The sequence below is a fragment of the Hibiscus syriacus genome, unplaced genomic scaffold (genome assembly GCF_006381635.1).
Source record: "Hibiscus syriacus cultivar Baekdansim isolate YM2019G1 unplaced genomic scaffold, ASM638163v2 tig00117012_pilon, whole genome shotgun sequence".
NCBI lineage: Eukaryota > Viridiplantae > Streptophyta > Magnoliopsida > Malvales > Malvaceae > Hibiscus > Hibiscus syriacus.
In genome coordinates this window covers 1112384-1184472 of record NW_024063524.1, presented here as the reverse complement: position 1 = coordinate 1184472, position 72089 = coordinate 1112384, and the positions used below count along the sequence as shown (strand labels likewise).

General features: G+C 36.1%; 4 protein-coding genes and 2 pseudogenes across 5 annotated transcripts in view; 4 read left to right on the top strand and 2 right to left on the bottom strand.

Annotated features, from left to right (window-relative positions):
* Window positions 1-55, top strand: part of LOC120195351 — a 463-nt gene extending 408 nt beyond the window's left edge. The window contains exon 2 of the mRNA XM_039197406.1: window positions 1-55. This exon is cut by the window's left edge and continues 194 nt beyond it. Within this exon, the coding sequence (XP_039053337.1) occupies window positions 1-55 (55 nt within the window).
* Window positions 56-37705: 37650 nt separating this feature from the next.
* Window positions 37706-40481, top strand: LOC120195350 (annotated as a pseudogene).
* Window positions 40370-42420, top strand: LOC120195349 (annotated as a pseudogene).
* A 507-nt stretch (window positions 42421-42927) lies between these two features.
* Window positions 42928-58053, bottom strand: LOC120195400 (B-box zinc finger protein 19-like). Its single transcript, XM_039197440.1, has 7 exons — window positions 58042-58053; window positions 51726-51730; window positions 44745-44980; window positions 44265-44361; window positions 44034-44149; window positions 43731-43931; window positions 42928-43248 (listed from the first exon to the last, which is right to left on the bottom strand). Exons 3-6 carry the CDS (start codon window positions 44835-44837, stop codon window positions 43740-43742), a joined length of 498 nt encoding a protein of 165 aa, XP_039053371.1. The 5' UTR covers window positions 44838-44980; window positions 51726-51730; window positions 58042-58053; the 3' UTR covers window positions 42928-43248; window positions 43731-43739.
* Window positions 46285-49889, bottom strand: LOC120195399. 2 transcript variants are annotated; one of them, XM_039197439.1, is made up of 4 exons: window positions 49882-49889; window positions 47026-47223; window positions 46808-46922; window positions 46285-46719 (listed from the first exon to the last, which is right to left on the bottom strand). In XM_039197439.1, exons 2-4 carry the CDS (start codon window positions 47190-47192, stop codon window positions 46429-46431), a joined length of 573 nt encoding a protein of 190 aa, XP_039053370.1. In that variant the 5' UTR covers window positions 47193-47223; window positions 49882-49889; the 3' UTR covers window positions 46285-46428. The 2 variants fall into 2 exon arrangements, with proteins under 2 accessions (XP_039053370.1, XP_039053369.1); XM_039197438.1 differs by lacking the exon at window positions 49882-49889 and having other exon boundaries at window positions 47026-47367.
* Window positions 58054-66591: 8538 nt separating the features above from the next.
* LOC120195330 (probable LRR receptor-like serine/threonine-protein kinase At4g36180) lies at window positions 66592-70482 on the top strand. Its single transcript, XM_039197398.1, is given in 2 exon segments — window positions 66592-68303; window positions 68306-70482. Coding segments are annotated over 2 exon segments (3384 nt in total). The 5' UTR covers window positions 66592-66982; the 3' UTR covers window positions 70369-70482.
* Window positions 70483-72089: the final 1607 nt, after the last annotated feature.

The window sequence follows — 72089 nt, the reverse complement described above, 5'->3', positions numbered from 1 at the left end:
TTCATGGGGTGTTCGGCTCCTATCAGCTTTCAATCAACATGTAGATAGTGCGTAGAACTAGTGAGGTAAATTCATGATTCCTGATGTTCCTCAATGGGATAATATGGAGGTGAAGGCGGTTTTTACTACCCCTAATGCAGAGACGATTCTAAACTGCCCCATCACCCCGGTTGCCAATGATGCTTTGTTATGGAGTGGACATTCCACCGGAGTATACTCAGTTCGGTCGGGTTATTTCTATCTAATGATGCAATCTCAGGATTCATGAAAATAAATGGTTACCGGCTGGTAGGTGGCTGCTTCTAGTCGAGCGTTACTGGCTTCATTTGATTGGGCCATGGGATTATCGGGACCTGACTGACTTTTTTCAGCTGCTCCATGGACAAATGGTGCAAACCAACTGCATCAATGATCAAAATAAATGTTGATTTGCTTGTGTGTCGATGATAGGTAAGTCGACGATCGACGTTTTTGCTCGTGATCTTCTTGGCATTGTGATTGCTTCACACGCTGTTCTATTCTCTGCCCTTGTAATGTTGGCATAGTGAAGGCAGCTGCGATAACCTTGGGGATTCAAATGGCCATTGACTGCCCATAGTTTAACCCGTTTGCTTTATCGCTTTCTTCAACTATGTACCGTGCTTATGACTCACTTGAATGTATTGCAGATATATTGCTTTCAGATTTCTTTCATGGCCAAGTTATTATTATTTTTTTGTTACAAAAGAAGATTGCAAAACAGAATTAACTAGGTACGCTAAGCTCCATGTCTTTGTCGAGGAGATTTTGGATCCCCATCGGAGGTTGCTCCAGCACAACAAGACCCAAATTCATTGATCGACCCATTTTAGTAATAGAGTCTGAAATGACATTTCCTTCTCGGTTGATATGTGAAATAATGGCTTCCCCTTGCAACTTAGCAGCTCCCGGATCCTGCGGACGGTGGTAATGTGTTGGGTTGAGGAGTAGAATTATGGATAAAGAACCGCTTCGTTGTCATCGGTCTCTACTACTACTTTCCTAGCTCCACTGTAGGTCGAGGCCATCTCTTATCGCCCAAAGCTCAGCATGCAGAGCAGAACACTGGCCAATATTGCGAACATATCCCAACTTCCAACTGCCAGCACTATCTCGAATAACACCTCCACTGACAGCCACCATAGTTCTCGGGATTAATCGAACCATCCGAGTTAATTTTCGACTCCATGGGGGGGAGGACTCCACTTCTGGCGTCGAGAGTACCTGCAAGAGATATTAGTAACCCGGTTTCTTAGAACTTTCGCCCACGAGATCACTGAACGGATAATTTCCGGCGAAGATCAAACTTGACCTTAAAAAAAAAACTATTTCTCTGCTTCCATAATCTCCAAATAATAATGCTAAACATGTCTCCAATAAAACAAGGAATTATCAAATTTAAAGGTATTAGTAAGATTCTGAGAAAGCCGAATATCCAAACTAGGAGAGAAAAAATAGCAGTAAAGGAGTTGGGAATAAGGGAGAGCCAAACCATTTTAGCAGAACTGCAATCGCGTAACACATGGAGGATCGTTTCTCTTCAGACCGACAAACAGGACATCGTTGGTCATTCATTAAACCCTCCGGTTACGCTCAACAGTGGTCATCAGTATACGATGCACAATCAACCAAAGGAAGTGTCTGATTCTTTGAGGACCATCGAAACTCCAGTCAGTGTTCCAGACTGAATTCCGGTCATCCCAGGAGTTTTTACAAAGCTCATTAAAGGCGGAGCTAACCGTGCAGATTCCGGTTTATTCCAACACCAGGTTGGGCGATCCTCAGGCGGAGCTAACGTGCAGATTCCGGTTATTCCAACACCAGGTGGGCGATCCTCCACCAGCCGTATCACAAGGCGTAGGGATTGAACTTATCCTCTGAATGGAGTTGTATCAGTCATCGCTCCATGCGTTGAAAGTCCCAACAACCATTGGTTTGAACAAAATCACGTACAATATCATGGGTATTGATGGAAAATTAGGCAAGATGGACTCGGATAAAGGCTTATTCTCGGGGTGCATGAGTCAAACCAAAAGCTGACTTTTCGCCCATCTCCAAGAGACCAGCAAATATTATTCCGAATGAAGCTCCAAACGTGACTAAGAGATTTCCAAACATAGGAAACACCTCGTATGATTGATATGAACCGGGACTTTCTTGCACTTTCTATTTTGAACGAAGAACTTGCACCCAAATCGTTTCCTGTCGCATTAAAAAGTTATAACCCAACTGATGAGAAAGGCATCGTTTGAGAATGGAGAGGACGTATCCCCAGGCGACCACAATTGTAAGATTCAGGGTTTTAAATAGCGTTCGCTATCAAGTTTCGGTCGCGTCGCGTTTATCACGGTTGCGGATAAACGTATGCTATTGTGGTCATTGCGGATATCGCGATCGTGAATTTTTTTCGAAGGAGCTGATTTTTTTAAATAAAAAAAACCTTTTTTTATAAAAAAATTAAAATAACGGAATAGCGGTCCGCTATTGCCACGATTGGCCGCGATCCATTAAATTACAGTCGCGATCCGCCGCTATTGGTGTGATCCCGCTTCACACCGTTATTTTTCGCGATAGCGGTTTCGGATACTGCCGCGACCGCGATATAATGGCTGTGATACCGCTATTCGGTCGCTATTTGAAACCCTGGTAAGGTTGACAATAATTTTTCCAGCTCACAAGGGCTATTTTGGAGTTATTATTGGAGCCTCCCCAGACAAAGCGGAGGGCGATTTGCTCAATTTTGTCACAGATACCGCAAGCGATCTCCAAAAGTTGCATAAAATAATTGGGAATAACTAAAAGAGTGGCTATAGCGAGTGTAATACGACCGACCATGAAGAGTTTGGAAGCCATCCACCCATTTAACTTACTGTTCACTTTATCAATAATGAACCATAAAGTATTCATTGTCACTCTTATATGAAAAAGAGGCATGCCCAAGTACTTATCAAGATCCTTAGTATGACATAAACCTGTTGAAATGAACTCGATTATGTGTTCCGATTCATATACGATGTTGTTCGATCGTGATTCTAGTAAGAACTTCGCAATGCTTTGATTGAAGACTGAAAATGCACAAACAATGTTACAAGAAAGAAATTGATATAAGTAAATTGAAAATGAAAGGTTGTAGGTTATGATAAAGTGGTTTGAAGGTGATGGAAGAGTGATGGTTGTTGTGGTTTAATGAAATGAAGGAAAGTAGAGAAAGTGTAGTGGTGATAATAATTTATAGTGTGGAAAGAATGGAAGTATGGTGAAGGTAAAAGATGTTATGGCGTGGGAGATGAATGATGAAATAAAAAGTATGGATTGTGACCCGCTAGCTATATGGAGCTAGAAACCAACAATATACAAAAATGGAATCGAAGAGATAGAGGGTGGGGCGTGGAAAGCCTTCAAAAGATGATAAATAAACCTTGAATATGTAAATTATGAAGGCTTGTATGCATTGTCACTCAAAGAATATGAACAACCCTTGGTTTGAATGATTAAATCAACCTTGAATTGGATGATTAAATAATCAGCCTTGAATGCTTTGAATTAGGTGAATAAAGATGACCTTAAATGGATTGTCTCTTGGTGGATTATGAAAGGACTCTTCCTTGTCTCAAACTCATCCAAATCATCATTGTATAAAATTTTCGTAATGAAAAATCCAGCCTGCAACGTCTTCAGGAAATCGATCATATCTCAAGCTCCTGATATCGGGTTGAGGTGATTCAAAAGGAATTGGAAAGCTAAGAGATAGAGGAATAATATCCAATTGAGTTTTGGACCCAAACCGTCTGTATCGAATCCAGAATTAGAAGACATTTTGACTTTTATTATTGCATCTGTTGAGGCTGTTCAACTTCCCTCTTGCACCTAGACACAAAGATGAACTTTATTCAATCTTTAATTGAAAACATGTATGAAAAAAATTAAGAGTTAGTTTAATAAATGAAATAGCTTGATGAGTGAACTAGTTTAATTAATGAACTAGATGCATGAATGATGTATCTTACTAAATGATCCAAAGGCATAAATGAACTACTTCCCTAAATGAACTAGACGCTTTAAATGTAATGCATGCTTAAATGAACTCATGCTTAAATGAAGTAGCATGATTATTTATTTATGCAACTTAATGTCATGCAAATTTACTAACACTCATGCAAATTCATGCAAGTAAAAGATAAAACCCTCCCTAAACTTGGTTGTTCTTTCTTCACGTCCCAGCCTTGAATATGAAGGTGGAGGTTATTCTTTTGGATTGAAAAAGGCTTTCAAAAATATAAACTTGGCTTGAAATTCCCAGATTAAGCTCAAATAATCTTATTGAAGCTTCTTGAATGTAAACAACTTACCTCGATCAAACAGTCTCAGGGAGATTACAGAAAATGATGTAAGGCGCATAGCCGGGATCACATTCCCTTACTCTTTAAGGTGATTCATCCTTGAATCTAAAATATCGATAAAGAACAAACTTCATTGGAAAATAAATAAATATCTTTACCATAGGTAGAATAATTCAATTTGTTCCTCGCCCTTGAGAAAGATTCATCTCCGAATTGCAAACCTCATTGTAGAAATTGTCTTCATTATTAAGCAAAAAAGTTTTCTCCATAGATGGAGAAGTCCTTTTGAATTCCTCGTAGTGGCTTGCCAACTTCTAAAGTCTCATGTGTGATGCACAATTTGGATTGATTGGAATTTGAAAAGTCTCATTTAGTGGAAAATGTTATCTTATTTGACCTCCTTTATCGAATCATTCTTGGTGTCAACGCTTTGCTTTCAAATCATGGGAATATCAAACCATGGAGGATGCTTGATGATCTTCATTGGTGGTTGCTTCTTATTGTCTTTGATGATGAAAACTTCATTGGATCTTCTCTTGAAATATAATCTAGGCATGGTTGATGTTTATATCTCCATGACTGGTGATGAGTTTGAAATGTCCTTTGAAGTGTTCTCACGATTCTGAAAAGAAAACCAAGGCCATGAGGAAAAGAAAGGTTAGTGTAAGACGAAATTTCCTTCTCATCTTTTTTTCGACATTTTTCTTTTCACTTCCAATTTTTTCAACCACACTTTCAATCTTTTTAACTCTAATTATTTTTCTTATCTGTCAATTTCTTTTTCAACTCTCGTTTCTTTTTCTTTTTTGCAAACACTTTTTTTTTTAGTTATTTTTGCAATTGTGTTTCTTTGAAAAAATTATCAAAACAAACTTGAAGACGAGCTAGACTTTCTGGATTGAAAGATGCAAAATTCCTTGGCTCAATTTGCGTTGAACTTTGACATGCTTCTTATTAGAAAATTGGGGTCCTCCTTGTAAGATTTTCTGCTACAATTGGGTGTAGAACTAGAAAATGAACGAGTGACGTCTCTCCTTTTTAGTTGTGTTTTGATCTTCGTTGGACGTGTTTGTGAACAAGAAGGTCGTTCTATCATTCGCTTCAATTTCTTTGAGATTGGGTCGAGATGCTTTTGAAACAAACTCTTATCTGTCGTGTCATGGCTTGTATTTGCAAGTTTGGTACACCACCTCTTGAAATATGAAAATTGTCTCTAGAAGTGCGAGACTGATTAATAATAAAAAATGAAAAATAGACCTCACCAACACAAAACCTCACCAATACACTCCAAAAAAAACCATCCCGAGTGACCACTTGTGTTTCATTCGGGATGGTTTTTACCCTTGATGCATACTCTTGCCTTTTACCGCTTTACTTTCCTTTAAAGTTCTTGTGGAACTCCCTCGTGGTTTACAAGGCATCTCGTAGACTTCGGCTGAAACAATTGGGGCTTGGTTGAAAAAATGATGTGAGTAAAAAAAATTGGCTATAAGAAAGAATGAATATGAGAAAGTAATGAAATCGTAAAGATAATGAAAGAAATGATGAAACAAATATGAAACCTTCTTAATTTTTTTCAAAGATGAAAAATATTGCTTGCCCTCTTTAAATTTTTCTTTCTTTTTGATTTTTTTTTATTTTTTACTAATTCGGGAGAGAGAAAATGATACAATACACTTACTAAAGTGGCTAGCTCTGATACCAAAAGATATGAACTCGATTATTGTTCTGAGTCATAAACAATGTTATCCGATCATGATTCTAGTAAGAACTTCGCAGTGCTTTGATTGAAGATTGAAATGCACAAACAATGTTACAAGAAAGAAATTGATATAAGAAAAATTAAAATGAAAGGTTATAGGTTATGATAAGTGGTTTGAAGATAAAGTGGTTATGATAAAATGGTTTAATGAAATGAGGGAAAGTGGGAAAATAGTGGTGATAATAATTTATAGTGTGGAAAGAATGGAAGTATGGTGAAGGTAAAAGATGCTATGGCGTGGGAGATGAATGATGAAATAAAAAGTATGGATTGTGACCCGTTAGCTATATGGAGCTAGAAACCAACAATATACAAAGATGAAATCGAAGTGATAGAGGATAGAACGTTAAAACCTTCAAAAGATGATAAATAAGCCTTGAATAGGTGAATTATGAAGGCTTGAATGCATTGTCACTCTAAGAATATGAACAACCTTTGGTTTTAATGAATAAATAAACCTTGAATTGGATGATTAAATCAACCTTGAATGCTTTGAATTAGGTTCTTCTTAACAAATAACACCAGAGCTCCCCAAGGCGACACTTGGTCGAATAAATCTAATGTCTAACAACTCTTGCAAACTGATTCTTTAACTCTTGCAATTCTTTCGGAGCCATCCAATAAGGTGTCATTGCAATCGGAGCTGTTCCCGATATTATTTCAATTTGAAATTCTACTTCTCTATCTAGAGGTAATCCTGGCAACTCAGCAGGGAAAACATCAGGGAATTCCCGAACTATTGAAATCTCATCTAATCCTTTCTCTTTAGCTCTTGTATCTATCACATTTGCAAGAAAACCTTGACATCCTTGTAGCAATAACTTCTTAACAGACATTAATGATATTACATTTGCTAAAGGATTAAACCTTTCACTGATCACACTTATTTTTGTTTCTTCTAGACTCTTCAGGGTTACATTTTTCGATATGCAATTAACATCCCCATAGTAACGGAACAACCAATCCATTCTCAGAATCACTTCAAACTCGTCAAAGGGTAATTCCATCAGATTAGCAGGGAATTCAATTCCCTGAATCTTTATGGGACACCCTTTACAGAATTTGTTCACCTGAGCACTATGGCCTAAAGGATTAGTTACTATAATCTCATTACTAGTAGCTTCTAAGGGGATCCTCAATTCCTTTACTAATTTAATTGTAATGTAAGAATAATTAGAACCTGGATCAATCAATACCAATACTAATTTATCATACAGCTGGAAAGTACCTGCTATAATATCAGGATTATCACGATCTTCAATTATCTTTAAATTGGATACCCGTGCGGTTGACCGAACTTCAAGTTGAGCAGAGGATTCAGAATGGTTCATTCCTCTGTCTCTTCCTCGTCCTCTCTGTAAGGAAGAACCAACTCTCTCAGATGGTGCAGGTTCACCAACCATCAACGGACAATCCCAAATAAAATGTCCCATATCTCCGTATCGGAAACAAGTCCCAGCAGCCATCCGACACGCCCTAAAATGGTTTTTCCCACAATGCTGACACTGTATTGCTTGACCCTGGTTGGATCTCCCAGCACCAGATCCCACTGATTGTGTCTCTCTAGGCCTTACCTGACTTGCTCCCCTAGCAGATGGTGTAACTAATTCTGATCTAACTTGTGATCGAAATCTTGAGTCTCTTTCTCTTTTTGATGGTGCTGAGCTGGAAGAAGTACCTGTCCTCTTTGATGTCTGAACTATTAAGTCCCTGAATCTCTCATTCTAAGCTTTAAGAGATTTGGCACGATTAATCACCTCTTGGAACGAGGACAAATTCAATACTATCAGCATTTCTTTCAATCTAGGGCGTAATCCCTCCACAAACCATTCATACACATCTTTTTCAGTAGGCACAAGCTCAGATGCAAACTGACTCAGCTTGTTGAACTCGCATTCATACTCATATACAGAGCGGTTCATCTGTTTCAAGTTCATAAACTCCTGCTTCATCTGTCGAATAAATTAATCTCCAATGTACTTGTTTTTAAATTCATCTAAGAACTAAGACCAAGTCAACTGGTCACTTGACATCCTCATGGTGACATTCGTCCACCATATTCTTGCCTGACCCCTTAGTAACGAGAAAGTTCCATCTAACTTCTCCACTTCATAGCAGTGGAGACCGTCCAATATGATTTTTAAATCATTTAACCAAAGATCCGCCGCAACCAGACCTTCCTCAGATTCTCCCTTAAATTCGAGAGCTCCCAAACTTCTCAACTCTTTTGCTACATTCATTCTTTGAATTGGTGGGGCAGGAGGTTGAAGACGCGTCAGAATAACGTCCAACATCCTGAAGAAAGTGTCTTGGTCTTGTACAATCACTCCCTGAGATGTCTGTCCTTTACCTTGCCTGGCCAGGGCAGGTGAATTATTTTCAGCAGGCCTATTTTCTCCCGCTTCACTTCCTGAGCTATTATGTTCGGACATCTAATAAAATAAACACACTATTATATTAGCAAAAACATACTCATACTATACCATATCAGAAGTTTTCACTATTTGTTGGCATGTATTCCATTTAAAGACTCTATAGACTCTGGTTTATGCCTAGAATCGGCTAAACCATAGCTCTGATACCATTAAATGTAACACCCTCAACCCTTACCCGACTCAGATACGAGTCCAAGATTTCACATTGACTATACAAAAAAATACTCTAAAAAATAATAAAACATTTGAACTTATATTATTAAAATATAAGTATATACATAGGCTAATACAAGTTTATCAAAATTGTTGAGATAATCGATCTACGGAATCGGCCAAGAGGGGGGTGAATTGGTAATTAAAAATTTCGTGGAAGCTTTTGCAGAAAATTGAAAGTAATTGCACAGCGATTTACAGTGGTTCGACTTTCTCAAACAAAGTCTACGTCCACTACCTTAGCTATCCACACTAAGGATTTTCCAATAAATTCACTAATTTTTTCTTTCTTTTGAGGCCAAAGAGATAACCTTACAAAATCCCTCAAGAGTATACCCCAACTCTTGAGAACACTCTTTTTCCCGAAGAGAAGATTCCAAATTTGCAAACTTACAAGAAAACCTCACAAGGTAAGATGTTTGCACAATTCTAGAACAAGAAAAGAACACTCAAAGATAATTACAAATGAGCACAAATGGTGTTCTTGAAAGCAAAATGAATATTGAAAGGAAAATTGGCTTGATTTGCACAAACTTGGTGTTTGATGCTTTCTCTCTTGTTTCTCTATGATTTCTTGTTGATCAATGGCTTCAGAACTTGTTTAAATACACCTTGAATCACTTCTGAACGTTGGTGATAATTAGTAGAGTCAATAGAGCCGTTTAAGTGTGAAAACAATTAATTTTTCTAGGTGGAGCGTCTCATGCATCGATGCATGATCAAGGATGCATCGGTGCATTCGTGTAAAATTCAAATATTTTGACCGTTGGAACACTTGATGCATCGGTGCACCAAGTGTGCATCGATGCATGAAATGCATTCGATGTTTGAAAAATAGCCTGGTGCATCGATGCATGGCTTGTGCATCGATGCATCAATGCATTCGATGTTTTGAAAATATTCAGAGTGCATCGATGCATGGAGAGTGCATCGGTGCATAGAATGCATTCGATGTTCAATTAATTTATCGATGCATCAATGCATGGACTGATGCATCGGTGCATGCCTTTGAATAATTGATTTAAGGCTTGTTTTTGGTTCAAAATACTTTGTGAAAATTGTTTCAAAAATAGTTTAAGTACAAATCACAATTTTAAACATTTAGTAAGGTTTAAAATTGATCTTGAAAAACTTGGAGTAATAATTTGATATTCGGTTAATTGAATCGAATATAAAATTGTAAAATCATTTGTAAAATCTTAAAATTCATTTAACTTAATTTGTTATATCGAAATATCAAAAATGTTTTCAACAATCTCTCCCTTTTTGATATAACAAAACATTTGAGTAATTTTAAGATTTGTTTAAGAAATTATTTTTGAAATCGATTTTGAAAAACTTACTCCCCCTTACTATAGCACATCTTAAATTTTCTCCCCCTTTTTGTTAAATCAAAAAGACTCTATAAAAACGTTTAAACAAGAATTTTGAAAAAATTAGCCAATTGATTTATTAATAATAGGCTGCTAAGATCACAATCAAAGAGAGATTAGCCATTAGTTTTCATAAACAATATTCATAATAAAATGTGAAATGGCATAATTTGGTCATAAATTTCTAATGATGCAAAATTAATAAACAGAAAGCGTTAAAATGTCAAACCAAATATATAATAAGTTCAAGCATCCTCAAACAAACATCCAACAAATAATCAAGTTCAAAGTACCAAACAAAGCACAAAATCAAAATCAATCCAAGTTTTAAAAACAAGAAAACATGACAAGCAAGTCTACTCCATCGGAGGATCGGGAGGAGGAGGATAATGAGCTCGAACTTCAAGAGTCAGAGCATCCATACGATCACGCATCTCCCTCTGAAACTCAGAAATCGTAGACTCAATAGAGGCAAAACGTAGATCAAACGACTCTAGAAAAGATCAGAAATAAGGTGGCATTTGATCATCTTGCCGAGCTGGTACTTCCTCGTCAATATCTCATAAGCCTTTGAAGCTCTGGATCATCATCAGCGTCAGGAGCTGAAGGAGGAGGAGCACGAGAAAACTAGAAGCAGCTCGAGAAGAACTAGCTCCCGGAGTTGGCTTATTAGGTCGAAAGACCCAAAGACCGGTTCGCTCATCCTGAATCCAATCTGCTTTCTTCAAAGATGTGAGGTTGATTGATTTTGGAGAGGGATAGGAGTGTCGAGAAACGTTTAAACCAAGTTTGATAAGCAGGTTACTAAGTAGACAACCGTAGGCTAAGGTTTCAACATGTTTGGAAGGGACAATATTAACGATGTCTACTAATTGGCTGAATATAATTTGTGGAAGATTTATTTTGATTTTATTTTTAATGCAGTACATCCACCACAAATCCCTATTACGAAGAGTGGAGTAACGACAAGCCGATGGTCTAAACCACCAAGAAATAATGAAGTGAAGAAAACGGTCGTGATGAGTTCGAAGAGAACTGACACTCGCATGAGGGATATAGGGATAATTCACATTCTCTTTTTCATCAAAAGCACCATTATCATCTAATCCGAAATGAGTAGCAATGGTTGCGGAATCAACCACAATGTATTGTCCTAAAAGGTAGGATCTAATACCGATGGTTCCACATTGGGTTTCATTTTGAATGCATACCGCATTTGAATAAAAAATACGGACAAGTTGATGAAAAACGATGGGTTGAAGAGAAAAAAGTTTATCAAACTTCCACCTTCTAAGAGTCGGGAGGTATTCAAATTCAATTTTGTTTATGGCTTGAAGCGAGGGAATACGTTCTTCCCGAATTCGATAGGATTGGAAAGACTCAATGTATCTATTATAAAGTTCGTTTCTACGACGCTCTGACATATTGAAACAAACACTCAATAAGCCATTAGGAGCTTGAGGATCAGGATTAGGTTGAGGAGGAACAGGATTAGGATGGTTTTGGTGAGACCGACTAGAGGATGACCTAGGGCGTTTAGGATTTGACATGGTAAGGGAAATTTGAAAAGGAATATCACCTGCAATTTTAAAACACATGTATGCACAACAATTAATCCCAAAACTCAAATGAGTCCTCAATAATTCAAGGTTCTTTAACAAAGTCCTAATGGGCAAAGTTTTGAAAAACTATTTAAAATTAATATCATAATACGCATAGTTTTCATGAAACTAACATAATTGAATCAAAAGTATCATTAACTTTCGAAATAATAATAATAATTTTTTTTAATTCGAAATTTCCAAATAAATTTGAAAAATTATGCGTTTTTGATGAAATTCGTTGTAGAAACTAGTTTAGAATCATATAACCAATGCCCGATAATTATTTTAAACTATAACTAATCTAAACAAGTCCTAAGTTCAAAAATTAATAAAATAGAGTTTTTGTAAAAAAATACCTTGAAAAATTCGAATTGAGGGGAATATGGAGATGTTTTGTGCGATTTAATGATTGTAGCAGGTTTGTAGGATGAAAAACTTGAAGAATCCGATGTTTTCCCGAAGATTGAGCAAAAATAGAGATTTGGGAGAGGGGGACGAACGGCCGTGTGTTTAGTGTTTTAGTTTTGAGAAAAATGAAGAAGATGAAGATTTTAAACCTAAAACCCGACAGATGCATCGGTGCATGGTCTTATGCATCGATGCATATTCAAGGATGCATCGATGCATTGTTAAATGCATCGGTGCATGAAGCACAAAAATGTCAAAAATCCGTTTTAAACACTTAAAATGCTAAATAATTGGCTCTAATGGTAATGGAAACTCATATATCAAAAATTAATTATGTTCAATCAAACAAATTAATCTTAAACTTTATTTGAACATAAAATTATTTTTCACTAAGAATCACAACTCCCCCTAACTAATAGCAAGAATGCAATCAAAATTATTATTTATAAGCATTTTTCATTTATTCTTAAAAGTGCTAAAATTATTTTAAACACTAAGTGAAGATAGGTCAGTTAAACCTAATTCTCTCCTAAGTGTCCAAAATCTTTCCTTGTCTAAGGTTTTGTAAAGATATCCGCTAATTGATGCAAAGTATCAACATATTCTAGAACTACATCTTCCTTAGTGACATGGTCTCTAATGAAGTGATGTCTTATTTCAATGTGCTTAGTTCTAGAGTGTTGGATGGGATTTTTAGTGAGACAAATAGCACTAGTATTGTCACACTTGATAGGAATGGTACCTACTTCAATTCCATAATCAAAAAGTTGTTGTTTCATCCATAAAACTTGTGCACAACAACTACCGACTGAAATGTATTCCGCTTCAGTGGTAGATATTGCAACACAATTTTGTTTCTTTGAAAACCAAGAAATCAGCATATTTCCAAGGAATTGGCAAGTACCGGAGGTGCTTTTCCTATCTAATTTGCATCCTCCATAATCCGCATCAGAAAAGGCATGCAAGCTAAAGCTAGAGTCTCTAGGATACCAAAGACCTAAACTAGGAGTGTCCTTAAGGTATCTAAAGATTCTCTTAACAGCTAGTAAATGTGATTCCTTAGGACATGATTGAAACCTAACACACAAGCAAACACTAAACATAATATCCGGTCTACTTGCGGTTAGATAAAGCAATGAGCCAATCATGGATCTATATAATTTAACATCCACACATTTACCTCCTTCATCTAAGTCAAGCTTTGTTGAAGAGCTCATTGGAGTGTTATGAGGTTTCCCATTTTCCAGTCCAAACTTCTTGAGCATATCTTTGACGTACTTAGCTTGATTAATGAAGATACCATCTTTTCTTTGCTTGATTTGGAGTCCCAAGAAAAATGAGAGCTCCCCCATCATGCTCATCTCAAACTCACTTTGCATTAGCTTAGAAAATTCTTGGCAAAGAACATCATTAGTAGAACCAAATTATATCATCAACATAAATTTGAACTACTAATAAATTTTAACTTTATGCTTTAAAAACAATGTAGTGTCAACCTTTCCTTTTGAAAAACCTTTTTCAATTAAAAAATTTGACAATCTTTCATACCAAGCTCTAGGAGCTTGTTTTAAACCATAAAGAGCTTTTGTCAATTTAAGAACATGATCTGGAAATTTTGAATCTTCAAAACCTGGAGGTTGTTCCACATACACTTCTTCTTTTATAAAACCATTTAAAAATGCACTTTTAACATCCATTTGATATAATTTAAATTCATGAAAACATGTAAATGCTAATAACATTCTAATTGCTTCCATCATAGCTACGGGAGCGTATGTTTCATCATAGTCTATGCCTTCTTCTTGAGTATAGCCTTGAGCAACAAGTCTAGCCTTGTTCCTCACTATATTACCACTTTCATCAAGTTTATTTCTAAAAACCCATCTAGTACCTACAGTAGATTATTACTAGGCCTTTCAACTAATGTCCATACTTTACTTCTCTCAAATTGATTTAATTCTTCTTGCATAGCCATAATCCAATATTCATCTTTAATGCTTCTTTGATGTTCTTAGGCTCTATGCATGAAATAAATGCAACATAATTACAGATATTTCTAAGAGAAGATCGAGTAGTTACCCCTTTTGATGGATCACCTATAATTTCACCATCCTTGACATAGTTGTACTCTCTTGGAAAAGATACTTCCCTTTCTTCAATGGTTGGATTCTCGAGGGGATCATGAGTTTCCTCATCCTTTGTTTCTTCCTTTGATGATGATTCTCCAACATCATGTCTAACGTCATTTGTTTGTACAATACCTACATCATCATTAACACAAGAATCCTTCCTCGGAAGGAGATTATCATCAAAAACAACATGTATAGACTCTTACAACTAAAGTTTTTTATTAAATACACGATAAGCTTTAGAATTTAAGGAATAACCCAGAAAAATTCCTTCATCACTTTTAGCATCAAATTTGCCAAGGTTTTCTTTACCATTGTTTAAAACAAAACATTTACATCCAAAAGGATGAAAATAGCTAATGTTAGGCTCTTTATTTTTGAGAATTCATATGGAGTTTTCTTTAAAATTGGCCTAATCATTACTCGATTTACAGCATAACAAGAGGTATTTGTGGCTTCCGCCCAAAAATATTTTGGCAAATTATTTTCACAAAGCATGGTTCTAGCCATTTCTTCTAAAGTTCGATTTTTCCTCTCAACAACTCCATTTTGTTGAGGGGTTCTAGGTGCTGAAAAATTATGGCTAATACCATTAGAATTACAAAACTCAATAAATCCAAGATTTTCAAATTCAGCTCCATGATCACTCCTAACACTAGTTATAGAGTAACCTTTTTCATTTTGGATTATTTTTAAAAATGTGATGAAATGTTCTAATGCTTCATCTTTAGTACTTAAGAATAGAACCCAAGTGTATCTAGAATAGTCATCTACCAAGACAAATGCATATTGTTTTCCACCCAAGCTAGTAGTTCTAGTTGGCCCAAAAAGATCTAAATGGATCAATTGTAATACTCTACTAGTTGATACATTATTAATAGATTTAAAAGAAACTCGTTTGTGTTTTCCTTTAGCACAAGCATCACAGATTTTATCATTATCAAATTTAAGCTTAGGCAACCCTCTTACTAAGCCTCCTTGAATTAACCGTTGCAAAACATCATACTAGCATGACATAGTCTCCTATGCCATAACCAACTATCATGCTCATCCTTAGCAACTAGGCATAAATTAGTCATATCAATAGAATCTAAATGCACCATATAAATGTTTCCTATTCTATGACCAACAAGCATAATCCGATTAGAGGCAATGTCAATGACTTTACAACCATTAATTTCAAATAAGACATTGAATCCTTTATCACACAATTGACTAATACTTAAAAGATTATGCTTTAATCCATTCACATACAAAACATTTTTAATTTGTATGGAAGAGGTATTACCTATAGTACCAATACCTTCAATATGACCTTTTGAATTGTCTCCAAAAGTCACTTCTCCTCCATTTTTGGCGTTAAGCTCAATGAACCGGCTTTTGTCTCCAGTCATATGTCTTGAGCATCCACTATCAAGGTACCATGAATTTGAATTTGTTTCCCGTGCCTTGTAGCAATGCTCCTTTCTCTACAAACATAGATTAATTTTTGATTTTTGGTACCCAAATTTTTTTGGGTCCATATTCATTAGTTTCCAAAATCCTAGTCCCCTTAGGTATCCATTTGTGTAGGATCTTTATCTTTAGTAGTAATGAGTTTTAGGAACCCACATGCTTCTAACGTTTTCCATTTGAGGTTCTTTGGGGACCTCTATGATTGTAGTTTCTAAAACTTTTTCTAACAAAGTTGGATTTTGAATTTTCTCCTTTTTCAAAATGTTTTGTACCAACTTTATCAAAAGAAGTTTTAAGATCATCAATTTTCTTTTGATGATCATCATTGACCTTTGAAAGTAAATTTTGCAAATCTAAATTTTTCTTTTCAAATTCTTCTAGTTTGATCTGCAAATCTTTGATTTTACTTCAAGATCATTGTTGGTTTTTGATATGAGTTTGTTTTCATTTTTCAATTTTGAAACATCATTTTTATATTTTAAAAACAATTTCTCATAATCCGAAGCCAACCCATTGTATTCCTCAAATAACTCATCATAAGATAAATCATCAAAATCGGATGAGTTAGAGGTTACCTTAGAATCTTCCCCGAATGCCATCAAGTACAAGTTTGCTACTTCTTGTTCCTCTTCATCGAAACTTTCTTCATCGCTCCATGTAGCTACATGAGCCTTGTGCTTATTCTTTGATTGACCCTTTTTTCTTCAATTGTGGGCAATCATATTTGACATGCCCCGACTTTTTACATTCATAGCAAATGATTGGGTCCTTTTTCTTTTAGTTCATTTTTGAGGCCTTCGTTTCGTTTGAATTTTCTTCCTCGGTAAGGTCTCATTTTCTGAACCGTTTGGAAATAATGCCATTTCCTCGTCATCATCATTATTAGAATCACTCTCATCTTTTGTGGATTTGAGAGCAACTCCAATGTTTTTCTTCTTCTCATTCTCCTTTGGTGTCTCTTCAACTTTATCAAGGTCCACCTCATCTTCAAGCATCTCTCATGAGTGAGGAGTGAACCGATAAGTTCTTCAAGAGTTAAGGATGATAGGTCCTTAGACTCGATGATTGCCGTCTTCTTTGATTGCCATGATTTTGGGAGGGAGTAGACTAACTTCCTCACAAGCTTTTCATTTGAGATGATCTCTCTATACGATTTAAGACCATTGACAATCGTTGAAAATCTATCCGTCATAGCTTTGATGTCTTCATTTGGTTTCATCCTGAAATTTTCATAGCTATGCGTTAGAATACTAATTTTTGATTTCTTTACCTCATCTGTACTTTCATGTGTGACTTGAAGCTTGTCCCATATTTCTTTGGTGGTTGTACACAATGAAACTCTTCCGTATTCATCTGGTCCAAGAGCACAAAAAATAATATGGATGGCTTTGGAGTTGAGCTGGAACATTCTTGTGTCTCCTTCACTCCACAACCTTGGATGAGTAAGAGGCTTGATGTATCCTTCTTCTACGGTATTCCATGCTCCCATGTCACTTGCTTGAATGAAGTACATCATTTTATTCTTCCAATAGGCATAATTAGCCCCATTGAAGAAATGAGGCTTGTTGACGGGCATTGAATCGAGACCGGAGGCGTAATTTAAAGTGGAGGCCATTGATGACTTTGTAATCGATGTAACTCTTCCCGAATCGACTCAAGAGGTGATTAAACCTTCAAATGAGTGAGGCTCTGATACCAATTGTTGAGTTAATCGATCTACGGAATCAGCCAAGAGGGGGTGAATTGGCAATTAAAAATTTCGTGGAAGCTTTTGCAGAAAATTGAAAGTAATTGCACAACGATTTACAGTGGTTCGACTTTCTCAAACAAAGTCTATGTCCACTACCTTAGCTATCCACACTAAGGATTTTCCAACAAATTCACTAATTTGTTCTTTCTTTTGAGGCCAAAGAGATAACCTTACAAAATCCCTCAAGAGTATACCCCAACTCTTGAGAACACTCTTTTTCCCAAAGAGAAGATCACAAATTTGTAAACTTACAAGAAAATCTCACAAGGTAAGATGTTTGCACAATTCTAGAACAAGAAAAGAACACTCAAAGATAATTACAAATGAGCAAAAATGGTGTTCTTGAAAGCAAAATGAATATTGAAAGGAAAATTGGCTTGATTTGCACAAACTTGGTGTTTGATGCTTTCTCTCTTGTTTCTCTATGATTTCTTGTTGATCAAGGGCTTCAGAACTTGTTTAAATACACCTTGAATCACTTTTGAACGTTGGTGATAATTAGTGGAGTCAATAGAGCCGTTTAAGTGTGAAAACAATTAATTTTTCTAGGTGGAGCGTCTCATGCATCGATGCATGATCAAGGATGCATCGGTGCATTCGTGTAAAATTCAAATATTTTGACCGTTGGAACACTTGATGCATCGGTGCACCAAGTGTGCATCGATGCGAAATGCATTCGATGTTTGAAAAATAGCCTGGTGCATCGATGCATGGCTTGTGCATCGATGCATCAAATGCATTCGATGTTTTGAAAATATTCAGAGAGCATCGATGCATGGAGAGTGCATCGGTGCATGGAATGCATTCGATGTTCAATTAATTCATCGATGCATCGATGCATGGACTGATGCATCAGTGCATGCCTTTGAATAATTGATTTAAGGCTTGTTTTTGGTTCAAAATACTTTGTGAAAATTGTTTCAAAAATAGTTTAAGTACAAATCACAATTTTACACATTTAGTAAGGTTAAAATTGATCTTGAAAACTTGGAGTAATAATTTGATATTCGGTTAATTGAATCGAATATAAAATTGTAAAATCATTTGTAAAATCTTAAAATTCATTTAACTTAATTTGTTATATCGAAATATCAAAAATGTTTTCAACAAAAATACTCAGAGCATACACAACTTTACCATTTGATTACATGCCAACATTCATTTACATAATAAAAGGACCTACTGATTAAGTTGCCTCTGATCTAATAGTTGCAAGAGTAGTGTTATCCAGCCGCTTAACCTGTCTCGTCTACTTTCTCGGATCCTACGTGTGAAATACTACACGCTAAGTCATTGACTTAGTGAGGTAATATAATAATAATAACAACAATGAAATGTAATGAAAATGCCATAATAAAATGGAATGAGATGAAATCAAATACTTAACCATGCAGTTTATATCACCATGTTCCTTACCTGTAAGCACAGTATATTAATATTAATGAATTCGTATTATTAAGATTATTGGCCCATGATACCATACTGAGAACCTAAGGTATGTGAGTACTGTGAGGTTGTGCACTATGCTGTCACCATGGCTTGTATAAATGCACCGAAGTGCCACGTAGAATTGCACCGAAGTGCCGCGTAGAATTGTACCGAAGTGCCATATAAGATTGTCCTAAGGACCACGTAGAAAATTCCTTAAGAATCATATACATATGCCAAGGATCAAGTATGTGTCTCAAAAGACCTCACACATGTTCCAAAGAATACATATATGTCCCGAAAGACCGCGTAGACCCTCTACTCTTGGCATGCCAACTATACCTATAGTTCTCATCTACATAACATGGGCTTTTCCCAAATTACATAGTATATCACTTAGACATATGATATCCTTACCTTCATCACAAGCTCATATAACTTTGCATACATATTCATTTAAAACATGTTACCCAATGCACATAGTATGAATTCATATCATGCTTCACAATATGAAATAAATCATGCATAAATGTATTGAATCTAGACTTCTCACAAGTCTAGAACTTATATATCACTATAATCATGTTATGCATATGCACTCACCTATATTTCCTTGCTTTTCCTCGATCAATCTTACTAGGTAATTGTTCTGGAACTTGTTTAGGCTCTGTATCTACATAGTAATTCGTTGATACTTATCAGTATACTAATTAATATATTCTAAACTATCATTTCTTGGGCTAAAATAAAAGCCATTTTCATCTTTTAATGAAGGTATGCATCGATGCACTACACCATGTATTGATGCATCCCTTGACAGGTGCATCGATGCACTATCTATGCATCGATACATAAATCCTATTCGATGTTTGTATTTAAGGGGGGGTGCATCGATGCAATACTTATGCATCGATACACTCATGGCATTCGATGTTTTTATTTTAAAGTAATGCAATTTCTGGGATTTATCCTTGATGCATCGGTACACATTGAATCTGCATCGATGCACATAGCCCAGAAATGTTATTTTAGCACGAAAATCTCTTCATAATCTTCTCAACACTTTATATTTCCCCTCTTTTCATATCCTTAACTTGCATACACTTACTTAAACTAATTATTATCCATTCAATACCTTTAAAACTTAGAAATCAAATCTTCCACATAGATTTCAAGAATCTCCCTCAAATTACAACATGTTCTAAATCTAATTCTGACATTTCATATCCTTTAATTCCACTAATGACAAGTCAAATTTAGTCTTAAAATCTAATTAATACCTTTCTGTCAAGATTTCACTTATTCACCTCTTTTCTTTAATCCTTCCTAACTCCATCATCTTTTGATTTTAAGATAATCTAAGCTTTCCTTAAGCTTAGTTATCATCTAATGATCTTGATTTAAGATAATCTAAGCTTTCCTTAAGCTTAGTTATCATCTAATGATCAATAAGCAACCTTAAATTCGTCAAGAATTTGATCAACAAGAAAACTCACCTTTAGCTTGGACATTTCATATCCTTTAATTCCTAATGACAAGTCAAATTAGTCTTACAATCTAATTAATACCTTTCTGTCAAGATTTCACTTATCACCTCTTTCTTTAATCCTTCCTAACTCCATGATTTTAAGATAATCTAAGCTTTCCTTAAGCTTAGTTATCATCTAATGATCAATAAGCAACCTTAAATTCGTCAAGAATTTGATCAACAAGAAAACTCACCTTTAGCTTGGCTTCACTGTTGAGAAGAAGAATGAAGAAGAAGAGAAATCTGGAAACTTTGGTTTTCCCCACTAACTTCCACGTGGTATAAAATATCCTCAACTAATATTTAATTATTTCTCTTATTAAAAGACTTATTTACCCCTTTAGTTTCTCCTTCTTTGCTAATTGCTCCTACACAAAACATTTCAATCAATTCTTTGAACTTTTCATTTATCCAATTTGGTCACTGAATTTTTAAATCTCACAATTTGATCATTAACCCGGTATGGAGGATGTTACAAATCTCCCTCCCTTAAAAAAAATCATCCTCGAATTTTCATTGCATGAACAGACAGAGGTATTGAAATCGCATATCCACTTCAGGTTCCCACGTAGCTTCTTCTACCTTGTGATTTCTCCAAAGAACTTTGACCAACAGAACCGTTTTATTTCCCAATTGCTTAACTTTTTGAGCCAATATTTGTATTGGTTCCTCTTCATAGATCAAATCAGGTTGAACTTCTACTTGTTATGGTGCAACAATGTGAGAGGGATCAGACCTGTATCTTCGTAACATGGACACATGGAAAACATTATGGATTTTCTCCATTTCTGGTGGCAAAGATAACTCGTATGCAACTGGTCCTATTCTTTTAACAACTTCATATGGCCCGATGAATCTAGGACTTAGCTTTCCTTTCCGACCAAATCATAATAATTTTTTCCATGGTGATACCTTCATAAATACTTTATCCCCAACTTCAAATTCAATCTCCTTTCTTTTAAGGTCAGAATAGGACTTTTGCCGATCAAATGCCACTTTTAGGTTATGTTGAATTTCCTGAACTTTCTCTTCCATATCTTGAATCAAATATGGACCGTGGCGTACGACATTTCCTCTCATATAACGCCTCATAGGGTGCCATTTTAATACTTGGACTGATAACTATTGTTATAAGCGAACTCCGCCAGTGGTAAATATTTTTCCCACGACCCTTTAAACTCAATGACACATGCTCGCAACATATCTTCCAATATTTGAATAGTTCTTTCTGATTGTCCGTTTATCTAGGGGTGAAAAACGATACTAAAATTTAAGCGAGTCCCCAACACTCCATGCAAGGATTTCCATAATCTTGAGGTGAATCGAGGATCTCGATAAAAAAATTATAGAAATAGGCACTCCATGTAATCTAATAATTTCTCTAATATACAGCTTCTAATACTTTTCCATAGAGAAATCTGTTCTGACATGAAGGAAAATTGCTGACTTGGTCAATCGATCAATAATTACCCCAAATTGAATCTCTTTTGTTTGGAGTCAGGGGTAACCCCGAAACAAAATCCATCATTACATTCTCCAACTTCCATTGTGAAATGGAAAGTGTTTGCAATAATCCAGACGGAACTTGATGTTCGACTTTGACTTACTGACATGTTAAGCACTTGGACACAAATTCAGTAATGCTTCGTTTCATCCCTGGCCACCAATACCGATCTTTTAAATCCATATACATCTTGGTTCCACCCGGGTGCATTGTCAATGGACTGCAATGAGCCTCTGTCAATAAATCTTTCTTCAACTCTTTATCGTCTGGTATCACAATTCTTTCTTTATAATACAATTTCCCATTAGACTTTACCTCAAAATCCTTAATTTCCTTATTCTTTACTTGCTATTCTTTTCAAACATATTTCATCTTAGCTTTGCAATTTCCTATTCGGTCAAACCATGATGGTTTAAGTTTTAACTCTGCACATAGACCACCATCTCCAGTCAAAGATAACCTTGTATCCATAGCTCGTAAAGCTGTAAACGTTTTTCTACTCAAAGTATCTGCTACCACGTTAGTCTTTCCAGGATGATAGTAAATTATTATGTCATAATCTCTCAAAAACTCAACACATCTCCTTTGTCCCAAATTAAGCTCTTTTTGAGTCATCAGGTATTTCAAGCTCTTATGATCCGTATAAAAGTAACATCGTTCTCCATACAGATAATGACGCCAAATCTTGAGAGCGAACACCACTGCAGCCATTTCTAAATCATGGGTGGGGTAATTCTTTTCATGTGGTTTCAATTGTCTCGATGCATACGCTACCACCTTCCTTTCTTGTATTAATACACACCCCAACCCATTATGGGACGCGTCATTGTATACGACAAAATTCTTGCCAGATTCCGGTTGAACCAATACAGGAGTTTCTGTCAGAATTCTCTTTAAAGCTTCAAAACTTTCTTGACATTCAAAAGTCCAAACAAACGGTACATTCTTTCTCATCAGCTTCATTAAAGGCATCACTATAATCGAAAACTTCTTAACAAATCTTCGATAATAACCGGCAAGTCCAAGGAACTCTGAACTTCGGATACATTCTTTGGAACTTCCCAGTCCATTATAACTTTTACCTTTTGAGGGTCTACGCGAATCCCATCTGTTGAGATCACATGCCCCAAGAAAATTACTTCATTTAGCCAAAATTCACATTTGGGTAATTTGGCATAAAGATTCCTGAGAATTTGCAAAACTATTCACAAATGTGCGCTATGAATATGTGCGCTATGCTCTTCAATGGACTTCGAGTAAACCAATATGTCATCAATAAAGACAACAATAAACTAGTCCAAATAGGGCTGAAAAATCCTGTTCATGAGATCCATGAAAGCAGCAGGTGCATTCGTTACTCCGAATGGCATTACAATGAATTCATAATGGCCATATCTCATTCTAAAAGCAGTCTTTGGAATATCCTTCTCCTGAATCTTCAATTGGTGATAACCCGAACGTAGATCGATCTTTGAAAATACCGAAGATCCTTTTAGCTGATCAAACAAGTCATCAATGCGCGGGAGGGGATGTTTATTCTTGATGGTTACTTTATTAAGCTGTCGATAATCAATGCAGAAACGCATTGACCCATCATTCTTCTTAGCAAATAACACCGGAGCTCCCCAAGGAGACACACTTGGTCGAATAAATCCTTCTCTAACAACTCTTGTAATTGATTCTTTATCTCTTACAATTCTTTCGGAGCCATCAGATAAGGTGACATTGCAATCGGAGCTGTTCCGACATTACTTCAATTTGAAATTCTACTTCTCTATCTGGAGGTAATCCTGGCAACTCAGCAGGGAAAACATCAGGGAATTCCTGAACTATTGAAATCTCATCTAATCCTTTCTCTTTAGCTCTTGTATCTATCACATTTGCAAGAAAACCTTGACATCCTTGTAGCAATAACTTCTTAGCAGACATTAATGATATTACATTTGCTAAAGGATTAAACCTTTCACTGATCACACTTATTTCTATTTCTCTTGGACTCTTCAGGGTTACCTTTTTCAATCTTCAATTAACATCCTCATAGTAATGGAACAACTAATTCATTCCTAGAATCATTTCAAACTCGTCAAAGGGTAATTCCATCAGATTAGCAGGGAATTCAATTCTCTGAATCTTTATGGGACACCCTTTACAGACTTTGTTCACCCGAGCACTATGGCCTAAAGGATTAGTTACTATAATCTCATTACTCGTAGCTTCTAAGGGGATCCTCAATTCCTTTACTAATTTACTTATAATGTAAGAATAATTAGAACCCGGATCAATCAATACCAATACTAATTTATCATACAGCTAGAAAGTACCTGCTATAATATCGGGATCATCACGGTCTTCAATTGTCTTTAAATTGTATACCAGTGCGGTTGACCGAACTTCATGTTGAGCAGAGGATTCATATTGGTTCCTTCCTCGTCCTCTCTGTGAGGCAGAACCAACTCTCTCAGATGGTGCAGGTTCACCAACCATCAACGGACAATCTCGGATAAAATTCAGTATCTCCGCATCGGAAACAAGTCCCAACAGCCATCCGACACTCCCCAAATAGTTTTCCCACAATACTGAAACTGTCTTGCTTGACCCTGGTTGGATCTCCTAGTACCAGATCCCACTGATTGTGTCTGTCTAGGCTTTGACTGACTTGCTCCCCTACCAGATGATGCAACTGATTTTGATCTAACTTGTGATCGAAATCCTGAGTTTTTTCCTCTTTTTGATGGTGCTGAGCTGGAAGAAGCATATGTACTCTTTGATTTCTAAACTCTTAAGTCCCCGAATCTCTCATTCTGAGCTCTTTCAAGAGCTTTGGAACGATTAATCACCTCCTGGAACGAGGACAAATTCAATACTATCAGTATTTCTTTCAATCTAGGGCGTAAACCCTCCAAAAACCATTCACACTCATCCTTTTCAGTAGGCACAAGCTCAGATGCAAATCGACTCAGCTTGTTGAACTCGCATTCATACTCATATACAGATCGGTTCATCTGTTTCAAGTTCATAAACTCCTGGTTCATCTGCCGAATAAATTAATCTCCAATGTACTTGTTTTTAAATTCATCTAAGAACAAAGACCAAGTCAACTGGTCACTTGACATCCTCATGGTGTGACGTTCGTCCACCATATTCTCGCCTGACCCCTCAGTAACGAGACAACTCCATCTAACTTCTCCACTTCAGAGCAGTGGAGACCGTCCAACATGATTTTCAAATCATTTAACTAAAGATCTGTCGCAAATGGACCTTTCTCAGATTCTTCCTTAAATTCGGGATCTCCCAAACTTCTCAACTCTTTTGCTACATTCATTATTTGAGTTGGTGGGGCAGGAGGTTGAAGACGCGTCAGAATAGCGTCCAACGTCCTGAAGAAAGTGTTTTGGTCTTGTACAGGCACTACCTGAGATGTCTGTCCTTCACCTTGAATGACTAGGGCAGGTTAATTACTGCTTTCAGCAGGCCTATCTTCTCTCGCTTCACTTCGGGAGCTATTATGTCCAGACATCTAATAAAATAAACACAATGTTCTATTAGTAAAACAACATACTCATACTATACCAGATCAGAAGTTCTCACTATTTGTTGGCATGTATTCCATTTAAAGACTCTATAGACTCTGGTTTATGCCTAAAATCGGCTAAACCATAGCTCTGATACCATTAAATGTAACACCCTCAACCCATACCCAGCCCAGATACGAGTCCAGGATGTCACATTGACTGTACAAAACAATACTATAAAAAAATGATAAAACATTTGAACTTATATTATTAAAATAAGTATATACATGTTAATACAAGTTTATCAAAATACTCAGAGCATACACAACTTGACCCTTTGATTACATGCCAACATTCATTTACATAACAAAAGGACCTACTGATTAAGTTACCTCTGATCTGATAGTTGCAGGAGTAGTGTTATCCAGCTGCTTAACCTGTCTCGTCTACTTTCTCGGATCCTACGTGTGAAAAACTCACACTCTAAGTCATCGACTTAGTGAGGCAATATAATAATAACAACAATGAAATGTAATGAAAATGTCATAATAAAATGGAATGAGATCAAATAAAATACTTAACCATGCAGTTTATATCACCATGTTCCTTACCTGTAAGCATAGTATATTAACATTCATGAATTCGTATTATTAAGATTATTGGCTCATGATACCATACTGAGAACCTAAGGTACCATACTGAGAACCTAAGGTATGTGAGTACTATGAGGTTGTGCACTATACTGTCACCACAGCTCGTATAAATGCATCGAAGTACCACGTAGAATTGCACTGAAGTGCCACATAGAATTGCACCGAAGTACTTCGTAGAATTGCACCGTAGTGCCATATGAGATTGTCCCTAAGGACCACGTAGAAAATTCCTTAAGAATCATATACATATGCTAAGGATCAAGTATGTGTCTCAAATACCTCACATATGTTCCAAAGAATACATATGTCCCGAAGATCGCATAAACCCTCTACTCTTGGCATGCCAACTATACCTATAGTTCTCATCTACATAACATGGGTTTTTCCCAAATTACATAGTATATCACATAGACATATCATTTCCTTACCTTCATCACAAGGCTCATATAACTTTGCATACATATTCATTTAAAACATGTTACCCAATGCACATAGTATGAATTCATATCATGCTTCACAATATGAAATGAATCATGCATTAATGTATTAAATCTAGACTTATCACAAGTCTAGAACTGAATATATCGCTATAATCATGTTATGCATATGCACTCACCTATATTTCCTTATTTTTTCCACGATCAATCTTACTAGGCAATTGTTCTGGAACTTGTTTAGGCTCTGTATCTACATAGTAATTCATTGATACTTATCAGTATACTAATTAATATATTCTAAACTATCATTTCTTGGGCTAAAATAAAATTCGTTTTCATCTTTTAATGAAGGTATGCATTGATGCACTACACCATGTATCGATGCATCCCTTGACGGGTGTATCGATGCACTATCTATGCATCGATACATAAATCATATTCGATGTTTGTATTTAAGGGGGTGCATCGATGCACTACTTGTGCATCGATACACTGATGGCATTCAATGTTTTTATTTTAAAGTAGTGCATCGATACACTTCATGTGCATCGATACACCTTGAACAATTTCTAGGATTTATCCTTGTTGCATCGGTACACATTAGCCCAGAAATGTTATTTTAGCACGAAAATCTCTTCATAATCTTCTCAACACTTATATTTCCCCTCTTTTCATATCCTTAACTTGCATACACTTAAACTAATTATTATCCATTCAATACCTTTAAAACTTAGAAAACAAATCTTCCACATAGATTTCAAGAATCTCCCTCAAATTCCAACATGTTCTAAATCTAATTCTGACCTTTCATATCCTTTAATTCCACTAATGACAAGTCAAATTTAGTCTTAAAATCTAATTAATACCTTTCTGTCAAGTTTTCACTTATTTACCTCTTTTCTTTAATCCTTCCTAACTTCATCATCTTTTGATTTTAAGATAATCTAAGTTTTCCTTAAGCTTAGTTATCATCTAATGATCAATAAGCAACCTTAAATTCGTCAAGAATTTGATCAACAAGAACACTCACCTTTAGCTTGGCTTCACGATGGAGAAGAAGAATGAAGAAGAAGAGAAATCTGGAAACTTTGGTTTTCCCCACTAACTTCCGCGTGGTATAAAATATCCTCAACTAATATTTAATTATTTCCCTTATTAAAAGACTTATTTACCCCTTTAGTTCCTCCTTCTTTGTTAATTGCTCCTACACAAAACATTTCAATCAATTCTTTGAACTTTTTCATTTATCCAATTTGGTCACTGAATTTTTAAATCTCACAATTTGATCACTAACCTGGTATGGAGGATGTTACATGCATTGTCTTCAGTAAATCGATCATATCTCAAGCTCTTGATATCATACTGAGGTGATTCAAAAGGTATTGGAAAACTAAGATATAGAGGAATAATGTCCAATTGATTTTTGGACCCAGACACGTCTGTATCAAATCCAGAATTAGAAGACATTTTGACTGTTATTATTGCATCTGTTGAGATTGTTCAAGTTCCCTCTTACACCTATATACAATGGTGAACTTTATTCAATCTTTAATTGAAAATATGTATGAAACAATTAAGAGTTAGTTTAATAAATGAACTAGCTTGATGAGTGAACTAGTTTAATTAATAAACTAACTTTATTAATGAACTAGATGCATGAATGAAATAGTTTACAAAATGATCCAAAGGCATAAATGAACTACTTCCCTAAATGAACTAGATGCTTTAAATGCAATGCATGTTTAAATGAACTCATGCTTAAATAAAGTAACATGATTATTTATTTATGCAACTTAATGTCATGCAAATTTACTAACAGTCATGCAAATTCATACAAATAAAAGATAAAATCCTCCCTTAAACTTGGTTGTTCCTTCTTCACGTCCCAACCTTGAATATGATGATGGAGGTTATTCTTTTGGATTGAAAAAGGCTTTCAGAAATCTAAACTTGGCTTGAAATTCCCATATTAAGCTCAAATAATCTTATTGAAGCTTCTTGAATGTAAACAACTTTCCTCGATCAAACGGTCTTAGGGAGATTGCGGAAAATATTATAAGGCGCATAGCTAGGATCACATCACCCATGTGACTTCAAAGCGAGTTAGGGGTATTCTCAGTGACATTGGAGGAAAAGAAAACTGTTCTTTTTATTTGTGTAACACCCATGACCCATATCACATTGACTTTTCAAAAACATATGTAATCGACGAATAAGAATAATTTATATTTTATAATCAAGATAAAAAGGAATAAACATTAACTTATATAAGATAAACATATCATATTCATGTTTGCATAAAAACTTTGATGGTTTACAAAAATACAAAATATATAAGTTTACAAAAATGATCAGAGCATTTCAAATTAAACGTATAATACATGCCAACAGTTTTACAAAATGAACAATAACCTACTTTTAATTTCTTCTGATTTGATCTTCTGAAGTGTATGTTATTCTCCAACCCAAATCTATCTTAAATTTTCTTCAACCCTACGCGTGAGAAAACACACGCTAAGTCAATGGCTTAGTGAGACAATACTAATAGTGCTAACTTATTAACAGAAATCTTATTTGTTTTATTCAAAATGTTTTGCAAATAATTTTCTTTATTCTCATATCAAAGATATACTATAATAGTTACACTTTATAGGTCTTTGTTTCAAGTTCCCAAGGTATACTACTGAGAATTCTAGGTATCTGAGTACTATGAGGTTGTGTACTAATGCTGTCACCACAGCTCGTAATTTGCACCGAAGTGCCACATAATTGTCCCGAAGACCCAAATAGGTTTGCACTAAAGTGCCACATAGAGTTACACCGAAGTGCCACATAATTGTCCCGAAAGACCACATAATTATCTCGAAAGACCACATAAACCCTCGACTCTTGGCATGCCAACTATACCTCTAATCCTCATACATATACTTTAAGCTATTAATCACATAATTAGGTTCAATCCTTATTCAAAGTGTTTCTTATTCATATAGTTTCTATGTCATAGAGTATGTTCACATTCACTGGTTCACAGTTCACATTCACTAGTTCACTGTTCACATTCACTTGTTCAAGGTTCACATTTCCATAACATATAATCATAAAACATAGTTTGTATAATGGAAATTGAATAAAACATTGAAATATAACAAAAAGTAAATATAAAGTTTTCGATCGAAAACACGGAGGTTGGCTTATCGCAAGCCTTCCTCAACTCTATTACAAGAAACAAAAGTTGCACTCACCTTTGCCTCACTAAAGTCTAATCCAAATCCTTTCGAATCGATATTCAAAATGCCAAGCTGACTGGAACTCAATTAGGTTCAATCACTACACAAAAAATCTAGAATCAATATCGATCTTTAACTCAATTATAGCGAATCAAAATAACTTAGGATACAAGAAACCCTACTTTCTCATTTCATGCTTGGAAGTATCAGTACCACACTAAGGGTACTGATACCACCCTAAGGGGGTGTTTGGATGGGGTAATGTGGGATTCCCATGGGAAAGGAATCCACATTCCCCCGTTTGGTTAGCCCGGGAATCCTATTCCCGGTAATGTAAGATTACCAATAGTGGATTTTTTGGGGTATATTACCGGGAATGTCATTACCTCCCTTTCCTTAGGTATTGTTGGATTACCGGCGTTTTAGAATAAAATGCCCTTAAATTTTTATTTTTTTCAAAAATATATTTCTTCTGTCATTTAATAATAAAAATTCTACGAAGGTTAAATTATAAATTTATCCTTAAATTATTTTAGATTTACAAAAAAAAATCTATAATTAAAATTTTATATGAAGTTCAAGGGTTAAAATAAAATTTTACCCTTTCATTAAACTTTTTTTATTTTTAATTTTGTAAAAAATATATAAATATTATGAATTTAATTTTTTTAAAGAAAATATATAAATATTTTCTAACTTGTAATATTATACAAATATATAATAAGGACAATTTGGTCAAATATACATTCCAATAATCTTTTATTCCTTTAACCAAACACGGTAATCTTACATTCCTGCTAAGCCAACCAAACACAAAATACAACATTCCTAGTAATCCTATTTCCTGGTAATCTTACATTCCCACTGGTAATCTTACATTCCGTGAACCAAACGCACCCTAAGGGTACCGATACCACCCTTCAGGGGTATCGATACCTCCGTATGTACCGATATCGAAATAAGGTTCGATGTTTCAAGGGTATCAATACCTCCTCAAGGTACCGATACCAATCTGGCATTCAATGTTTTAAGGGTATCGATACCATCCTACAGGTATTGATACTACCCTTACAATATCGATACCACTATCAACAGGTATCGATACACCCCTTTATAAATACGCATTTTCAATCCATGAGGTATCGATACTTTTCATAAGGGTACTGATACCCTAAGCCCAAAATGGTCATTTTCATCCCGAAAATCACCTAAAAATCCTCTTAAAACTTTCATAAACACATATCTTATGCCTTTAAACTCACCTTGATACTTCCACACCCATTATTATTCATTAACCACTTTTAATTATCCAAATTCCCATTTGAACACTTGAATCTTAAAATCATACCCAAATTCCAAACATGTTTTTAACCAATTCTAACACTCCTAGCCCTTTAATTGACCTATTTTACAAATCCATCTCTAAAACACTTATCTTGATGTTTTAATGCTATATAAGCTTTCCTTAAGCTTATATATCATCCAAACTTCCATTAGCCAACCAAAATTCGAAGAAACCAACAGATTTGAAAAACTTACCTTTTGGATGAGGGAGTGCACGACAAGAAGAAAGAAATAAAAAAAGGATTCCAATGTCTCTAACCCATGCTTATCTCCTAAATAAAGGAAATAATAATCCTTTATTATCAAAAGACCATATTGCCCTATCAAATATAACCAAAATTACTCTTAGCCCTAAACAAAAATTCCACCATAAATCACTAAACTTATCACTTTATTCTAATTTAACCACTGAGTTCAAAAGTCTTACATTTTGGTCATTGACCTGATAATTGGGTTGTTACAATTTGCGCTAACTTTATGTCCTGAAAAACAGCTAAACTGATCCAAGATAGCCCTCAACAAATTAGCCTGGCTCGGGGTAGCTTAACATGGAAGAATCAAGTCATCCGCAAAAAATAAATGGGAGGAGGGATATCTACGAGAAAAGGTCATCGACTCCCAAATGCTGACATTCATAGCATAATAGATGCTTTGGCTAAGATGTTCCATGAAAATGACAGAGAGATAGGGAGACAGAGAACACCCTTGACGAATCCCCCAAGATGGTTTAAACTTATTCGATAGAGAACCATTCCAAAAGATTTGGATTGTAGAGGATGACACTGAGTCCATAATAATATTCCTAAAGAACACAAGGCACCCCATATCCTTAAGGGAGTCGGAGAGGAAATCCCATCTAACCCAATCATACGCTTTTTCCAGATTAACCTTCACATTCATCCACTGAAATTTACCACGCTTCTTAATTCTCATAGAATGCACAACTTCCTGGGCCACCAAAATATTATCCGTAATATTACGACCAGCAACGAAACTAGCTTGGTTATGGGTGATAATTTTAGGGAAAATCACTTTGAATCTATTTGTTATGATTTTCATGACCAACTTATATAAAACCATACTAAGGTTGATTGGGCGGAATTCCACAAATGTATCCAAGTTGTCCACCTTCGGAATGAGGACTAGAAGAGTTTTGTTGATCCCGGGGTTCATCTGTGTTGAACCATGTTTTATAATATTTTGATATAACAAATTAAGGCAAAATATTTTTAGACTTGAATTGAATTTATTCAAAGTTTTCAAAAATAATTCAAAGTCCATTAAAAGTGAATTTGAGCACAAAACTGCTTTTCATTGTACGTAGTACTGATACTGTTCTTACAGCATCAATACTATATGAATAGTACCGATACTGTTCATGTGGTATCGATACTCAAGATAAGAGAAGTATCAATACTCTCTAGGTAGTATCGATACTACCAACTTGCTCCAATTCCAGAATGCAAAATAGGTACCGATACCCAAAAGGTACCGATACTATTTTACATAGTAGTATCGATACCATAAGGACATTATTGATATCGTCAGGCCCAATGGCTAGTAACGACTAGTTTTATTTAAATATTAAAAATGTAGTATCGATACTCCCTATAGAAGTATTGATACCCTCTGTCCTGGGCATTTTTATTTTGCAGAGAAAACATTCTCAAACGGCTAAAAATCATCTCCAACGGCTTGAAACAGCTACAAACTCATTCCAACATATAAATACAAGTTCAGGACACTTGATGAATGGTTAGAACACCTATCCAAACAATCAAACACAAGAGAAGAGTTTTTTATTCCTATTTTACTTTCTCTTGTAAATATTTTGTTCTTGTGAGCTTTAATTTGTAAACACCCTACCTTGTACAGGGTTTATTGTTTACTTCTTTTATCCTTTTGAAAAGGGGTTTTTGTTCTAGCTAAGCCTTTGAAAAGCTAGGGAGTTTGTAAAGGTAATCTATTTGTCCTTGAAAAAGAAAGAACAAATTAGTAGATTTGTTGGAAAATCCTAAGTGAGGAGCTTAGGTAGTGGACGTAGACTTTAATTGAGAAAGTCGAACCACTATAAATCGCTGTGCACCAATTTTTCTATCTCTTTTTACTTCTTACTCCCTAAAATTATCAAAAAGCCAATTCATCCCCTCTTGACAATATTTTCGGTTGTCAATTTCGAGCTTCAACAATCCCAACAATCTGCTTACCATTGAAGATACCTTGAACCCAACACAAACCAAAGTATCAATCGTGTTCAACTGGTTTTGAAAGAACAAGGCATGAAGACCGTTAACCACCGGGGACTTGAGCGGGTTCATCTCGAAAAGGGCATTCCTAATCTCCTCATTAGTTACAAGAGCATTAAGGAGATTTGAGTCATCGATCGACAAACGAGGAAAAGCACCTCTGATCGGAAATTGATCACTACTATTAGTCTCCTCACGGAAAAACTTTTCGAAGAAAAGAGAGGCTTCAGACCGAAGGATCTCCTCATTATAACACCACTCACCACTACTGATTTTCAAGTCTTTAATTCGGTTCTGTTTGCGACGAATGAAGGCTCTACTATGAAAATACTTGGTATTACGCTCTCCATCAAGAAGCCATCTGCTCCCCGATTTTTGTTTCCAAAGCATCTCTTCATGGTCAAGAGTTTCTTCAAGCTTCGAATGAAGCTCGCTTTCCTTAGCTAGAAGGTGAGAGGAGTCGCAGACATCCATATCAGCTTGAACCTTAGCAAGCTGACACTTGAGCTTCCTTTTCTTTTGAATAATATAACCATAGACTTCTTTATTCCACTGCTTGAGGGACTCTGACAGAACACTGATAGAAACGCTGATATTCCCCGTATACTTCCAAGCCTCTTGCACAAAACCAGTAAAACTCAGGTGTTTCGTCCACCCAGCAAAAAAATGAAAAGGTCTAGGTAAGATGCTCTTGTTCTGATCTTCACAGGTACGGAGCAAAATGGCTCTGTGACCAGATTTGAGTCTAGGAATGTGGTGAACAAGCGAGCTTGGGAATACCCTATCCCAAGCATCGTTAACAACCATACGATCTAGTCTCTCGAAAACACCCCCAGAGGTCCAAGTAAAATGAGGACCTTTAAAATCAAGGTCCATAAGATTATGCTGATTAAGGAAGTGGAGGAAATGATTGCAACCAGTACCTTTACGAGCACCACCAGACTTCTCGGCACCGGAAAGAATGGCATTAAAATCTCCTGCCAAAATCCACGGGACAGAGGTCGGCCTCGAAATATTACTAAGAGCCTTCCAAAGGGCCACACGTTTAGTTTTATCCGGGCTCCCATAGACTGTAGTAACCAGTAAAGGGGAAGAATCTGAGCCTATAGACACTTTCGAGTGAATGAACTGAGGATGGACCGCAATAACTTCCACAGACAGAGTATCCTTCAAGAGAATCTAGATCCCCCCAGAGAAAACAACCGCTTCAACACGAAAAGAGTTGGCAAAGCCTAGCTTCGAAATAACCTGGTCAGCTTTGAAACCGCTAATGCGAGGTTCAAGAAGAGCAACCATATTTGGTCTATAATCCTGCATATACTCCTTAAAAACTTTCGGGAATTTAACCCGCCACAACCTTGACAATTCCAAGTTAGAAGAGAAAAATCCATAGAAAATAAGAAAATAAATAAAATAATACCTCTACTGGTTACTGTTGATATCCATGTTGGAGACAACAACTTCCTCATGAGGAGCTAGACTCTGTAAACTGTGAGCCATCTCTTGTATCGTCTCTTTTAAAGGCAGTCAAGTATTAGCTATAATGTGGATTTTACCTTCTTTATTCCTAATTACATAGGGAGCAACTCTATCTTTGGTGTTAAGATGTTGTCGCTTGCTAGAACTTGGAACGAAAGACCCACTGTTGGAAACAAATTGATGTTGTCCTTGGAGAAAGTTAACGACCTGTGTAGCTTAGGGTCCAAAGAGGTTGTGACGAGCTGAGGAGACGGTCCTGTAGAATTAACGAAAATGGGATTATTACTAGAAGAAAATAGAGTGTCATTAAGGCTTACCTTATCTTGTTTCTTATCCTTTTGGGGTTGAGTGTGGATATGTTCATGCTTGTGGATTCTTTTGGCCTCGGTGTTTCCACCAATAACTTAGGAAGTCTCGCCTGTGGTGGCTGTCAAATTGCCATTTTTATGCTGTCTACCAGCCAAGGCATCAAATTTTGAGCCAGATTCCTTGGGGGTCAAAATAGTTTCCTTTTATTGTTTTTCCACCGCTTGTGGCCGACGACTTCTTCTCTCCACTACCATCCAGGGACCATATGGGCCATCTTCAGGACCGATGGAGGAGTCAGCATTGGGAGTGGCGTGAGAGCTAACGGAGGAAGAGAAAACGTTGTTCACCAACGCGCCATTTTTCGACTATTCCTGTCGCTGCTGTTTGTGGGTACAAGCTTCCTGAAGATGGCCATACCTGCCGGAGGAAAAACAAATAGAGGACAGATTTTCATATTCAACGATTTGAATCCGATTACCTATAACCACACGAGATATGAACGAAGTTTTTAGATCAACGTAGACTGTCACACGCACATAACGCCTCCTATTACTTGTCCCTTATGGAAATCGAGCTTTGCAACCTTTCCAACAAGCTTGCCAATATTATAGAGAATCTTCTCCTGATACATGTATTCAGGCAAACCTGGGAAGCGAATCCAGACGATCACCGTAGTTGGATAGGGTTGAGAGGTTCTGAAATCCATAGACCACGGTTGAACCGTCAAGTATTGCCCGTATATGATCCACGGTCCTTCCGTGAGCACTTTCACATAGTCGGCATCAGACTGAAAACGAGCGAGAAAGTATCCATTCTCCAAGTCCATGAGAGTGAACAGCTTGGATGGTTTCCACAGGGCAAACGTTTTGTTAGTTAAAGCATTTAGGTCGATGTTCCGGCCAAGGAGTTTGAGGACCACTGTTCTAGACATACTGGATTCCATCATTTTGTAGGCGCGCTCAGAGAACTGGATAGAAGGCAGACCATACCAAGTACCGGTGATAATATTTTCATCCGTTAAATCAAAGGACTCATTCGAATCTACCTCTTCCACATGGCATGAGGAAACAACATTCAACTGTCCAGAGAGCATATCTGCATAAGTTCGGTGGGGATTCTCCTGGCTATCAATGGCCATCTGAACAAACTGGTTAGGGTCATCGTCCGCTACCTCAAAGCGAACTTTTTTGGTTGCTTCAGTCCGGTGGGGCTGAGAGAAGGTCTGTCATTCTAAACTAATATTATAGATACTTGTTTTTGAATTTCATGGCTAAGTTATCGAAGTAAGGTTTATTTCAAAAAATATTAATTTTAAAATTTATATCGTTATAAATCTCATGTAATTTTTAATTCCATGTGACAAGCTTCAATGGGTCAACACAAATTTAATGACACATTAGCAACTCAGAAAGAAAAGGTCCAATAGGGTCAAATTCAAAAATCAAATGGTTTAATTGGATGTTATTTTCAGTTAGGGGCTTAATTATTTTATTGTTATTTGTGAAGGACTCTTTTAATATTTAATCCTTTTATTTTCTCTTTATGTTCCAATAAAAATGATCAAATGATATATTTTTTCTTTTAAAACTTTACAAAATAAATCCTCCAATGCGAACGGGCTCCGTTGTGTGGCCCAACGGTGTCAACGTTGCTTGAGGTGCGAGTCAGTCACTGAGTCTAAACCCTATTCAGTTTAAAGCAGCAGTTCCATATAAATAAGCAATCCACGACACCACGACGTCTCTACCGTGAAAGCAACGGAGACTTGCCCCAAACAACAACGAAAGAAACCCGATACAAACTTTCTCTCTCGATAAAAAGGGGGGTAAACTCGAAAATTTATGTTGCATCGACCCTGACGACGCTGCGAAGGCACATCTATGGGCGCCATCGTTCTCGATCTCCGTCCCGGTCTAGGTATCGGACCTTTCACTCTCGGTTCGTTTCCCTATCATTTTTTTTTTAAATTTCATCGGCGAGATGTATTTGGAATTGTATAATCCGATGCGAATTTCGTTCGGTCGATTAATCGAATCTATTTTAGTCGAATGATTAGGTTATGTTTTTTTTAGAGTCAAATTTTGTTGCTAAATTCGGAAAGCTTGAAATCAATGAAAACGATCGTAATTGAATCGTCTTTAATCCTTTTTCCAATATGAGCATGTTTATTTGCTTGTTGCCAGGTTTTATCTTGTTTACTTGAAAACTTGAAATTGCAACTAAAAAATTGTTTGTTTCAGGGATGCCAATATGTAAAGCATTTGCTCAAATAGGTGAGGTTTGCATTGAATCATTGAATATTTTTGCTTACTGTAATGTCATATTTTTAGTAATTTGGCGAGGGGAACTCTTTAATGTGGAATTTGGATGGCCGCAAAATCTGTACAGTCTTGCCTCAATTGCATTTGTTTCCTTGATTTAGCTGTTAAAGACAGTTTGTGTATGCAGTGTAACTATGTAGTCCCAACAAATATAACATTGATGCCAACCTTATTATGTATTTGTGTGCAGGAGCCTCTAAAGCTTGATATTGTTATAAGTTTTCCAGATCATGGCTTCCATCTCCGTTTTCACCCTTGGTTCAGGTTTTATTTTCAATTTGCGCTCACACACATCATTATAGACCATATTTTTTCTTCAACTTGATTTCCTTATTTTTATTTGTTTTGATTTTGGATTATGTGCTAGAGGTTACGCCTTATTGAAATTTTTGATATCAAACGTCTCCAAAAGTGCTATGCCACTTCTTTGATAGGCTAAAGTTAAGCCCCTAAGGTTTATTTCCACATTTCAAAATTGTATGTTTTGATGGTGAACCTGGTTCCACCTGCAGGGGACCTTCTACACTTGCTACCTTTGTAGCTGTCTATGCACTTTTTGGTCCAACCTATCCCGGAACTTATGCAAGGACAGAGGTGTTTATGTCCTATTCTACCCAGTATGTGCCTTTTTACGATTGTGAGACTGCCGTTTTATTCTGTATTTTCAAAGGTTGTCTCTGAGTCTGCAGTTTATTATCTTGTTATTTTGCAGGGTCTTTCATTTTCTTTTCCTATTCCAAGTCAATATTCAGATTGCTGTCACAATGGAGAAGGTTTTTATTTGTTTCTCCTGATTACATGTCACACCTACTCTTCAACTGTCAATTCCTAATTAATTTTGCTCTTTTACTTGACAGCAGAATTGCCTTTGGAATTTCCTGATGGAACCACCCCAGTTACCTGCCGTGTATCCATCTATGATAGTTCTGCAGGCAAAAAAGTTGGCGTTGGATCCTTAATGGATAAGGCGTCTGCTCCCCCATTACCAACTGGAAGCTTTTACATGGAAGAGGTGCATGCAAAGGTTTGACTTCTACCTTCCTTAGTCCTGTTGTTAATGAGTCAGCTATCTCATTTTGGTATTGCAATACCTTTCTACTTTCCATTCTTCTAGAGTCAATTTTTGGATTACGTCTATTGAAAACAAATGGCCTTTTTACGAATATGATGTCTTGAGTTTGATATTTGGATTGACCTAATTATTTGGTTCAGCGACATCTAAAGTATCAGTAGTCTCTTAATCTGGAGACTAACCTTTTGAATCTCATGTCTATATTTCCAGCTTGGGGAAGGATTATTTTTCACTGTTGGAGGCCAGCATATTCCCTTCGGTGCATCACCACAAGTAAATATCAAATTGATTTCTTGAGATTAAGCTTCATTTACTTTTCCTTTGCAGGGAATCATTTGTTCTCTTCTTGTGGGCTAGTACCAATTTTATGATATTCCCTTTCATGCAGGATGTCTGGTCTGAATTAGGACGTCCTTGCGGAATCCATCAAAACAGGTAAAAACGTTGCATGGAAACTTGGAAATGTGCTATGGGATTTTTACACTGGTTATACACGTTAAGTTTTCACCTATGGAGTTGCTGCATCGGACACTACATTTCTTTTAATTGATGCTTTTGCTATTTGCTATTTTCTTTTTTGAGTCCAAAATAAAAAGCTAAAACCAGAGCACACAGAAAAAGGCAAAAGCATTTACCGAATATAGCCTATTAATTAGTCATGATATTTATTTTCTTAGTTGCATTCAGTTATGGAGTGAACGGGTTTTCAATTTCTTGTATGACATCGTTTTATGCATGATTGTTTTGCATATTACCCTCATGGCAATAATTATTTTGTCAACAGGTTGACCAAATGGGTATTCACTCTGCTTCTGATCCTCGTCCTCGGACAACACTTTGTGCCGATTATTTCTACAATTATTTTACCCGTGGTGGACACCTTATTTGATGGCCAGGTACTGGAAACATATACTCGTAACACCCGAAAAATAAAGGAACCTTCCTAAATTGTTTTGATTCCTACATGGTTAAGTAGGAATTTCTGGCTAATATTCCTATGTTATCTACAGTTACAAACACTGTAATCATGGAATTAATGTTGTCCATAAATTCTTAGAATGCTTTTTTGATTTTGCAGACTCATAAAGTCAAGAAGTTTGTTTTACACATGAACTATCCTGGTCATGCAGATTTCAGTTCATACATTAAGTGCAATTTTGTTATCCTAGGTTCTGACAATCCCCCTTTTTCAGCATTTTATCATTACAAATATTGGTGAGGGTGATTGATCTATTATTTTGTTTCTTGCCCGCAGTTGGGGGTCTTTCCCAGATGTAAACAACTACAAAAACCGAATTACTCCAAGCACCAAGTGGGAGCAGGTCAAGGTAAATTTTTACAGTTGGACACTTCCCGATATTTTTCCTTAACATCAACCTCTCGGGTCCTGTTTCATTCCTGTGTTTGTTGTCACTAAGAATGATACTTTATTGCAGGAAATCCTTGGTGACTGTGGTCGTGCGGCTATTCAAACACAAGGTTCTACCAGCAATCCTTTCGGGTCTACTTTTGTATAAGGCTACCCGAATGCTGCATTTGAGGTAGAAGTTTGTCAAATTCCCCGCTTGATTTGCTTTTTAGCATTTGGCACAACTCATATTTTGATAATATTCTCTTTAGAGATATTGTGAAAAAATTGCTAATATAAATCTTTTGCTATTAGCAGGTTATGAAGAATGGCTATATTGCAACGGTGACTCTTTTCCAGTCTTGACAAGCCACCTCTTGGACTATAGGTTGTTCTTCCGCATCCGAAAGTGGATTATGCTTGATCATTGATGCACAAGTAAAATTTATAAACAATATGGGGAATCAACAATAAATGTACAGTAATGTATTAATTTGTATAGTTGATTCGTGCTGTAGCATACATTGACCATGTATATTCTGTAACTATTCTTTCTATGAGGATGCTACATTGTTTCTCACCTTTACTGAAATTGCCTTTGCATTAGTTATCTTGGGTCCTGTAGGAGGATACTGAATTATTCATGGTTATGTTTTTCTAAAAGGGTGCCATCCAGTGACTGCATCAACTTTACAACTTGATTTATAAACTGCAGAATCTTCTTCAGCGCTCACAAAGACTATCTGTTTGTGAGCTTATACTGGAAGGACAGATGGTTAATTGGAACCACCCGTCTTTGCTATCAAGATATATGACAATTTTTGTCCGGCGTGTCAATTTGTGAGCTTATGGTGTCTGAACGTTTGTTTATTTAGCTGGGAGTAACATAGGTTTGTAGTTTCCAGATCTGTTCACTATGGAACCATTTATGTCACAAGTCCGAGTAGGTTGAGGGTCAGACCTTTTGCCAACCTTCAGTTTCTGAAGTGAGGTGCCACCCTGTTGCTCCCTCTGGACTTTGCGTGCTTGCTTGCTCGCTCATGCCGATGAGCTTGTCAAAACTGCTGTAAATACCATATTTACAATTTTCGTAAAATGACAACACTAGGAAAAAAAATGGTATTATAAGCTTTTAACAATTTTCGGAAGGAACAATTATTTCACTTATATGGGATGTTTGTAGAAAACTATCGCTTCTCCAGGCCGTGGAATTTTGGCCATGGATGAGTTCAACGCTACCTGTGGGAAACATTCGGCCTCATTTGGGCTAGAGAACACAGAGGCTAATCGTCAAGCGGGCCAGTAGGACATTGCTTGTTTCAGCTCCTGGAATTGGTCAGTACATCTCAGGTGCCATCCACTTTCAGGATGCCCTTTACCAGTACACGATCCATGGTAAAAAGATGGTCAATGTTCTTGCTGAGCAGAGCATAATCCTGGTATCAAGGTCGACTAGGTAAAGTCCCATCTCCCATTTGTGGGAGGAATGCCCACTATGTAGTTCAAATTTAATGCTAAGTACTATCTATAGTAAGAGCTCAATAATATGAATACTGTGCGGGTCCTGTTCCACTGGCTGGCTCAAACAACGAGTCATGGTGCCAAGGTCTTGATGGCCTCGCCTCAAGTTCTGCTGCATACTACCAACAAGCTCTGCAAAATGATAAAACGTTATCCCATTTCCCAGTTCATGTTCAACTATTTTAAGTTGCTTTCCATAATGTTTATAAGCGTACCGTCATGAGCATTCCCAATGGACCATCTGTAGTTGCTGTGAAGGAAGCAGCTAGGGGATTCGCTCGCTATGCTACTGTCTCTCAGATACGAATATGAGGGAGTGGAATCTTATTATAAGACTGTCTTGATTACAGTATTGCATTGGATGAGTTGGTGTTTGGCCATGCAGGACAAAGGTTTGGTTCCAATTGTTGAGCCAGAGATCTTGCTTGATGCTGATCACAGAATCGTAGGACTTTCGAAGTAGCCAAAAAGGTGTGGGCTGAGGTTTTCTTCTATCTTGCTCAGAAAAATGTGATGTTTGAAGGTATCCTTCTCAAGCCAAGCATGGTCACTCCTGGTGCAGAGTGCAAGGACTGAGCTACTCTCGAACAGGTTGCTGGCTACACCCTCAGCCTCCTCCACCACCGAATCCCTCCAGCTGTGCCTGTAATCATGGTAAACCTGCAAGTTTTTTACACGTGGTTAGATGAAACTCGGCAGCTAATGATTAATCTGTCTTGGTTATGGCAGTTTCTGGTGGGCAGTCTGAAGTTGAGGCTACCTTGAACTTGAATGCTATGAACCAAGCACTAAATCCATGGAATGTGTCGGTCTCAAACGCAAGAGAGCTTCAAAATACTTGCCTGAAGATGTGGGGAGGCAGACCTGAGAACGTGAAGGAGGCTGAGGACGCACTACTTGTTCGGGAAAAAGCCAATTCTCTTGCTCAACATGGAAAGTACATAGGCAAGGGAGAGTCCGAGGAGGCCAAGCATGGAATGCTTGTCAAGGTTTATGTTTACTAGGCTGTTTTGAATTAAATCCATAGAAGACAACATTGATAAAATTATAAATCATGTATAAGTTACGAAGATCATCGTTGCTGTTATCCTCATAGCTAACGGGACACAAATTTATCGATAACAATAACATGCAGCATCATCAGCTTTACAAATTTCCCGCAGTAAAATTTCTAATTCAAAGCACACTTCTATTGGATAATTGATGCTGTATAATCTTGCTACTGAATACCAAGCACCTGGCTTACTGCATCAGAAACCGCCAGTAAACAAGCCAGATTTACTGTTTTTGAGTATTTCAAGTGTCCATTTAAACCATCACCAGTTAACATGAAGGGGATAAAAGAAGTTATAACCAACTACAAGTACGGTCAATTACTTACAGTTCACCAGCACAGTTCTGAGGATTAACTGAAAAGAGAGATCTTTGTGTCATTTAAAAATTTCGGTATTTCCATTACTCTCTAAGCATTGATCTAAACCATTAACAATTATTCCCACCTGTTTCGAGAAAGTCATACAAAACGTACTGTTTTCACAATGCAATTCCAACCATTACAAACAAAACCTAAAAAGGAATGACAGATTAGAGATCATTTCTTGCAATGTATGCGGATTACATTCTTTTGCCTTGCAGTACGAGGCTCAAAAGCTGTCTGGAAACTGGTTTAAACAACTAGGCTAACGATATTAAAGCAAAGGAGATGATTGATTGACCAGAAACGGCAAGAACTCCCCCAAGCTCTGGCTTCTAAATAGAATTTAACAAATCGGTACCATGTATCGTGATCAATGACCATCACCACCTCCGATGAGAAAAACGAATTATTGTTCCTTCAGTATCAAAATAGGAATCAAGGGTCAATATGTAAGTTTAAGAAGAATCTAATGTATAGACTATAGTTTTACTCGCATGTCAACAAAAAGAACTAAATCGAACAAATGCACTAGCATGAAATAAGTTCAGATGGACTGTGCATGAACCTAGAGTGAAAGCTTTGAATGTTGTACATTTTCGAATTGCTCGGAATGCATGCATCTATTACATATGGCAGAAAAGGAAATCACGCTTCCTTTTTGGATATATAAACAAAATAACTTTATCAAAAGTTAAAGAGGAACTCATTATATAGGCATGTCTTTTTCATGCATCAAAACAAAGGCATGATCATTGAACATGCAGAACGAAATTTCGAGGGACATCCTAACAACACATGTACCTAATGTCTCTCCATAATGGATGTTGAAAGAACAAGATATGTGCTCTAAATGCTGTGTGAAAGAGAAAAAGGAGAAATGGTGAAAACAGTTCCAACCTGATTGTTTTAGGCTTGCTCATGCATTCGATGAGGCTTCATATTCAAATCAATTTTAGTATCGGTCTTGAGATCTTTAGCAGCCATCACTTGTGAAGGAGAGACCTTGTGATTTTGTTGGTTCTCTCCTATCGTAGGTTTAGCTGACTGATTTAGGCTTATTCCGTTCTCACTACGATCCACCGCACTATCCCCCGGAAACTGCAGAAGAAACAAGGCAACAGAATTCCAAAAGGGCAAACTTAAAATCCAGGAGAAATGTAATATATGACTGAATTCTTGTCAAAGATATAGGAGACAAACCTCTACTCTCTGCCTTGAGAGAAGATTTCTTCCATGGGTTTTTTTACCTCCAACATGTACAATCACATCACATTGCAAACAAAGGGAACTTCCATCTATTTCGCAGTAAAAGAAAGCTACATACATAGTTCCAAGAAATGAAAATAAGTTTTAAACAAAACTTATACAGATCCGCTTATAAAGCAAAAGCTTTAAAATGAAAAGCAAATGACACAAACAACACCTTCATACCAGGTGCATTTTCACATATGTCACAGCGAGGAACATCACTGGGATTTGCTAGACCCACCCGGACATGGCGGCTAGCAAGCTTATTGCACGTATGGACCTGTAAACATTCATCAATCGTTCAAAACAAAGGTTCCATTTTCCAGAACAATGTAAGAACTCTAATTCTTGACAAGGTTGAAAAAACATCCCTTTTCAATGCATTGGATTACTCATAAAAAAATTGGAATCTCAGACGAGAATTTACACAGAAGAGACCGCATAAAAGATCAATCTTGAAGAAGAAAATAAAGGGTGTTTATTGGGTTGGATTAAAAAAGACAAAATATCAAGTAAAACAATTGCACCAGCAAGAAAACTATAAGAAAAAAAAATCACGCTTCCAACAAAGAAGAGTAGTAAACAAAAATCAAACATGGGGTCCAGTTAAGAGCTAAACAAATACACAACCCGGAGCGTGTAGTACAGGAGGAAAGAACCGACCTTTTCATCACAGGCACGACAAAGAGCAGCCTCATCGGCAGCACAGAAGACAATAGCAGGAGCACTTTCACAAGCGTCACAAAGGATTCGCATAATGCTCTCTCACTCTCATCCTCTCCCAATCAAAACCAGAAAGCAGCTATTTTTTTTGTTGGTGTTTAGGGGGAGTGATGATGATGGTAAGGGACAAGGATTGATGATAAAAAGGAAGAAAAGGGAAACAAGATGATGTTTTTCTTCTTTTTCCTTATAAAATAACAAAAGATTGGAGAAGGATGGGGTAAAGAGAGAAATGGGATTGGACTGTAGAGAGTGGAGGAGGGTTTTGTTTTTGTCCACTTTTATGGTGATTGGCTCACTCGATGTACACCACAAGTTTTTCAAAGAGTCACTTGGGTTTCTTGGGACTTGTTTGTGGGGCTGAGAACCTCTATTGCCCTTTAATCTTGCCCACCAGTCACATATCTGCCATGGACCCAGTTTTTTCTAGAAGCCTAGCATCTCCTCTCTTTAGTTTCAACCTATTATCTACTCCCTTGTGGTTAAAGTGTCAGCTGATATCTTCTCATACAGGATGCATATCTTGTTTTTCCATGATTATGGTATCCTAATCCGATACTTCATCTTTGGTGGTTCATAAATCCTATATTTTCAAAGAAAAAAAAAGAAATTAGATTCTTTAAATGTTCTTTTAAATTAACTACAACTATGAACAACTAGCCAAGTTCCCAAGTGTTTACTTGTATTTAAAATCTACCTTTCAAGACCTGGGAAAATATTGAAAATATTGAATTATTGAAGTATATACAATCTCCTTGGTCTTGCTATGATTGATTGGTTATGGCGGATGAGGATGAGGTGTAACAAGTAATGAAAAAAATGGTAGGTGGGCAAAAACCATCATTTGCCGCCAACACCAATAATTCTCTTTATTTTAAATATTTAGTCTAACATTTTGTATAATATTTTTAAATCAAAATGATGTAGCAGTTAGCGGAGGGATGATTTAGACCTACACCATCATTATATTATATTTTATATTAGTCAAAATTAGATTATTTTTAAATTTAATGAATCATTATTTTTCTTTCTATGATGTGTCTTTCTTGAAAAATATAAAGAAAAATCCAAAAATAGAAAGCACCCCATTACTTGGAGCAAGAAGCATACTCATCTACCTGCAGAAAATGGACAAATGCCAATGGATGACAGTCCAATCAATGTATTGTAGTATAATCAAGGTGTGGCTAATGAGATACTTGTTAGCTTAGACAACCTGCAAAAACATAAGAAATTCTTTATTCTATCGAACATCGTCATAGAAGGAAATGTTTGTTGCACTGAATCAGATAAATCAATATTTGACCCCATGGTTTTTCATTTTCTGGTTAGTAAATTAAAGTAGAAAATTGTTTGACATTTCACTTAAATTAGAAAATTCTTTTGATCTATATCAGAAGCTTCAATCTAGGCTTACAGGGTATATGTATATATTACACTGTGAATACAACTTGGTTAAGCTCACAACATTATTAAATGTACTATAAACAATACAATTTCTTCATGAAACCAGACACACACCAGACACCATTATAAAACCTGTAAAAAGACAATTGCAGCTTACAATAGCTGAGAAAAAGAAAGTGAAGTTCACCGTTTTCTTGTTTTGAACTTTTGGTGCACCTCAAAATGACATGTTTAGCATTTCCATGCTCAAGCTCTCCATCATCGCGTTTTCCATGAAACTGCATTTCGCCAGTGCGGTCTTGGTGAAACTGCTTAGCCTTGGTTTGAGTGAGCAAGAAGCAAGAGGAATGATTGGGATGTTCTCACAGTTGCAGAGCTCAATCATGTACCCATCCGGATCATGGAAGAACACCTGCTCGACCCTGTTCCCATCGTCTTCCACCACCGCCGTGACATACTTCATTCCCATTCCTTCGAGTCTCCTCTTGACAAGGCCAACATCAGTACACTGTCATCATCACACAACAAATAACCAAAGTTGCAGCCTGCAGCAGGCTTGGTTTCTGGCATATTCGATTCAAATTCATATATTATACCTGGAAGGATATGTGATTATCCTTGGGATTAATCAGACGAGGTTCGACGACGGTATCGAAATCATCTATCGATGGATTCTCGATTAAGTGTATCCCAATGCCATAATTATACAACCTGTATGACATAAAAGGAGACCAATCAGTCATTTACTATTCTGTTTCATGAAAAACTGGACTTCTCTTGAAGAAGGTTTAAATTAAAGCAGTGTCAAGCTTACCAAGCTCCATTGAACTTGAAAGAAGAGGGGCGTTTGATGAGTACAAATCCCAAAACTTCTTCGTAAAACCTCACGGATTCCCGAACCGATCTACACAACAACGAGACATGATTCAAATAGAGAAGTGGCAGTGCCTCGTAGTTGTTTACTTCCTCGATCTCCGTCATGGTTTTTTTTTTCTTTAATACTTTGCTGCTGCTTTTCACTTTGCATGACTAGGTTACTGGCTTGGGGATCCTTTTATAAAGCAGAATATTTGGGAAGCATCTAAGTTCCTGAATTCAAATTCAAGTGATTATGAGGAACTTTCCTAGCAAATTCTCTTGCTCCCAATCAAATGCATACTGCTTTGCAACGCGTTTTCTTCCCATACCATGAGAGCCAGAAATCAAGTTACGAGAAGAAACAAAGTTGTCAGGTTTAGCTTGTTGCCTACAGTGATGGACCTACAGTTGCCCCTTAAAAATTTCAAATTTATATACATTTTAGATATTTTCGATTGACAATCTGTTTTCCCCCATAAAATTTTATAAACTCGCTCCCTAAACTATTATAAGTTGGAACCCAAACATATGTTCGTCTATGATTGTCTAAGCCCCTTGAGTGAACTATGTCACATTTTTAGAATAATATCTAAGATGAGAGACAAAGTACAATAGTGGCTCATTGGTTACCAAAAACAGCTATATAACCAAGCAAACATGAAGCGACAACAGAGGCCCTTTTGGCCCTTGGAGGTATCCTAAAGACAGAAACTGCAAAGTTCCAAAGAAACTGAGAAACTTCTTTGATGTTTCGCTGTTTTACACAACATGATATTATCAAATTCCCTTCACGGATATGCCTCACTCAAACGACACCACAAGCTTGACACATGACGGATCCTTCTTTGAATCATTTCCATCATTTTTCTAAGTACGTAATTGCACATGCATGCAGCGTGATGGTATGATAATGTGGTTGCTAATGAATATACTAATTTCCAAAAAGTAATGTAGAAAAAAATTATTAACTTAATGAGATCACAAAAGATACTCGTCTACTATGACTAGAAAGTCCTATCTTCACAAGATTATTAAATTTTACTCTTTAATTTCTGCACTAAATTAAAGAATGTCAATTTGTCACAATATTTTATAAATTAGAATAATGAGTAAAATAATAAATATTGCATGAGTTGTTTTGAGGAAATAAAGGTGGTGCATGAAAATCTCCAATACCATGTGTTTTTCTACAACAAAGACTAGAGACGCACGTTCACACTATCCTACTACTTATGCACTATATTGAAGTAACAATTTGGCTTTGTATTCTATAATTTGGAATAATGAACATAGTAAAGAATGATATACTAAATACATTTTAAGAAAAGAAGGGTGGTGCACATGACACTCTTAAATATCGTGTTTCTTTTAAATTAATCCTGGACATGCATGCTTTATAAAAATGATAAAATCATTTTTTTTATAATTTTTCTTGATTATATCACCACATCAAAATAGGTTTTTCACGGGTTTTTAGCGGTGTTTTAAGAGCAAACGCCACTAAATTTGAACATATCGCGGCATTTATGGGAAGAGCGTCATAAAATAAAAACATTAGCAGCATTTATGATAAAGCGCCGCAATATGTAAACTACAGACGCCACCATTGAAGAATATAAGGCGACGATGTTTCGTAAACGCTACGATCGACCCGTGCTTTAGCGGCGTTTTTACTGTGAACACCGCAACTGTCTATACCTTAGTGGCATTTTTGAGGAAAACACCGTATTTGCACCAAACTTTAGTGGCGTTTTTGTAAAAAAAAAAACGTAGCAAGTGTACATCCCTTTAACCGATCCGGTTCAAATCCCTAATTTCTAATTTACAATTTTCCTCTCAATGCAATTACTGTGAAATTTGAATCCACCACCACAACTGCGCATCACACAGTCGTCGCCACAAGCGCCTCATCACGCCATCGTCGTCAATTTCCGGTCACCGATTGCCGACCATAAGGTATGTTCTTAGTGATAATATATAGTCTTTTTTCACCAATTGCCGACCATTTTCCTCTCGACCCCTTGCATTATTTTCAAAACAATTGCTTCCACCAAGTAAATAAAAAGGTGCTTTGACGTTTTGGCATCAACTTACTAGACTTTAGCAAACTGGAGCATCTAACTATGGTTTCATGTCTGCAATTTTAGAACAGTCGGGCAACCTTTCAAAGCACATGTTGATAATTTCATATTCTAGTTTACTGCCAAATAGATGAAAATACCATTACTTTCTACACTATGCTTATGTCTCAAGTATGTGCTTGATTATAACAGAATGTCTCAAGTATGGTTTCATTCTCAGTGATAATATATAGATAGATAGATGTATTCAATTTTCACACAATAAGCAGCAAAAATGAAAATAAGCAGAGATATGTCTTAAAGTCAAGAGGAGAGTAGCATTAGGCTAAACAAAATTGACCTACTTCTTTTCTAGCCGTGGCAGCATTAGGCTAAACAAAATAAATCATGTGGATGCTAAAAATAATTCTTAAATTGGTTTGATATTATGATTGTATGATATTCTAATTTCTTCATTAACAATGCTATTTCATTTTTTTCGAAACGTGTAATTTGCACCAAAGCGACTCTGCTCTATTAGTGTATCATATTACAGTTGATAGCCGTTGCTGTAACTGTTTTGTTAAATCTGTTGTAACCGATTTCTAGTCAATTGGGCTAGTTAGTTAGACTTATATGTATATATAGTGGGTCTGATCCACTATTCAAAAAGAGAATGTGTATTTTGTTATTTTCCTAAAACATTGTATATTTCTGCTATTCCGAAATATCATTGAGCACTGTCTTCGTACCTTCTTCTCTTCTCTCTTGCACTTCCAGTTCACCATAGCTAGATCATTTGTAGCTACTTTGATTGATTTCTGTCATGGTATCATTCACTAAACTTCCTACGGCCGTTTGTTTTCCGTTCTGCGTGAAGCTCCTGTTCGTTGCTTTTGTTTGCCTTAATCTTCAAAATTGGTGCTAAATCCCTAATGCTGCGTTCAAATTGAAGTGCATTTTGGTCTCAGAATTATTCGCTGCTCTCTGCACTCTGACTTACTTGTCGATTTGGTCCTTCGGTTTCAGGCTGATTCTTCGCATCCTGTTTCGAAGGGTGATTCTTGTTCGACTTTTTTGATCTTTGTTCTGGTGAGATTGCTCCTTTACTGTTCTCGGTTAATCTGGCATACTGCTCTTGATTTGTGTTTTTTGTTCTCGATTGGTCTGGCATACTGCTCTTTGGTTTGCATTTACTGTTCTCGGTTGTTCTGGCATACTGCGTCTTTGTTGTTCCTTTATTGCTTTGCTGCTCATATTTCGTTCTAATTGAAAGCTATTGTCTGTTATTTTTATGGCAAATATTGCTGATGACAGTGCTCTTAATTTTGCTAGCTCTGCTTATGCTGCCTCCTCTAGACCATTCTCTACTAAGAAAATCAATGTGACCTTAGATGATCACAACTATCTGTTATGGCATCAACAAGTGTTTCTTACTATTAAAACTCATAGGCTTCAAAAATACATAGACTCTAACATTTTTTGGCCTACACAGTATGTAACTAGCGATGGTGTTGTTAGTCTAAATCTTGAGTATGAACTTTATGAAGAGTAAGATGAAGCTCTTGCTTCTTGGTTGCTCTCCACTGTTAGTGAGAAAGTCCTACCACATCTCATAGGTCTTAATACTGTTGTTGAGATCTGGAATAGATTGATGTCATATAGGAGAATGCTTCACTCACAGAGAAAGGGAGATCTGAGTATGAGAGATTATCTGATGAAAATTAAATCTGTATGTGACAATTTAGCCAGTTGTGGTAAGATAATATCAGAACATGAACATATCACTCTATATTGAATGGTATGCCACTTGAGTTTGAGTCTGTTATCACTGTTATAACTGCTACCCCCACTCCTCCAGATCTAAGATTTGTCAGCACCATATTACTAGATACTGACACTAGGAAATCTCAGTTCTTTAACCATGTCACAACTTGTGCTCACGTTGCTACTCAAGCTACAAGTGATCAAGTGACCTCCAATAATACTTCACATTCTGAATATCAGTATAAGAGAGAACTTGTTGATAATACTGGTAAAAATTTCAGTAACAATAATAGCTGTAATAGGGGTAGAGGTCGAGGACGATTTTCATCCTCTAGACCACAGTGTCAACTGTGTGGTCGGATGGGACATCTTGTTGAAAGATGCTATTATAGATTTTGTATGAACTATAAAAATGAATCCTCTCGGCCTACAAAAAACACTAACACTAAAGGCTATTCCAATATTCAAGCCAATGTCAGCTCATATAGTCCCAACAGTGACAACTTCAACTCTTATAATCCAGTGTATTATACACGTTCTGCACCTCAAATTCCTCAATTTTTTGCAGTCTCTCAAGCTCCACAAGTTTCTGATTTTCGACCACAAAATTATCATATTAATATTCAACATCAAATTTGTTCGAATCCCCACAACATGTCTTCATTCCCTACTGGAAATCCAAATCAGTTCACTGTTGTTACTCAACCACAAATCACATCTCAAGCCTATATAGCTACACCTGAGTAGTAGATGATAATGCTTGGTATCCATATTCTGGAGCAACTCATCACATAAAAAAAGACTTGAATAATCTACAGATTAAAGACACTCACCCTGGAACAGGTAGTGTAATTGTAGGCAATGGTAACTCACTTCCAATAGAGTATACTAGACAGTCACATTTCTGTGTTAATTCTAATAAGTTTCACTTAAATAAGTTGCTTTATGTTCCTAACATTACTAAAAATCCATTGTCTGTTTCCAAATTCACTCAGTACAATTAGGTTTTGCTTGAGTTTTATCTAATTTCTATCAAATTCATGATCTGCAATCTCGGAAAGTGATGTTGAAAGAAAGTCAAGATGGAGGATTGTACAAACTCAATATTTCTATGAATAACACTGATAATGTTTGCATGACTGCTGATAATAAATTTCATATTAATAATGCTGATAATAATTCTTTGTCTTCAATAAACTGTTACATTGTGAGTACTAGGGTGTCTATAGATGTGTGGCATAAAAGACTTGGCCACCCTTCTAAAGAAGTGTTACTTTCTGCATTAAAACATTACAATGTAACTCTTTCTGATATAAATAAAGAACATATATTGTGCAAAGCATGTCAGCTTGCTAAATCACACAAGCTGCCCATTTATGACTCACTTACTGTGTATGAACAACCATTAGAACTTATAGTATCAGATGTGTGAGGTCCTGTTCATGTGTACTATAATGGGTTTAGGTTTTATGTTGCCTTTACTGATGCTCACAGTAGGTATACTTGGATTTATTTCTTAAAACAAAAATTTGAAGTTAAATCTGCTTTTCTTCAGTTTCATAGATAAGTGAAAAGGCAATTTGGTGTCAAACTCAAGGTTTTTCAGTCAAATGGAGGGGGTGAGTTTGGTGCTCTTCAAGCTTACATGAAAGAACAAGGTATAGTACATCGGCTATCCCGTCCTCATACTTCAGAACAAAATGGCTTAGTGGAAAGGAAGCATAGGCATATTGTTGAGGTAGGTCTCTCTACTAGCCCAGGCTTCTATGCCTTTAAGTTTTTTGAATGATACTTACTCTAGTCTGTTTTTCTTATTAATCGACTACCTACACGTGTGTTGTCTGGTCTGTCACCATATGAGATTTTTTCATAAACCACTATATTATAGTTTTTTAAGAATTTTTGGTTGCACATGTTATCCTTTTTTAAGGCCCTATAATCAGCACAAATTTCAGTTTTGTTCTTCTGCTAGTGTCTTCTTGGGGTATTCACCTGTTCACAAGGGATATAAGTGTTTAGACTCTAGTGGTCGTGTCTATGTGTCTAGACATGTTCGATTTGAAGAAAATAAGTTTCCTTATCAACAACGCCAAAGTTTTCCCACTATTTCTAATCAGTCAGTATTAAACAGTTGAAAGCACTCAAGTGTCAACAATATTTCTCAAAATAACTTGTTTTATCCTTCCTTTCTTTCCATCCCCACTAGCACACACAATCAAATCTGTCTTACCATCTACTACACTATCAACATCATCACCTTCACCACATGTCATCTTCAACACAACAACACATCACATCTCCATTTCTTCCTCCAAATTCATCTCATTCAGATTTCCATTCAAATTCATCATCTTCTACACCATCATCATCTTCACCGCATGTATCATCTTTATCACAACAATTCATCTCCTCCCCATCTCATCCATGCATCTTAGAATCGATTGAAACTACTACTTCATCTCTATCACCATCTCCACCTCCATCCTTACCACCTCCATCATTACCACCTCCACCTTCACCATAACCACCACTATGTCCACCTCGGCTAGTTCAAAATGCTCATCCTATGGTCACCCGTGGCAAAGTTGGCATTTTTAAACCTAAAGTGATACTTGCTGAGATAAGTCCTCAAGAGCCAGCAAATGTCTATAAAGCATTCCAGCATCATGCTTAGTGTGAGGCTGTTTAAAGTGAATATACTGCTCTTATGAAGAATGGTACGTGGGAGTTAAAGCCTCTGTCTCCAACGTGAAAAGCAGTGGGTTGCAAGTGGCTTTTTAAAGTGTAAAGAAGCCAGATGGGTCAGTTGACAGACTTAAGGCTCGCCTAATGGCCAAGGGGTATTCTCAAATGGTAGAGAGAGACTTATCTGAGACATTTAGTTCAGTAGTTCGAGCAAGTACAATAAGAACTGTACTGACTGTTGTTGTCATGAAATAATGGCCACTTAGGTAAATTGACATCAATAATGCATTCCTAAATGGAAGGTTAGTAGAGGAAATATACATGTGTCAGTCTCCTGGCTTTGAGCAGAAAAGTGAATATGGGAAGGAGTTAGTGTGTTGCTTAAAGAAGGCTCTTTATGGGCTTAGACAAGCACCTAGAGCATGGTTTGAGACTTTGAAGAAGTTTCTGGTTGAAAACTTGGGTTTTGTTGTTTCGAAGGCTGATTCTTCCCTGTTTATAAGAAACTCAACATGTTCTCAAGTATTATCAATGGTGTATGTAGATGATATAGTCATCACAGGAAATCGAGTTATAGAAGTGGATGCCATAGTGCAAGCAATTAATGTGGAATTCTCTCTTAAGGACTTGGGACAGTTGGAATTGTTTATTGGAATGTAAGTTGAACACTCTCCAAGAGGCTTGTTTTTAAATCAGAAGAAGTATATTTCTGAGTTGTTAAAGAGGTCAAACTTAGATGAGTCAACTCCTACTCCTATGGTTCTTACTCCTAAACTCAAGGTAAATGATGGACATTTGTTTGGTGATGTTCATCTCTATCGCAGTATTGTGGGAGGTTTGCAATATCTATGTTTAACAAGACCTGACATATCCTATGCTAATAATAAGGTTAGTCAGTACATGAACAGTCCGTGTGATACTCACTGGAGGGAAGTAAAACGTATATTGAGATACCTCAGTAGGACACTTGAGCATGGGTTATTTTTCTCACAAACTGGCAGTTTCAATTTAGTCTGCTACACTGATGCAGACTGGGCAGCCTCGGTGGAAGACAAAAGATCCACAATAAGCTACTGTGTATATCTTGGAGGTAATCCAATTGCATGGTGTTCTAAGAAACAAAGCGTTGTGTCTAAGTCTACTTCAGATGCAGAGTATAGAAGCCTTGCTAATTATGTTTCTGAATTGATTTGGATTGAACAATTACTTGATGAAATCGGCATTAGTATAACTGGAAAGCCAGTTGTATGGTGTGATAACACCTCTACAATTTCTATGGCAGCAAATCCTACACACCATTCTCGAATAAAGCATGTGGAAATTGATATACACTTTGTGAGGAAAAGAGTATTGGCTGAACAACTTAGTGTAAACTTTGTTCCTTCTGTAGAACAGGTTGCTGACATACTCACCAAGCCGTTATCACCTTAGTGATATGCATTCACGTCTTGGTTTTAAGTCTTGGGTGGAAATCAACAGCATCAGTCATGAGAAGCAAGTTTGAAGAAGCCAGGAAAATGTTAAAGTGGCAGTTCTGATCATAAGAAAACCAGGAGAATATTAGTGTATCATATTACAGTTGATAGTCGTTGCTGTAACTATTTTTGTTAAATCTGTTGTAACCAATTTCTAGTCAGTTGGGCTAGTTAGTTAGACTTATCTATATATATAGTGGTCCTGATCCACTATTCAAAAAGAGAATGTGTATTTTGTTATTTTCCTAAAACATTGTATCTTTCTGCTATTCTGAAATATCATTGAGCATTGTCTTCGTACCTTCTTCTCTTCTTTTCTCTTGCACTTCCAATTCACCATAACTAGATCATTTGTAGCAACTTTGATTGATTTCTGTCATGCTCAAGTATCAAAGGCTTCATTATTAAGTATTTTAGTATTTAAGTTTGAGTTCCACCTATTTGTTTAAATCTTATTACATGTTGACAACTTTTTTTATTTAGATTCAAATATACTCTTATAATCATTTTTTTTATTACATGTTGACATCTTACTCCCTTCTTCATCCATATTCCAAAGTGAATAATCCCACGGCATTGAAGGGCTTATCAATGTAGGACTCATTTAGGAAATTTTGATGTCTTATCAATGCCTTACGCTACCCATATATATATATATATATATATAGGGCGTTTGGTCATGATCCATTATACCAAAATTATCTGATTTCATATATTATTGTAATTATCAAACCAAAAGGGAGTACAATTATTAAGTGCAAGTTAATTACACGTGTTATTATATTATTATATTAGTTCATAGATTTTACTTCCACTTGACTTTTACTAATTAATATTTGAAATGAATATTCCAGAAATACGTAATGGATAAGAGTGCATGGATTTATCAAGGGTAAGCGACAACTATCGAAATAAAGTAAATTTTTTTCTAAATTTTGCTTTTGTAAAAGTAAACCAAGATAATATGATTCTTTGTCTTTGTAAGAAGTGTGCTAACATTAATTAGCATAATCGTGAAGTTTTCCCCGAACATCTAATTGTATTTGGCTTTTTTCGAGGATATAAAAAATGGATATTCCATGGAGAGTTGACATGTCGTAGATATTCTTCCATAAGTAATCGAGACTTCTGTCATGATTTTAATCGTCAATCTGTTAGAGAAGATGACATGGAGGGTATGTTTTAGTATGCATTTAATATGAACAATTATCATTAGTATGTTAGAGAAGATGATTGCGATATGGGTGTTAATGATTTTACTGAGATAGGAAGAAGTGGATGCAATGAAGAGTCAAATGGAGAAGCGACAAAGTTTTATAAGTTTCTTGATGAGATGAATGAACAACTTTATGAGGGATCGAAATATTCAAAACTCTCATTTTGCATTTGTTTTTCCACTTAAAATGTTCGGGAGGATGGACTGGTAACGTTTTTAAGTAGTTACTAGAGTTTATGAGAGAAATGTTCCCTTTTGCAAAAATTTCGCAATCATGCAAAGATACAAAGAAAATGATAAAAGATTTGGGTCTTGGTTATGAGAAAATTCATAGTTGTCCGAGTGATTGCATGTTATAATGGGTGATCGAAAAAAACAAGAGTCATGTTATGCATGCAAAACATCTCGGTGGATAAACGTGGATACAAAAAATATGAGTGAGGAAAAAGTTGAATCATGATCAAGAAAGAAGATTGTAAAGATTCTACGATATTTTCCTCTAATACCTTGGCTTCAAAGACTTTTTATGTCTTAAAAAACTACTGAATCTATGAGGTGGCATTATGATGGACGAACAGATGATGGATTATTAAGGCATAATGTGAATTGTTTAGCTTAGAAGTCATTTGACCAAAAATTTTCAAGTTTTGCAGAAGATCCCCAAAATGTCAGGATTGGTCTTACATCTGATGGGTTTAATCCTTTTAAAAGCATGTGCACTTCATACAATACTTTGCATGTTATGCTTGTTCCCTATAATTTACCTCCGTGAATTTGCATAAAACAATCATTATTTATGTTATTAATGATAATCCTGGTGAGAAAGGTCCCGGGAATGATATTGACATCTATATACAACCTCTTATTGAAGAGTTAAAACAATTATGGGTGAGTGTTGAAACATATGATGTGTTGAAGAAAGAGAACTTTAATTTACGTGCAGCTCTTATAATGGACTATTAATGATTTCCCTGCTTATGCAAATCTATTTGGTTGAAGTACCAAAGGTCGTTATGCTTGTCCTTGTTGTTCTGCGTAGACATGTTTAAGGTGGTTGTATAATGGAAAGAAGTTCACTTACATGGGACATCGTCGGTGGTTAGATGAAAACCACATATTCAAATATCAAAAAACTATGTTTGATGGCACTGAAGAGTTTAGAAAAACTTCTGAGAAAACAATTGGCTCTGATATCTTGTCAATGTTGAAACATAAAAAGTTCACTTATGGAAAGGTGAATCAACCATCAAACATGCATTCAAAGAAAAAGGCAAAGCAAGTGTATGATCGTGATGTTAAACAACAAAGTGATGACGAGTTTGATGAAGATGATGATCCAAATGAGGTGGATTTATGGAAAAAGAGAAGTATTTTTTTGAGTTGCCTTATTAAAATGATCAACTTTTGAGACATAATCTTGATTTCATGCACATCGAGAAGAATGTTTGTAAGAATATTAACGGGGCCATTCTAAATGTCGATAGTAAATCTAAATAGTCGACTTGACTTAGTTGATATCGGAATTCGACGTGATCTTCATCCCCAATTACTTCTTAATAAAAAATCTTGATTACCGCCATCTATTTTTACGGTGTTAAAGGATATAAAGGTATCAGATGAGTATGCATCAAATATCTTGATCTGTCAGTGTTAAAGATTGAGACTTTATTTTCTAAAGTCACATGATTATCATATATTGATGAAAGATTTACTGCCATTTGCTTTACGTGGTTGTATGTCGATTAAGGTGACGTCTTGTATAATTAAACTTTACAATATAATAAAAGCTATTTGTGGGAAAGTTCTGATGGTTGAAGAACTTGAGAAATTAAAAGATCAAGCCACCTTGACTTTATGCAGTCTGGAGAAGATATTTCCACCTTTATTCTTCACAATTATAATGCACTTCTTGGTTCATCTCCCTCACAAAGCTAAAGTTGGTGGATTCGTTTTCTATCGATGGATGTATCCTATAGAGAGGTGATAATTGAATTATATGTATTCAATTGCTATTAGATATATCTTTTGATTGCAACTATTACTATAATGTTATGATTTGTTTCTAGGTTTTTGTGAAAATTGAAGTCGTAATGTCGTAATAAGCGATATCTAGAAGAATCAATTGCTGAAGGGTATTTGGAAGAGGAGTGTATGACTTTTTACTGTAGATATTTGGATGATGTTGAAACAAGGTTGAATGGGCCACATAGAAATGAAGTGTGCAATATGAATACCTTAGCTGAGACTTATTTATTTGGAAGTTATGGTGAACCACTCGACAAAGTTAAAATTGCACAAATAGATGATACGTCTTAGGGTACAAGCACACCGATATGTTCTTTTCCATCATGATGTAATTGATCCCTTTCGCAAGTAAGTTTTACAATAAAAATTCTAATGTTTTTTCTTATTATTTTATATTTCTCATTCTTTAACCATTCAATCTACTTTATAGTAAGTTTAAAGAAGTCTTGAGATCTCATTCGCGCTCACGAAGATTAAATCAACGAGAGATTCATAAGTTATTCACATAAACTTTTCATGGTTAGGACATGTGGTAAGTAACTAAATTTTTGCACCACACGTAAATAATGTATAATCTTGTTTTAATATATTGATATAAATACTAACTAATTCACCCTTCACGCTTAATAGGTTTGGAGTGGGAGGGAAGTTAGTGAAGATGTTAAATGGTTTTCTCAAGGTCTGAATAGAATTGTTAAAAAATATAATATCTTTCTCATTAATAGGTTCAGGTTCCACACGAAATCTCGTGAAAGATTACGAAGGAAGTTGTTACTTCTTCAACTACAAGTTATGCTAGTGCTAAGATAACCATCATGTGGATGGAGATGTAGAATATTATTGAATCCTTACCGACATTATTGAGTTGGATTATTATGGCAAATAAAAGGTTGTTTTATTTCAATGTGATTGGGCTGATGTAACTACTACTCGAGGCATTAAAAGAGATCAATGATGTTTTACAATGGTGAACTTCTCTCGATTAATTCACACTGGACTACAATTGATGGACGAGCCCTGTGTATTTTATTTTCAAGTCAAACAAGTTTTTTATTGCCACGATATAATGGATGAGGGTTTGATAGGGAAGCGGTGGCGGGTTAATGAACGTTGTTCTTGTTGAAGAATCAAACCTAGAAAAGCTCTAGACTCGATGAAGAACAATAAGGGATGAATGAGGAAGGTGGTGAAAATAGTTAGGGTTTTTTAGGGGTTTTTTGTGTGCTGGAAACAAGATAAGAAACAAGATTAAAACAAGATAAATAAAAAGATAAAGGAATTGAAAATAAAGAAAAACAATTAAGAAATCAAAAGATCTCCCTTATGAAAGTGAACGGTAAAAATGATTGATGGCGTAGATGGATATGTGGAAAATCGACGGATAATGTCCTATCGAGCCCTCCTAGTCGCAATGAAAAGAAGATAATATGGATCTAACCAACCCTCCTAGTCACAATGAAAAGGCAAATGTGAAGATTAATCTCCCTCACAAGAACTTGAAAGAACTCAGGAGAAGAAACTTCGAAGGCACAAGGCAATCAACACTTGCAAAAACGAACTCTCGTTGTATTATTAATCAAAGAAATCTTGATTTACAAAGTTGAATGAACCCTTCTTTATATAGGGCTGAGTTCTAAAGGTCCTAAATAACTAAAGAATAAAATAATAATAAACTAAACATGTCTTAACTCTAATTCCTAATAAAATAATAATAACTAAAAATATTGTTTTAACCCAACCTTAATTCCTAATAAAATAATAAATCTGGTCCTAAAAGATAATTCTTCATCCTATATTAAATTATATTACAAATAATCAATATAATTATTGAAAATTCGTAATATTTACAAAATCACGTATTAATCTCGTATAGGATTTCCTGCACGCACCGTCTTCAGTAAAATGGTCATATATTAAGTTCCCAATATCGGATTGATGTGATTCAAAAACCGTTGGAAAGATTAGTGGTGGATATTTAGAAGTTTCGAATACAGTTGAAGAAACTGTAGAAATTGAAGTTAATGTTCGATGCTATATTTAAATGGTAGTAGATTTTTTTATTGACTTGATTTTGAAAACTTACACTAAATTATTTCTTATGTAGCCGAAAATGGTGAAAAACGCAAAACTAGAGGTTGCACGATGATGAAGAAATTATGTGAACTTCATGCTGGAGACCGTTTCAAAGTTACAAGAATAATGTCGGCCAACCTATTGGGACAGAAGCACGTGTTCTAGTTGGTTACTTAGGCGTGATTGTGCGCAATGCTAATCTTCTACCGATCAATTTTTAGTCATGGCATGAGATGCCAAATAGTAACAAAAATCAAGTTGTGGATTGTATTAAGGTAATAATTTCATTATAATAGATCATTCATTACAGTTCATTACTAATTTATATTTACTTTTAACATTTGTGTTATTTGTACGATATTTTTTCTTTAGATGTTTCAGATGATTATTTGAAGCAAGCATTAGGAAAGAAATGGAGAGACCACAAGAGTTCCTTGAAAAAAAATACTTTAAGAATAATCTCAGCCTAGAACAAAAGCCACAAAATGCCCAACCTGAAATGCTCAGGTATCAGTGGAAAGATGTTGTCAGGTTTTGGAGTTCAAAGAAATGAGAGGTATGATGTGAATTTAAAAAAAATAAAATTATGGCATTATAATTTTCACTTTATAAGTCATGTAAATTTTAAATTGTAGGATCGAGAGCACATTGGTATTGCTAGCAGACAATAGCAAAAGTTTACTCACACAACTGGATCGAAGAGTTTCGCTCGTGTAGCTCATGAGGAGGTATTTTTTTTTAATTATGATTATTAAAATAGTAATTAACATTTTTCTTAAGTACTAATTTATGTTCTATATTGTAGAAAACTATGTCCCATAATTGAGTTGGACGAATAAAGCTCTTCAATCTGACACATACAAAAAAGATGTCTCTCCTATGGCTCCTGAAACTGCAGAAATCATGATATATTTATTGGACATAAAATTCAAATTATGTTATACTTATATTTATAGTAGAACATTTTATTTTAAATAACGTTTCAATTTATTCTAAATTCTTAATTGATTTTAAATAACGACTTCATGGTTCCATCAATGTGGATGAGATTTAAAATCAAGTTATTGTTAAAATTTTTGTTCCCGAAAGATATGGTCGAGTTCGCTGTCAGGGATCATTCGTTACCCCATCCAAATATTTTGGATCTAGTTCATCTCAGTACATGTCAATATAGAGCTAATCTTCTCAATTAGAAGTTATTCGATTGAAACAACAGTTGATTGAGATGGATGAAAATTTTGCACAAATAAAAGCCGAACTGAAGCGAGAGAAGCAGAATGAGAATCGAGAGAAGCAACATATCAACTAAAATATGATGAACTTAAAAAATAACTTGAAACTATGAATCAGATGATGCAACAATTTCAACCACGAAATTCACCACCCTAGGTTATTTCTTAGGTTCATGCTTTGTTTATTATAGTTGTTGAACTATGTACATTTCACTTAATGTTGAACTATATTACATTTGACTTAATGTTGAACTACATTACTTGAATGGTTTGTAAACTTTATTTATTTATGTTGTTAAGTACTTAATTCGAGATGTATCAAGGTTGTTATTGGATATTAACTGTTACAGGATATGTTAAATTTGGGCAATAAAGAGTATAAAATGAATATTGATTAGCGGTGTTTAAGGATGAAAAATGCCACTAAAGGAGTACACATTTGCCGTTTATATAAAAACACCACTAAATATCATAACCTGGTTCGGCGTTTATACAAACAAGTTGCTAAATATCATAACTTATTGCGACGTTTAAACAAAAATGCCGCTAAATGTCATAATCTGTTGCTGCATTTAAACAAAAAAAGCCGCTAAATGTCATAATCAGTTGCGGCGTTTATACAAAAAACGCCGCTAAATGTCCACACCTATTACAGTGTTTTGAAAACAAACGCCGCAAAAAATAAGAACCTGTTGCGGCATTTTTCATTTACAAACGCCGCTAATATTTGCGGTGTTAGTTTTAGCGGCGTATTTTGCGACGCTTTTGTTTCTGTCGGGAATCTTTTTTGATGCGCTTAAAAACGCCGCTATAGGACTAAAAACGTCGATATAGCCCTATTCTACTGTGTTTGTATATATATAATTTATTTTTTTTTAAATATCTTTAATAATCAAATAATGTGACAATTTTAGAGCACGTAATAAGTTGACATCTCATTGATCCATTTGTCGTTAATGATCAAAATCATCAACTAATAAAAATCATTAAAAAACATAAAAATAATAATTCGATTAGGTACAAATTAATAAAATAATTTAATTTAAAAAAATAATTTTCTGATAGACATTTTTAACCCTTTATTCTAATAATACACTTGTATTTAAGGTTAGTTGTTTGTACAAGCTACTCTTTGTTGTCCATTTTCTTATACATGCTATGTCCTACTATTTGTCCTCGGTCCATCTCAGGTCAGGAGGTTAACTTGATATGCACCGAATTTCCCTCGGAACCCGGTTCACCTTCTTGATTTTGAGGCCTTGTTGGACGACCATAACTCTTTTTGAAAGCAAAACAGAGTGATTTGTACCAATCTTGGAAAGCAATATAATATGCCATTCTTATGTAATAGACATTAAAGAGATTATTGTGAACAAAATATTAATGCACATGCATGGGCCTCTTTTCAACTTTGAAGGAAGAAGAAGAATGGAAAACGCTAAGCAATTGATTTTCCTCAACACATGGGGTGTTGCAATTGTTAATGTTGTGCTTTGTTCACAAAGGGTCCAGTGCTTTCTCACTGTCATTTATTAGCTTTTGCATGAAATTCAAGGATACCATATGAAGAAGGGTTACAAAGGCCGCAATGAAGAAAATACTGCAAAACTTTAACTACACTTTTCTATTTATTTCTAATGTAAATTGACAAATTATTTTCCCTTTTTTTTCCTATTTGTGTTTTGGATTTAACTTCCTTAATCATAGTTGAATTTGAGATGGAAATCTACCATTTCCATTTGGAGCCTATGACTTTGCAGGAATAATTTAATGCAATGGCTTATAAGACTTTGTTTCAAGCAAATGAACTAACAATCAAACAGAGAAGTTTCACTTCAATATATGACTTGAACTCATTGCATCACGACCGCAACTTTCCCTCTTAAAAAAAAGGGTTATAAGTTTTATTTTAAAAATTGTGTTGGAATTTTCACTTTTATAGTCATGAAAATACACCCTGGAAAGAGTCCAAGTTTGTGGCAATCAAAGCTGAAGAATCTGAAGCTTGGAGTTGAAGTGACTATTCTGGTAAATATACAAATTTGATTGCTTTCCCTTAGTTTTGAAATGAAGAAAAATTCTGCATTTTGTGTAGGTTATGTTTAATGTTGTTGTCAGCTGTTGTATGATAGAAAATTTAAGTGCAGAAGCCCTTGGGCAGGCCCCAAGATGATAGATATATTTTTCCTACAAACCACTATCCATAGGCAGAAATATACATTTTGTTACTTACTAGCAGTCCACCATGGTGATTTAGGTTTGAGGCCTGCAATGTGTTATATAGACAGTATAATTAAAGCATTTTATCAAAGATATCCGATTTGTTTTGTTTATCAAGGTCTCCTTGCTGATATTTAGACAGGGGGTTTACGAGATGACTTGAAGAATGTACGTTGTTATAAATTTGTATTTGGTTGCAGCAAGGGAAGAAACGAACACATTCCTTACTGAGATTCAAAGCTGAGAGTCTTCCAATGTCAGAACTGATATAATTTGTACCATGAATCCGACACGAACCGTTGTGCAACAATCGAAACACACACTTCTGTTTACAGCTAGGTGACTACCAAGGTCTAGTATGAACTATGAACAGGTTTCCAGACCCCCAGTCTTTTAGAGCCTCGCCTGAGCATACATCAATATAATATCTCATCTCCCTGGGTAAACTCAGCTATTTACTAATTAAATATTATCTAAAATTATATACTATATTTATAATGTTAATTAAAAAAAAGATTCTAAAGATAAAGTAGTGTTTAGAGTTTAAAGGATCCAAGAAAATGACAAAAAGAAAGAATTTTTATAAGAGGGCATTTGACCTATCAAAATGAATAAAATATAAAGTTTAAGAATTAAATTACCAAAAAAAATTATTGTTAAAAATAAAAACTAAAGTTCAACATATATTCTACTGTGATGGAGGGATATGTAATTCAAAATTGATTAAAATAATTGAAAACGAAAGAAGAATTAGAAAAACTTTTATCACAAAAATAATCAAATTATCTAACTAAAGTCAAAGATAAAAAACAACATAATATTATTATGAGAAAATTACAAATTTAACGATTGAACTTTATTATCTCTCTTATTTCACTTATTATACTTTTAATTTTTTTCAATTTAATCATTTAATTGAAGTTATTTGAGCAAATGGTGTGGCATCAAGAGCCTCTTGTGTTGCCTGCGACAGTTGGTTGGGCACCTCCACCATTTTATCTCTGGCCTCTTTTTCATTGAAGTTATTTTGACTCAGTGTTATCTGTGTCATCTTTCAGAGAAGCAACATCAACTGACATACCTTCAGTTTGCTTAATAGTGGCAAGAGCAGACTCTTCCTATTTAAGCTCCGATTTTAATGAAACAGCAAGCACCTTCGAAGAATCCACTTTTACAGTCACATTTAGCACTAGAATAGATTGTATTAACATTAACACCATTACAAATACATCTATTATATCTCCAGAGTTCGTGTTCTCTGAGATTTCCATCTTACTTGGAACCAGCTTCTTTGACAGATTCAAAAGGTGAAGCTGTAACAATACGACCTTATCCAAATCACCTTTTCTGACAGATTCAAAAGGTGAACCTACTTCGTTGATAGAACAATGAGGTGAAATATGTACTTGTTAATTGGTCTTCGGCCAAGGTGACCGGCGTGGTGGTCAGGATATGGGTTTATTGAGATTAAGGAGAGAAGTGAAGAGCTAGGGGAGGAAGAAGAAATAAGGAAAAAACAGAAAATCAAAGAAATAAAAATAATTTTTTTTAATTAGATTAAAATTAGTTCATTTTGGTCTAAATTTAATTTTATATAAGATCCAAAACTACATATTTTTTGTGTTGATTATCACGTCATAACACCGTTAGAAAGTTGATAGTTAAATAAAAAAGTTAATCTATAAAGCTTAATGATTAAATTGAAAAAACTAAAAGTACAATGAGTAAAATATGAGAGAGAGTAAAATTTAGTTATTAAATTTGTAATTTATCCTATTATTATTATTATTATTATTATCAAATTATACTGTTGTTTAAATTTTAAAATATGAATTCAACTAAAATTTAAAATATGAGTCATAAATTTAAGTTAATTTAAATAATATGGATACATTAATCCAAATAATTTAAAATTAAGAATCAAAGATTTATTAAAGGAATGATTGTTATTTTTAAGGGTTTTAAATTCTATCACCAACTATTACAGTACGGGTGATTGAACGTTAATCGTCAAATGGTTGAAAGTATCTAAAATAAATATTATTCCAATAAAAAATTAAAATTTTTTAAGTTAAATCAAATTTTCTTTCACTCCAATAACAAGTTAACATATCCTAACATCCCATTGAAAGCTGATAATAATACATTAATTCCAAACTTGCCTCCAAAAGAAATTTATTTTCATGATGCTCACATTTCAACTCCTTTATCCTTCAATTTTGGTTTTCCATCATTGAACAAGTGTGGGGACAACCAATGCTTGTGGCCCACATCCTTGACTAGCCTTTTGTCCGGTGGGCTCACATCTTTGCATTTGCCTTTTTCTCAATTACAAATAACACACACTTTGGGTACTTACCCTAGGTTTCATAATTCATTTGAAAACAATGTCTCACACTGTAACTCCTCCACCTTTGAATCCAACAGTGACAAACAAAAAGTTGTTTCAGAACCATAAAATTTTGAGAAAAAGATGACAGCAAACGTCAAATGAGAAAAAAGAAAGGAAATTTAGATAAAAGGGTATGAGGTGATTATTAAATAATATATTTATTTAGAAATTTTTAGTATATTAACAATGGCATATATTCATTCTATCAATATAAAGAAATACTTTTTAAGTTGTGAATTGCTGAAAGTAGTGACACAAACAAAATGAAAGATCAGAAGCGAGGAAGGATAAGATGGTAGCACACAGGGCTCAATGATTCTGCCCATTAAATATCATATCGAGGTTAGAAAAACAGCCAAGTCTCCCTTTTCCCAAGCCCCACCACTTGCTTGTGCAAATAAAGTGCATATTCAAGGCTTTTTCCAGGAAAAGGAAACAAGCCTTACCCATAGCTTACCCCTCAAACTAAACACTCCTCCCCATGCCCATACCCCTTTGTTAGACAGAAAGGCTAACCCTTAGCTCTCTCTGTTCTTTCTTTCTTTCTGGTGTGTGGGTCTCTCTGCTGATTGCTGATTGCTGATTGCTGATTGTTGATTGTTGCTGCTGCCAGAGACTGCCCATTGCCAAAAACCATATGGCAAAACCAACGGCTTTGTTATCAGACGCTCCTTTCTCTGTTTTGTTCATCAATCTTTACACCCTTTAGTTCTTCAAAGACTTCATCTCTCATCGTGTTCCCGAAAACACTGACTTTTTTTTTTCTGAATGATGTCTAAAGGTTTCGTTTTTCTCTTCTTTTTGCTTCTTTGCTCGCCATTGTTGTTACTAGCCCAGAACCAGGCTGAGATTCAAGCTCTGACCTCTTTCAAGCTTAATCTCCATGACCCTTTTGGAGCTTTATATGGATGGGATCCGTCGACCCCTGCAGCTCCATGCGACTGGCGTGGGGTTGCATGTACTAAAAACCGAGTCACGGAGCTACGTCTGCCTCACCTCCAACTCAGTGGTCAACTCAGTGACCGTCTCTCTGACCTCAAGTATCTTAGAATGCTCAGCCTCCGTTCCAACTCCTTCAACGGCAGCATACCATCGACGCTCTCCCAATGCAGGTTTCTACGCGCTGTTTTCTTGCAGTACAACTCACTCTCCGGGGCACTACCGTCGGAGATAAGTAATCTCACCGATTTGGCCATTTTAAACTTGGCTCAAAACCAACTTTCCGGCGAAATCCCAGGGGATCTCCCACGAAATATCAAGTATATCGATCTTTCTTTAAACTCATTTTCTGGTCCCATTCCTAGAAGCGTTGCTAATTTAACGCGGCTTCAACTCATTAATCTGTCGTATAACCAGTTTTCTGGTGAGATTCCGGCTAGTTTTGGTGAGCTTCAACAGCTTCAATATCTATGGCTTGATTTTAATTTATTGGAAGGAACTTTGCCTTCAGCTTTAGCCAACTGCTCTTCACTTGTTCATTTTAGTGCCGAGGTCAATGCGCTTGGTGGGGTAATCCCTGCAGCTGTTGGAGCTCTTCCTAATCTTCAAGTTGTTTCGCTTTCTCACAACAATCTCTCAGGAACAGTGCCGGTTTCTTTGTTCTGTAATGTCACCGTTTACCCGCCTTCTATTAGGATTGTTCAGTTGGGGTTTAATTTGTTTAAGAGTGTTGTTGATCCTGAATCAGGGAAATGTTACAGTGTCTTACAAGTTCTGGATCTGTCTGGTAACCAGATTGGTGGGACTTTTCCTTTATGGTTAACTGGTGTAACAACGTTAACAATGTTGGATGTTTCGGGTAATTTGTTGTCGGGTGCGGTTCCGGTTCAGATTGGGAGTTTGTCTAGATTGGTGGAGTTGAAAATGGCTAATAATTCTTTAACTGGGATGGTTCCTGCTGAGATCAAGCAATGCCAGTCATTGCATGTTCTTGATCTCGGAGGAAACCGTTTCTCCGGTGAGATTCCTGGCTTTTTGAGTGGCATGACCGGTTTGAAAGTGCTATCTCTTGGGGTGAATATGTTTTCGGGTTCAATTCCGGGTAGTCTTCGGAATCTTATGAAGCTTGAAACCTTGAATTTGGGACTTAATATTTGAACGGAAGACTGCCGGAGGAGATAATGGGATTGAACAATCTGAGTACATTGGACTTGAGTGGGAACAGGTTTACAGGTGAGATTCCTGCAAGTATTGGGAACTTGAGTCGGATTATTGTCTTGAATCTAAGCGCTAATGGTTTTTCTGGGAAGATTCCGGCGAGTTTGGGTGCCTTGTTCAAGCTAACAACTCTTGATTTAAGCAAGCAGAATCTCTCAGGTGAATTGCCTTTTGAGCTCTCAGGTTTACCTAATCTGCAAGTTATTGCATTGCAAGAAAATATGTTGTCCGGGGATGTTCCGGAAGGGTTCAGTAGTTTGATGAGTTTGCGGTATGTGAATCTTAGTTCCAATTTATTTTTCGGTCATATACCGGAAACTTTTGGCTTTCTACATTCATTAGCAGTTCTTTCATTGTCTAATAATCACATAAGTGGTGTGATCCCGCCCGAGCTTGGGAACTGCACCGAGCTTGAAGTTCTTGAGCTTGGATCGAATTCTTTGACAGGTCACGTTCCTGCTGATCTCTCTGGCCTTTCAAGGCTTAATGTGCTAGATTTGGGTGGTAACAACTTAACAGGAGAAATCCCAGCAGAAATCTCCAAATGCTTGTCGTTGACCACATTGTTACTTGATGGTAATCGGCTATCTGGTAGCATACCGGATTCTCTCTCCGAGTTATCTAATCTTACAATGCTGGATCTTTCTTCTAATGACTTGAGTGGAGAGATTCCTGCTAATCTCAGTCTTATATCTGGATTGGTCTACTTCAATGTGTCAAGGAATGACCTAGAGGGGGAGATTCCAGTTACTCTGGCTTCTAAATTTAACAATCCATCGGCATTTGCGGATAATCAAGACTTGTGCGGAAAGCCGTTGCACCGGAATTGTGAAAACGTGGCTGAAAAGAGCAGTAGGAGAAGATTGATTCTTTTGATTGTTGCGATAGCTTGTGCTTCTATCTTCTTGTCATTGTGTTGTTGCTTCTATGTTTTCAGCCTATTGAGATGGCGCAGGAAGCTCAAGGAAGCTGCTGGGGAGAAGAAACGGAGCCCTGCGAGGGCTAGTTCTGGTGCAAGCGGAGGTCGTAGCAGCACAGACAGTGGAGGTCCAAAGCTTGTTATGTTCAATAACAAGATCACACTCGCTGAAACAATTGAAGCCACTAGGCAATTTGCTGAAGAGAATGTGCTTAGCAGAAGCAGATACGGGTTGGTCTTCAAGGCTTGCTACAACGATGGAATGGTGCTGTCTATACGCAGCTTACCAGATCGATCACTCGATGAAAACATGTTCAGAAAAGAAGCAGAATTTTTAGGCAGAGTGAAGCACCGGAACTTAACTGTTCTCCGTGGCTACTACGCAGGTCCACCGGACTTGAGGCTTCTTGTATATGATTACATGCCCAACGGCAACCTCGCAACACTCCTTCAAGAGGCATCCCACCAAGATGGTCATGTCCTTAATTGGCCAATGCGCCACCTTATTGCTCTTGGCATCGCCCGTGGTTTAGCCTTCCTACATGCATCCAACATGGTTCACGGAGATGCCAAGCCCCAAAACATCCTATTCGATGCCGATTTTGAAGCACATTTATCAGATTTTGGCTTGGACCGTCTCACAGTCGCCACTCTAGCAGAAGCTTCCACTTCAACTTTGGTCGGAACATTGGGTTACGTCTCCCCGGAAGCAGTTCTAACAGGGGAAGCCACCAAAGAATCAGATGTTTACAGCTTTGGAATCGTTCTGCTCGAACTACTCACGGGGAAAAGGCCAATCATGTTCACCGAGGATGAAGACATCGTGAAATGGGTTAAACGACAGCTTCAGAGGGGCCAGATCACCGAACTTTTAGAACCGGGGTTACTCGAGCTCGACCCTGAATCATCAGAATGGGAAGAATTCCTGTTGGGAATCAAAGTCGGGTTACTTTGCACGGCTCCGGATCCTCTCGATCGACCGACAATGGCCGATATCGTGTTCATGCTCGAAGGTTGTCGTGTAGGGGCTGATATTCCTTCATCAGCTGACCCCACCTCTCAACCTTCACCAGCATAAACAAACCCATTTTTCTTGTTCTTTGTTTTTACCATTTTTTTAGTTTCGGACAAAAAATTATTAACAGTAGGGGTGAGTTTTTATTTATTTTTATCATTTCAGTTAAGTGTTCAAGTTCCATTTACCTTTCTCGTATGTTACTTCATTTCTTTTACAACTTTTACCGACTGCTAGTCCCTTTTCAAATGCGTTGCCGGCCATGGGGGGAAGTGAAGTAAAAATAATAAAAATTCAAACTTTATGAGTCAACTAAATAGACAAAAAGCTCAGTTGAAGAATCAGTGTGTCCGAGAGCAGACAAGAACCGTTAGGACCCACATGGGTTTTTGGGCGCCAAACTCCATTGGATTGGTTCTGCTCAGAATTCGTCACGTGGCACAATGAAAATAATATAGCCGTTGTATTAACCCCGAGATATACACCCTGGAAACAGTACGAGTGCAAAAGTCCAAAAAAAAATTATAAAAAATGGCCGTATTGGAACCAAGCTGATTGCACTTGCACGCACCTCTCTCTCTCTCTCTCTCTTGATACCCGTTCAAGAGTTTTGTTTTATTCTAAAATTTAAATGAAAATTTAATCTTTAATCTAATCAAAATCTTGTATGATCATCGAACATCAAAATATAAGTGATTAAAATAAGCTAGTAAAGCTACGTTTTTAAACTGTGTTTCGGTTGGTCGCCAACTTTATTAAATGAGAATTAAATTTGTGAAATTTATATTTTGATTGTACATTTGTAGTCCAAATGGCAACTACCCGTTTGAGATTCAAGCCTTGCTTTCGTCCTTTTCTTTGCATGAAACGTGCCAAGTGGCCAACAACCAGAAACCAAATACCAGCTCCAGATGCAATCAAAAATCGAAGAAAATGGCATCGAGAGATGGACAAGAGAGATGAAATTTTCCAAATCCGAAACAATGAGTTTTAATATGATTATTTTCCCTTGGGTTATAATAATTGTCCAAATGGGAGAAAGAATATAATATAATTTAATGGTGGTGGGTCGTGTTCTTTGACTTGTTTGCTTGGTATGGAGTCAAATTACATCTGGGAAATTTGTCCTAATCAACCCAAGCATAAGTACTCGAATTGCATTGTTATTCTTATCTCATCTAATCAACATTTCCACCCTTTTCTTTTGCATTCTTAATGGCCATTAATTTAGTTTCTTGTTTGGTGCTGCCCATGCATTATTATCGTCTTTGTCCAACCAAAAAGGTTGATTCTGTATCGGTAAACACTGATATCTTGCAAGTTTGATTTCAATTGAAGTTTTGATTCAATTTAATTTAATCATAAATTATAAATAATTTAAATTTTAAATGGTTTAAAAAATTAACTTATTCATCAGTATATCGTCTATTTTTGATTGAGTTTTGTACATACTCATGATGACCCTTTTCAATTTAATATACTAAAAAATTTGAACTTTTAACATCACTTAAAAGAGTCTAATATCTTATTTTATTAAACTAACTAATTATGGATAAACAATTTAAATCTTTGACACAGTTGATCGTGTAAGGATATACTTCATTGATGGAGTTAAAAAAATTCATTCAAACATAAACACAAATATAAATTTATTTATTTTTTTAAAATGTTGAACTCAAACAAAAACCTTACGAGAATTTCCAAACGAATCAAATATCTATCAGCATATCTAACTCTCATTCAAAGTTTATCCTTGGTATGTGGATGTACATTTCAATCAATTT

Excerpts from the sequence above, each read along its gene's own strand:
- LOC120195400 (XM_039197440.1), bottom strand. The coding sequence starts at position 44,837 with ATGCGAATCCTTTGTGACGCTTGTGAAAGTGCTCCTGCTATTGTCTTC. Across the intron at positions 44,150-44,264 it reads CATATGTGAAAATGCACCTG|CTTTCTTTTACTGCGAAATA; the intron begins GTATGAAGGTGT and ends CTATGTATGTAG. Across the intron at positions 43,932-44,033 it reads TCTCAAGGCAGAGAGTAGAG|TTTCCGGGGGATAGTGCGGT; the intron begins GTTTGTCTCCTA and ends TTTCTTCTGCAG.
- LOC120195399 (XM_039197439.1), bottom strand. The coding sequence starts at position 47,192 with ATGACGGAGATCGAGGAAGTAAACAACTACGAGGCACTGCCACTTCTC. Across the intron at positions 46,923-47,025 it reads TTCAAGTTCAATGGAGCTTG|GTTGTATAATTATGGCATTG; the intron begins GTAAGCTTGACA and ends TATGTCATACAG. Across the intron at positions 46,720-46,807 it reads ATAATCACATATCCTTCCAG|TGTACTGATGTTGGCCTTGT; the intron begins GTATAATATATG and ends TGATGATGACAG.